The following is a 72,089-nucleotide window of genomic DNA, read 5'->3' as shown; positions in this document are numbered from 1 at the left end:
GGGCCAGACCCATCTCCAGCACACAGCCTGTGGTGGGGTGGGAAATGTCTCTGCAAAGGATGAGGCAGCTGCGAAAGTGCTGTGAGTGTGAGGTGCAGGAGGTGCTGGCAGCTGCCTGGCAGAGCATCCCTGGGCCAGCCGTGCAGGACTGGGTGCTGCTTCACCTCCTCTGTGGCCACTTCCATGGAAAGCAGCTGCCCTGCACAGCTCTTCTCCCAGACTGCCAGAGACAGGGGGGCAAGGGCAGCACAAACACAGCTCTGGGAGTAGGGGCAGCTCAGAGGCAGGGTGGGCAACTGAGGAGAAGACAGCTAATTATTTATACCACACAGAGAAGACTTATGAGGTAGCTGTTGGCATGGAGGCAGAGAGACCAAGATGAGCCAGGCTGTGCAGTTTAAGAGCAGCTCTATAGAACCAGTGGCAGAGAGCAGCGTTTGAGCCACTTGATGCCATGGGGCACTCAGCTCTACCAGCACAACAGAGGTTTGCCTTTCCTTCTGCTGCCCTTGAGAAGCATGTTCCCAACTGCAGCACCGCACCAGCGGAGCAGTGCCTGGCCCCATCGATGCCTGCTGGCTGAGGGAAGCCAGTGTACAAATGTGTCCCTCCAGGCACAGGGCTCAGGGCAGCGATGAAGGGCTAGTAAAGGCAACTCTGGGCTTTACACCTGCTCACGTGTTGCCATGCCAGTGCGTGGCACCTTTGCAACACAGAAGCAAACAGGCCAGAGCAGAGATGAGGCTACACCAGCTGGAGAGACCATTCCCACCCTCGGGGCAAATTCTGAGCAGGTCTTGGCACATAAAGGTTTGCACAGCTTTCGCTGGAGAAGGAGCAGCCTGGGTCTGTCATTGCAGACTGCCCATTCCCCTCTCCTAGGATCACATCTAATGCTGTCGTGCTTGCTTTTATCGCATTTTTATAATCAGTAGCATGAAAAACAACTCATAACACTCTGTTGTTCCTGTATTGTTGTTGAGAAGGGACCAATAGCTATTCCTCCTGCAGAGGAATGTAAGTAATGGGAAAGATAACATAATTTAATCGCTAATGAGTAACACCTATTTTGTCACCACTGGCCGACTTTGAATTCCCAAGGGCAATCAGGAAAGTGGAACTCTGTTGGAATGGCTGCTACAGACTCCCAGATGTTCCATCGAGCAAATGCAAGCGGGGACTGTGTGTCAATCAAGCTCTTTCTTCAGTATCTAAACAAGCACTGGAGACAAGACTCGATTGTGAGAAATCATCCACTTTAACAGAGGGCTAATACCTGAATACTTGATGCTTTTCCTCTTTGGTGCCTGCCTCACCTTCTCCCAAGAACTGAGGGGCTAAAACAAATTAGAACAAATGCAAATTAATGATTTTTAAGTGTGCTTTTCTTATTGGCAATTGAATAAGATCCCAGACTTCTATTTTGATCCCAGACTTTCTAAAGGGACAAGTCCTTCACTGAAGTCAATGAAACTTTGTCATCAATTTCAGCAATGCCTTAATTCCCCCTCTAGAGCTTGACTTTTTATTTTCCTGAATGCCCCGTTCACTTCAGCTGTTCCTTCTAAATTTTTTGAAAGGTTTAATCAGTGCTGTTACCATGGAAAAGGCAGCTGCCCCAGAAGCATGTTGCCTCTGGGGTGGAAGGGGTCTCCACAAGGTTGGGTGGCATTCAGCCAAGGAAAATCAGGTCTTGTCTTTGCTAAACTTCCATCAGCATGTTTCAAAGTCTATATGGGCATGGTATCCAATCACCAGGCCAGGGAGGGGTGGGGAGAGGCCCTGGTATCCTCAAGACCTTTAAATGGAGCTGCTGCTTTTGAGGTCACCATGTTTCTTAAGCCATTTCACCACTGTGTCACTCCCACCAAAGGACCGAGGCCCTCCACGTGCCGCTGGGTAATGCTCAGGCTGAAGGGCAAATGTTAAGGTATCGTGTGCCCTTCCCTCTGGGGCAGCCTGCATGATTAGGAGATCATATTGCCAAGGAGGCCACGTAGTTAATCAGAGGAAAGGGTGTGAATTATGCAGCCTCCTCCACTGTTTGCTTTCCACTGACGTGCATAATGACTGTCAGCAGCAAACCCATCCTCTGCAGACAAGCCTTGCAAGGTGCCAGGGGACCACAGAGGAGGAACATGAGCTATTTCTTGATGCCTCCGTCAGGGATTCATCTCCTGTGTGAGCACCTGAGCTCTGGTGCCTGCCAGGGAGCCCTCAATGCCCCACCACTCCCACGACCCATCTTGAGGGTGCACACAAAAGTACAGGATTTCATTTTGCAAGTGAAACAGATCCCAGAGCTTTGTAATCCTCAAATATGAAAAATCCTAGTACCAGACAGTCCCCATATCCTGAGCTACAAGTTGTAGGAATATGACAGCTTCTGCAGAGTGGACTGTTATTGAACATCTCTGGCTGCACAATAGACTAATTTTACCTCATTCTTGGCTCTTCACTTGCTTAGGTGTCTGTGAACATGAAGGATGTGAACATCCCAAGTAGGTGGTGTGCAAATCTAGGGGCTGGAGATCTGTTTGAAGCTGCTGACAAACTTAAGAGTAAGGTTTCTTGGGAGTAAGGAAGGGGAAGTGTATGAAAATTGAGCTTTCCTCTTCAGAAAGCCATTAAAGGATGGCTTTAATGAACAGCGACGAGGTTCATAAAACCTGAGGATTTTTATAAGCTGGGAGAGGGCAGCAATTAAAAGACCTGACTACAGTTCTGAGCTATTTAGACCACTGGTATTTTAGCAGCTATAGCAACACCATTAAACAGACCAACGGCAGTAAAATGCAGATACAGCTTTCTAGCATCATGTGGTCAACATCAGGGAGATGAAAACAGCTGTATCCTGGTGCCTTCATACACAAGAAAGGGGCGTGACTCAGGAGGTCCCCTAAACCTGTGCTAACCCTGCCAGCTCAAAAGCAAGCCATGCCATTAGTAGTTAGGCACCTGCATAAGAATCATGCTGTGAGAGTTCCTGGCCCTCTGACATACATTTCCCCCCAAACTGGGACTTCTTTGGGTTACTAAAGCATTTTTCTTTTTGGAATGGTAATTTCCCACCCTGAGCCTGCCTCTCTCAGGCTGCAAGTCAGGGAGCCATTGGATTTTACAGCAGCTGTTTAAAGTCAATGTTACAAGTGACCTCAAAGAAAAGGCCACAAGGCACAGAATTAGGAGATCTGTCAAGAATATCACATAAATAAACGGTGCTTTTAAATCCGTCCTTGTTACCAGCACCTTAACTCTTGCCTGCAGCAGAAAGACAGCAATGACAGCGGCAAAGGCAAGCCAGATTTTACCTTAATCAATCCATCAATCATCACATGTGGGAAGCAATGTTAGCAGCTGTGAGAGGAGAAGCACAATCTCATCATCGCCTTAACGTCTGTGAATACTTTCCAGTGATTGCAGAAAAAGGTGTGGTAATGCAAAAAGGCACTCCTGAAGGACATTGGTGCAGGATCACCATTGCAGATCTTTGCCTACCAAGTACCTCTGGGCCAGTTCGGGGCAGGCTGTGACAGCTGAATTAAGAGCAATCCCCAGCTATGCCGGAGTTTCATTTTACAAGGGCAAACCTAACAGATGATGGCTGCTTAAAGATGGAGCAGAGGACATAGCTGTGGCTGCTCATGGACTACTGTATCTTTACAAGGCACTAGCCTCATTAGTGGGGCACACAAACTGGATGGCAGAACAGCTGCCGGCATCGTGGTTCACGAACCTCTCCCGCTAAATGCTGCGTGCAGAACTCACAGATGAGGAAGGGAAAAGAGGGCTTGGAGAAACGCTAAGCATATCCAGAGCTCAGCAAAACTAAATTACTTCTCTCAAATTCAGCTTGATTTAAGGTTTCAACTTCATTTTGAGTGAATGCTTTGAAAAAAATCTTTAAGTGAACACTATGAAAATGAACCATTAAACCCGCTCAGATTCAGTTAAATTAAAACATGAGGAAATCAAAGCCAGCAAAATGTTCTTTGTAACCACACTAGCTTTGCAGATATACATAATCTTTCCTTTTATGCAAGCTTTGCATTGTATTAGGACCCTGCCACTGCCCAGAACGACAATTAAACACTACATTAAGGCTACCTGCATAAGCACTTACCCTTGCTCATTGAGCTTCAGCAGCAAAAGAGCTGGCTGCAGAGTTTCAGCTAACAGGAAAACGACCAAATTGATTTGAATTACCTTTGGGAAAGGAAAATGCATTTTGTTAGTTTGTTCTGTGGCTGAAACGTGCAGAATTAGGGAAAACCTAGGAAGAAAAACACAGACACAAACTCTGCCAAAAAAAAAAATCCAAACAAAACAAAGGTACCAAGCATGGTTACTACACTGCCATATCCAGCCCAGCCAGCAGGGCACTGTGTGACATGGGCACCTGGGCACTGGGACCTCTGTTCTTAAGCCACAACCAAAGCATTTATCATCTCGGACATTCAGCTCAGAGCACCATACCCCCCCAGCCACAGCTCAAGACAGGTCAGCAGAGCTGTTTCTGAGGTTATCATCAGCAGAACTGCAGAGCCCAAGGGGCTTTAGAGACCCTCCCCTTAAGCTTCCTGGAGAAGCCATCACTCAGCCACTTGTCCTTGGCGTTAGCACTGGCGCAACCATGGTGAGGAACCACAGCGCTGGTGACGGCACATCCCTCAAGGGCTCAGGAGCGCCTTCCAGGTCATTTATGACAAAGCCCTTTCCTCTTCCGTGTGAACAGAGGCCTTCAGAGCCAGGGTGGCTCAGGAAGGCTTCTCTGGTCAGACGTAATGAGCATCAGCAGCAGGGAGGCAAGCCCAGAGCCCTCCCGGCTGCCGAGTCACTCCTGCAGGCCTCCCAGATGACTAAGGAGGATGGGGAGGATGGCAGCAAGCTGATTGCCCCACGGCTGCAGTTTCACAATGCCAGACGTCCTTGGCCATGACTTCAAGCTTCTTAAGCCCTCAGGAAAATACAGAGGAACCATTTCCAAATTGTTTGGGCGTGAGTGTAGCAGCTTCCCTGAGGCAGGAGCCGAGTGCTCCTTTGCAGCTGCTGCTCTCCACTCTCTCTGGGTTAATTCTTAAATACAGGAGTGGACCCACAGGTTAGCACAGAAATGATCTCAGTTTCATCCCAGACATAGCCACCCGGTGAGCTGTCATTCTGCCTTTTATGTAAGCTACTGTCTTTTCTCTAACAATAAGGGAAGGAGGGCGGGGTGGGGAATGGGTTACTGTTGATAGTTTCATAATGTTTTATTTCCCTCTCAGCCACCAGATACCCTTCTCTCTTCACACCCGACCACTCAGTGCACCTGCAGAATCATAGCAGGCACTTTGGGCTCTGCAGCTTCATAGGTCTGACTCTACCTCTGCTCAGAAGGAGATGGGCCCACCATCCCTCTCCCTCTCGGCTCTGGAAGGACAGTTGGTTTATTTTAGAGTGCCATCGCGCTCTGGCCCCCAAAGCAGGAGCCTTTTCCCAGGCCGGCTGGGTGCCCTGGTGAGGAATGCTGACAATCTGCTGCCCCGGAGCGGAGCTGTCAGCGTTACTTCCCTACTGCTGAGCCCTCAGTCATCACCTGCACCGAGGGTAAGTATGCAGCCCGCTGCCTTGTGACAAGAGCTGTGACTTTGTTTAGGAGCCAAGCACTAGGAAAGAGTACCAGGGAAATGTGGCTTAGTGGAACAGGAAATATTAACAATCTGTGATAAAAATGAAAAGAGCAGCCAGTACACATCTATAACTCAGCTACAGACACTGCTCTGTGGCTGGCTAAGAGCAGTGACAGCCCCCACAAAAGCTATGAAGAAATAGCTTTTCCACTTCAAGGATGACTTTTAAAATAACAGAGTATTTTTTTCTCACGTTCATCTGTGCACAAGAAAAGCCTCTAAGCAAGGTCATCTGCATATTGCAGTAACTGCTGGCACGGGAAAGGACATGGAGGAGTTTTCAGCTCTACAGACAGTTTAAGGGGTTGTTGCAAAAGCCCACAGGCTCACACAGCTCCACTGTCCTCAGGCAGCAAGGTAGGATAAGCCAGTAGTCTATGAGCTACTACAGTTTTGTGCAATCTTTTTTCTGATAGAAAAACAAATGATTGAGATAAATATTTCTGGCTAAAGAAGATTTCTCTCAAAACTCCCTCTTTCTGAGTGAAACAATCAAGTGATGGTGGAATGGTAGAGAGAAGAAAATTACTCTTTTTTTTCTTTCCCTCCTGTGTTTTAGTTAAGGCAGTTAGCATGCTGGAAAAGCTGCATTAGTGCTGGATTCATATCTATACAGTCCTTTAAAGTTATTATGGGGCTGATAACCTCTCTTTGTCCTTGTAATCCGCAGTAAATAGAGGAACTTAATCGCTCCGGAAACGGGTAACAGCTCACAGATCCCTTTGCTCCTCGATGCTGTTTGCACAGCGCCTAGTGCTGGGAATAACCAGAAGCTGATTTAATAATCTGAAATCACCCAAAGACTCTGCTAAACCCCATGTGAAACTGAAGTCTTTTGTCTTGCTCTTATCTCCATCGGGCAAGTAGCTGCACCATGCTAATTTTTTAAGGCTGGAACTTCTCTGGCAGGGCAGTCACGCCTTTGGGCCTCTGTCCAAGGCCCCGTGGCACCGTGGGGGGCTTGAACACAAGTGCAGCTGAGTCTGAGTGCCCACCAAGCACAGCAAACACAGCCCTGTGCTGCAAGAGGCAGTTTCTCAGGCAAGGACAGGGCCCTGGCCTGTGGCTGGAACGCTGCTCTCCCTCTCCCCAGGCACGACCTTGGGCAGACAGCACAGGCTCTCCGGTCCCGAGTTTCCTCTTCTCTGCCACAGAGATATGATATACAAGTGGGCTGAGAGCCTTGCAGAGAGCTGCTATCGCTGTCACAGGGAGTTATCATCCCCAGGCCTCGGTCAAAAGCACACAGCACCATGAAGGAGAGAGAGCTGTTCCCTCAAAGGACCCCGGCTGTGGCACTCAGGCCTAGAGCAGGTGGGAGTTATCCTGTGAGAGTCACAGGTTCACTGCTGTTCCCACACACCCTACTTTTACCTTTTTAAACAGAAATAGGTGCAAAAGAACCCAAAGGCTGAGCAACAAATGTTAATGAAACAATCTCCTCCTAAACAGTATATGACCCAGTTCTCCTGCAAGTTCTAATCAAAACCATATGTACAGTCATAAATATCAGAGATATTTACAAAACACTGACAAGATCTTGAAAACAAAAGCAGTGATTTCCTCATCTTGCTGGAAGCCTTACAAAACATGGGGTAAATTGTCTCATTTAAAATATTCTGCTGACCACAGAGTGCTGTATGCTTCATCATTAATGGTTAGTCACTCTATAGTCACTCTATACGTATTTATTCCCTTGTTAGTCTACTATGGGCTGCTTAAAAACTATTGCAAGACAAAGAGTATGAAGTAAGTTCAATAAAAATTTTGTTTACATGAAAACCAGTGTTGTCATAACACAATTTTACACGAAAGGTAAATCAAACTTCCACCCAAATAACCATTTCCCTGCACTGGCTGGCATGGCTAAAGACATCTCCCAAATGACTTGCAAGGGCTGTAAAACTGGCCAACTGAAAGTGTCTGTGATGAGTCTACCTACCCTGTGGTACGTGTCTCTGCTTTGCTGTTTATCCAAAAACCTGAGCAAAACAAAACCAAACCTAACCCCAAGCACTTCAGCACAGAAGCTTCACCTCTAGCTTTCCCTACAACTTACCTAACAAAAACCTGTAGGTGCTGCAATCAAACCAGGCTGTCAATGCAGAGCTTCATGTGGGTGTCAGCCAGCAATCCCACCTCCTTTCCCAGCACCTCACGCAGCAGCTGATACCCCTTTTCCTGGAAATTCAGTGTGTAGCATTAAGCCAAGACCCCACAAGTTACTGAGCCCCATCATGAGGCCCCATCAAGCGTCTCCCTAAGTCCTTTAGGTATCAGGACACCTTCAGGGTGTTCGGGTCCCAGCAGGACCAAAGCCACCATTCTTTTGCTCTGCTCATCAGCTCAGAAGGCACAAAGTAACTCTGTGAGTAGTGTGTAACAGCTGCCCAGCGTTTCCATTGTCCTTCCCTCATACAGTAACAATCTCCCAGTGGAAAGAGAAAAAAAACCCATTCTTACAAACACCCATTATACTATTTAGAACTTTATACATTCAAAATAATAATAAACTTGATTGAAGTTGAGCCTTCACAAGTTGATTTAAATTTAAAAGGGAAAAAAACCCCAAAGAGTAGGTGAGGAAAGTCATTTAGGCACTTTTGAAGAAGGACAGAGATGCTTCTGCTTAGAAATGGGCAAAGTAGTAAAGGCTTTGATTTTACTGATTTCGGTTCAAGTACAAAGGAAATTGCTCCATTTCAGCATGCTCTGAGTTCAATGAAATTGCAAGAAACTGTTCTGGTCTAGATTTCATTTCAGAGGGGAAAGAAGACAGTTAGATTGGTCTCCTTTCACATTTTATTTTGCTTGGAAAACACAAGCATTATTCCATCTTCTTATTCCTCTCCCCCTCACTTCATTGGAAAAGATGAAACACCAGAATGTCAGTGTTACTCTGATCATACACCATCACTACTGGCACAGATTATGAGCAAAGGTCTTGCTCCTTGGCTTTCGTTCTTGTGTCTTCTACACAGAAAAAGAAAAGCAGCCACCATTTCTGCAAAAGGTCAAAATCTATCTTAGTCGGAAAAAATTCCTGGTGATTTCACTGGAATTCAGATCAGGCTCAAATTTTCAGCTCTGTACCTCACAGTGATCCCCGAGTTTCACCAGTCTCCCTATCCTACTTTGGATCAGAAAAAAAAAACCCTTTGAGAAAACTCTTTTAAGACAATATTCCCCGACAGGAAATTAAAGGGCCAGTTTCAGGGACTGTTTCATGTGTACCATGAGTAGGCAAGTAGCCTCATTTTACATCCTCTTAGTCAAAATTTAAAGCAGAGAAACACGTTTTCAATGCACTTTTATACAGTTATCAGGATGTCATCATTGATGCAGGAGCAGAAACAATGACAAATCATTAAATTCTTGTTCTGCTGTGCTTATGCCCTTATAGAGACACTTATTTATCACTGTTATTAAAAGATCATAAGGGGTATCTCTAAAAGACGTAAGAAATGACAGGCGCTTGAACAGGCTACGTGAGAGGTCATCTGTTGAAGTCTTCATTTGTGTACTAAATATTACATTCAAATGTCTACATTTTAGATGTTTACTATTGGACTAGATGATCCTTAGAGGTCCCTTCCAACCCCTACAATTCTGTGAAAAGAGTATACTTGTTACCATAGCCTTCTAGTGGAAGAGGTTGCTGCCATCTCTCCAGAGAAGGCAAACAGCACCAGCAAGTCTAGGTCACTGCATATTCTGCCACTAAAGTTTGCACATTTTCAGGAGATGCTTAAAAACGAGAACCTGCTGCAAGACAAAACAGTTCAGGGGAGTTCAAGGCATCCGAGTGGCTGTTCTTGTGTGGAGTCTCCAAAGCAGTAGAAGCCATCATACATTTTTCTTGTCGTACCTCAGTGCCACGAAGCCAGAAGGAAACAGGTCAGAGGATATGCTGAGTGGTGGAAGTGTTCTTTCTAGACTACTTTCAGGTTACTTGAAAATTAAATCACAGTGCTTCAGATACATGAAAAACGAGCAACAAGGAACATTTAATTCTTCAGTTTAGATCCCTAACATTGCACAGAGTGAGGCGTTCACAGCTAAAGACCACGAGCCCACAGATCACGTGCCCATGATCTGCTGTATGTGGACAGTGAAGTCCAACAGAGTGTTACTGAAATTGGTAGGATCTGGTGTGGGTGCTCACACACAGCAAGAAGGAAAACCAAGGACTCTTGTAGTTGTGCTACGTATGAAGACTAACTGGAACGCACCTCAGTGGGTCTTTCCTTCAGAAGGTATCTGCACAGGTTCAAAGTGTTCCTCTCTTAGGCTCTCAGACTGAGCTTAAGACGCTGTAAAAGCTTAGATCAGGCTTTAACCATAACAGATAGCCCACCCACCAAACAACCGTTCCTTGAACATATGGAGAGCTCTTTGAATAGATACCTCTTTATTTGAAATGGAATGCATCTTGAAAAATATGAAAAATAAACCACATCTCTCAGAAATCATTTATGAGTCGTATTTACAAGCAGTTTCTTTTTCTCAACGACACTGATATTTCTGCTCACGAGAGGATAAGCCAGAAAACATCGGGTACATTACTGCAGCTAGAATTCAGGAGCTGGCATTTGCATGTCATGACCCTTAAAGAAGAGATGTCACAGACACGACATCCACTTCCTCTTCCTTTTCCCAATTTCTAAATTTTATTTGGTTACCACAGCTTGAATTTTCTTGCTGAATCTCCAATAACTGAATAACTTTAACAAAATCAAAAAAACCAATCTGGATACCTTTTTCTTTTTAAATTAAGTCAAGTAATTTTCATACCTTTATGAATTGACCATCCACACTTTTGCTACCTATACCAAGCATTTGCCCATGTGTCTTTTACTGGCCTTATTCGTTTATTCTCTAATTAATTTACTTCAGTCGCATGCTGTTGGGTTTTATTTTTTTCTGTAAGGAGAAGGACAATCTCATTTCTCTCTACTTGCAAAACTCCAGTAAGATGGAACATGATCTGCTGGACTTACTTTCATAGCCATTGCTTACAAGGCAGGGACAGACAGTAAAAGAATGAAGTAGCTCCAATGAAGACTATGCAGTAGCAGAGGGGCAAGCCAAAAAAAAGCCAGAACTACCTCATTTATAACATCAAACAATTTCTTGGTCTAAAATTGCTATCAGACAAAATAGAAAAATTAAACCAAACAAAAATCTCAAACAACGGTAGAAATTGGAGCGTGAGAAAGCTGTCAGATTGTCCTCGACGGACAATTTAGCCTTATTTACACTGACATGGCACGAGCCCCACAGTCCATCTGTCCCCAGGGGACCCCAGCCAATTTGTTCCCATTCAGTTTCCAGGAGACAGTCAGGAGGCACAAGGGGGAGGTTTGATCCTTACACATACACCCCACCAACCCAGGCTGCAGGCACAGGAACGCTTACAGCTCAAAGTGGACTTGGTGACATGACCACCTCTCACACTAACGGTTTGGCTGACACCAACATTTTTTAAAAGGTAACAGAGCAGGCGATGACAACTGGCAGAAATTTGTTGGTGAAATACATCAGTCCAAGCAGTTTTGTGAGCATCCTTCAGACCAACTTAAAACATCAGGTGAACGTGGGACATGAACTCGGACCCAGTGAAAAAGAACAGTGAATCCCAAATGAAAGCTGCCTTCTCAAACCACAGTGTCAATTACATCACTAAAACTGTCATCTTTCATTTTCAAAGTATAAATACTTCCAGAAGAGCAGCAAGATTTCAGCTTCAGATTAGATCCATAGACTTCTGTGGCATTTAGCGGTTTGTGTCCACTGAGGACAGCGGTATCTGCCTCTGCTAGAGAAATACGAGTCTCTGATCACATCGCAATTAATTTTCATCAGTTACATTTATCCTTTAGTAGGCTAGAAGGTATTTTAGTAGGTAAGATATCAGTGATACATCCATATATCTGAAAAGGTGGATTAGTTACTTGGCAAACTGTAAGTCTAAACAATGGAGCCAAATTACAGCCCATTTTCTAAGTCTTTCACTAGCTCACTAGAGAACCCCCTTACAGCTCTAACATCCAAGCATTAGCAGAACAGTAATGGCAGATGTAGAGAGACAAGGAAATTAGCTATTATGATTGCCAAGATAGCAAATCTAATCCTAGAAGATGCAAGGCACCTTCTATTTCAATTAGTCTCAAAGCAATGTCTTTGTTAGGACAGCTGTAACCTACCACCCCAAGGTCATCAAACAACCTTGTCCAAGGCCAGATCAGAAAGAAGCGCTCAGGAACAATCACAGAGGACTGGGTTTTAATTCTGCACCATGATGTGTTTTGCATGTCTTGGTATGTGACCCTGACACCTGGGGGCATTGAACAAAAGAGAAGGGCTAAAAGAGATCTCGATTTATTCCTTACAGGACTGAGCTTAAGCTTAAGGCGCAGAGGAAGGGACTGTCCCATGCAGTAGCCAATTCTGAGATCTTCCTTTAAGTGTCAAAAGCCTTTTGCTTTAAACACTTCCAGCAACAGCTTGAACCAAGAATGCGGGGCTTTTACAGCTACGCCTCGGTTACACAAACAGAAAAGTCCTGGATGTAAGGCTTTAAAACATTTTTGTTTACATTCATGCAACTTGTGAAGTGGCCAAAAGCCGTTTTCCTCACCACGTGAGTTAAAATAAACAGCTCCGCGGTGCAAGGACCTCCCTTGAAGCGGGGATAACGGGCCGCACCGCTCTGTCCCGCCCGGAGAGGCCGAGCTGCGGCACGCGGTGGCAACTCACCCCTGTACTAGAGAGCGCGGCCGCCTGCGCCCGCTCCCCGCGACGGCTGCAACCCGCCCTCCCCAGCATCCACAGCCAAACTCCCACTGGCTCTTCAGAGGCAGAGGAAGACACACCAGCTGTGCAATTAGCCCTTTGTTTTCCAACTTCACGGCTTCATTGACATTTTTAGAGGCGAGATCACACGCCTCTCTCCACCTCCGACAGCGCTAAACACCAAAATTCATCTAGCTTATCTCAGCTAGAGAGCAATTTTCAGCTTAAGAAAACTATGACCAAAAGAATCCGTTTGCACACTGAGTAGTACACAGAATGGATTTTAAGCTAGGTAGGGGCTACTTTTAAGGCAAGACATTAAAAAAAACCCACCATGATAGTTCTGCAGAGGCTGGGAGCCCAGATCGCTTCCGAACCCACCGTGCAGAAGCCCTCAACATGGACACTAGGAAGCCTTCAGAAGTGCCTTTCAGCTCGTCCCTGCAGCACGGGAGCAAGCACATCAAACAGGGAACTGGAATCCAGCCGCGATTCCTGGATGGCAAAAGAAGTTGCTGGTTCCCCTCCACTCATATGTTAAACAGATTGGTTTTAATCTCAGGATGACAATCAGCGCCGCTATTTTTGAATAACCAAGAGTGAATCAATTTTATCATCTTCCATCACACATAATATTTTGAAAGAAAATCATTTAAAACCCAGACTATAATTGTTATTCTCGTTAAAGGGTGTAGATTTCGTATGCAGGATGGATTTCAGCTAAATTCCAAACCACACATCACATTTTCCATGTCAGTGTAATACAGCGTATCACAGGTAAAAAGGAAAAACCCCTTTTGTCAAATTGCACACGGCCAAACTACTCAACTTTTAGTTCTTTTAGGGAGTTAACAACATTTATGCTGCGTTTTCCTTCGCTCTTTTTGATATGGCCTACATTCAGAAATGTCTTGCAAATACGCTTAAAAAAACAAACCAAAACAACATAAAACCCAACCCTAATAAATAAAATAAAATACATTAAAATAAGGTTACAGTACATCATGTCTCCTAGAAGTCCCATCACACGAAAGGATCCTTTCCAAGGTTCATAAATAATAGATTTGAAATGCTTCTTGGCACGGAGGGCGGCAAGACAGCAGGAGCAGCAGCAGCTAGCTGGGGTTCGGGTTGTGGAGCCGCTTCTCTCCAGTCTACCTGCATCCCCGGCGGTCACCCAGCTCTCGACCGACCCAAGTCCGTCCGCGACGACCGCGCCGCTCATTCCCGCTTCCCCGAAGCGCTTCGTTCACTCCACCTGCAAGTAAGACAGGAGAGCGAAGGGCAGCGGGAGCCGCGGGAAGGCTGACTGTCCGCGTCGGGAGCCGAGCCGCGGGGACGGCGGCAGGTCCCACGGCGAGTCCCGCCGAGGCCGTACCTGCGTCAGGCGGAGTTGGACGCGGCGCGGAGGCGCGGGCCGTGGGGCTGCGCCAGGTGCTGCTGCTTCTGTCGAGTGGAGCGGACGGCCAGGATGGCCTGGCGGTTCTTGTACTGCACCATCTGCAGCGTGATCGCCGCGTTCCAGCCCTGCTCCTGCGCGCACCGAAAGTCGATCTCCTTCCCCTCGGCCATCACCACCGTGAAGTACACGTACTTGCCCTTCCGCTCCACGCAGTCTACCGTCTTCATGTTGGAGAAGTGAAGCTCCTTGATCTTGGCCGCCGGTTCGGCCGGCGGCGGCGGCTGCTGCTGTTGCGACGGCGGCTGCTGCTGCTGCTTAGGGGGGATGAGAAGCAGCCCCTCCTCGGTGAGGATACAGCGCTTCTTCTTCCAGAGCTGCAGGAGCCCGTCGCTCCTCTTCTCCAGCACGCCCTCCTTCACCGCCTTGCAGCCGCTCTCCAGCATCCTTCTGGCATGGGCCGGCGGGGCCGGGAGCCTCCGTCCGCAGGGGCTGGGGTCGGGAGGCAGCCGGCACCAGCCGATGACTCGGCGCCCGGCGCCGGCTCCGAGGCGGAGGGCTGGGAGCGTCCCGGCCCGCAGGAAGCGGAGCGGCTGCCGCCCGTGCCGCGGCGTGGCGGGCGCGGTGTCGGTGCTGGTGCTGCGGCCGGTGCGTGCGGCTGTGGCGGCCGGCGTTTCCCTCCCCCCGGCTTTTGAAGGCGCCTTCCCCACCCCGCCGTGACACCCGGCGGAAAAGGCGGCTCCTCCCGCCAGCAGCGGGGAAGCCCAGCGCCGCCGCGCCCGCCCTGCCGCGGGGCGCCGAGCGGAGCGGCTACTCCTCTCACACCAACCCGCCCGCCGGGCTGGGGGCTGCGCTCCCCGCCGGCTGCTCAGAGCAGCGCGGCCCGGCCCGACAGCCCCTCGGCTCAGCCGGGGCTGCGCCGCCAGTCCCCCGCCCTCCTCCTAAAGCGCGGGGGCACGGAGAGCCCCGCCAGTGCCGGGGAAGGGGTCCCCTCCGCTTTAACTAGCGGGAGGCGAGGAGCGGGCTCGGAGCCAGCTGCCCCTGCGTGGCGGCGCTCAGCTGCTGCCACAGGGCTGTTCCCGCAGCGTGCGTTTGGAACGCATTTCCGGAGCCTGGCCCGGGAGGGCAACAGCTCAAGAGCCCCTGCCCTCTGCTATTGATTCGAGTCCAATAAAACCCGTGCCAAGTTTCAGCAACACCCTGCTATTTAAATGATCATCGCTCCCTTAAACAAAGGAGACAGCCCGAGACACAAAGCAAGAGCAACAACTTTAGCCCTGAGCATTCACATGGCTCACGGCTGGGCTGGGCTCCTGCTGTAGAGATAAAATTCATCTTCAGTCTCTGCAGCAGTTGGAGTAACATGTGAAGCAGCAAGTCTCCCTCCCACCTCTCCAAAGCACCACTAGAACCTCAGTAGCTGGAAAGTTTAGAGAGGTAGATGAGGAAAAAAGTCCAAAGCCAGCAAAGAGGCAGGACTGCTTTTCCTTGCTCTTGTGCTTTGTTGCCACACATTTGCTTATTGGTTGGGTTGTCCCCCGAGGTTAGCTTTTGAATTCACTTAATTGAGTAGAAAAGTAAAGTGACCTGAGGTCAATATTAAACTATTTATTTTCAAGTCCTTTGATGTATGAGATACAAAGCAAAAACCCATGGAACTGAATGTGCCCGACAACAGCAATGGCAGCCAACTGCTGCAAGTTTCAAACTACATTTGAGAGCAATGTTTTCTAAACACATATATTTAAAAGGGATGTAGAAAAAACGACAGGCTCTCCTCACAGTCATCTTGGCTGTGGTGGTCATGGTGTAGCATAGGGCAGTGAGAGCACAGTAGAAAAAGAATCATGAAGAGCCATTGCTGTAATGGAGCTGATCTCTGGTAACATTTTAAAAAGGATTTCCTCATACAATCTTTTCCTCTGAATGTTCAAAGTCAATTTTGATAAATCATTGAGAGGTAAGCAATTAGGGTAATAACAGCAATTCAAATTTAGCTGTTTTACATTTCCTGAGGCAACTGGAAGACAAATCAGTAACAAAGGCAACTTGCTAGCCAGAAACTGAACAAAGAAAGGAGACTACTATCTTAAACATCCAGTTATCTAAATAGTCCCCTTCCCCTTGGCACATTATACCCTATAAGGCACAGCTCATTCTCACAACACTCATGCCTATTTGAAGAGGCACATGCTAAGCTTCTGAAGACCTGACCAACATTTGGGACCATCTCAATCTGCAGCTCATGCCATTTGAACCCAAATTCCCCAGCCCACGTACTTGTCTTTCCAGCTGCTGATGCACGTGGCACAAGAGGGCTCACAACTCAGCTTGGGCAGTATGAGAGAGGCTCCTGCCTTCTCATGTGTTTTGCATCTACTGCTTCAATCCTGAGTGTCACATGAGCAAACACTCTGAAATTGTCAAACTAAAACAAACTGAATTAAAATGCACTCATCTGTACCAAACAATACAAATCCTGAGTTTACATGAGGTGTAGGATGTTGAAATAAACCCACAGAGGACTCATTTCTAGACATTCACCTGTTGGGTTTGAGTTGCTGGTCAATTGCTCTAACCCAGCAGCTATTGGCTTCTAAGCAAATGCACAAACCAGCAGTATGGAAACTTGCATCAGGCTTGGGACACTCACATGTTATTCTGTAACAAGCATTTAAAGGCCTTTTTTTCACTCAGAACATTGCACTGTAACACCTGAGAACATTAATAACAATCTATATCTGTATATCTCAATGTAAGCTTTTTTGCTTGTTCTCAGCACTAACAGTAATTTATAATTAATCAAAGGAAAAAAAATGAGACTAGCGCAGAAAGCCAAAGATTTTCATCAAATATACAGGAGGGACAAAAACTGACTTCGCCCTTCCATGGCATAAAGGTCTCCAAAGTGGCTATGAGATTATTAACCCAGCTCTAAGCAACAATGGATATACTCTGCTAATGTATAGACTCACAACAACCACCATTCATTCCTGGTGACAGTCACCTAAGCGTGTGATCAGAAGTAAACATGCAAAAACATCCATTTAAACCTGTACTCTGTAAGCCCAACAGACACTGACCAGTAATTTAAAACACACTATGTCAGACCAAACACACCCAGATCAGTCAAAACCTAAGAGAACAGGGCAAGATGAAATACTGACAGCGTCACGGGAAAGAACAATATAATTCCATTTAATTGTGTAGAATTTGGCAGTAAAGGATAAGTTTCAGTTTCCTAGATAGGAGTCAAAACTGAACTTCCAGAAATGTTTAAGTGTTTTGAAAAGCCACATTCACCACAGTTAAGCACATTACACATCCCACTGGGATTTTACTTGATTTTCTTTAAATGTGTATTTAAACGGCAGCAATTAACACGAAGCCTTCCACGTCAGTTATTGAAGTGTCACGAAATACGATGGAGGCTCTGCACCTGTTCCCCCTGAAATATCTGATGTGCAGATGCCTCCTACTGTCAAGCCTGAAGTACTACAACCTGAAAAACTGAATCCCATCCTTGGAAGTCCCTAAACTTAAAACTCCTGATTGATTTTTTTAACGTTCTAAGTCGATACTGATAACAAAAAATATTTGGTTGTTAAAAATGTTAAAAATGTATCATAAGCTCCCCAACTTAGACTTGTGCACTTGAAATTTTGTATGTATAACCTTAATTAAAAGGTTAACAGTTAATATAAGCGTTCTTTTTGAGCCCTGAGGCAAGTTTAACATTGTTTTGGGAAGCCACCGTGTAAGACTGGAAAGCCCAGAACTTTAACTCGTGTTCTCTTGGATAATGAATCTGCAGACAGGAGTCTGACACTACTGGTTTCAAAGGGATGCTAAGCCTGTCCTCAGCCCTTAAATGTCATCATTTCTCCCATTACTCTCATCAGAAGTGTCTAAAACAGAAAAAGGTTTAACAAAGGAAACCTAAAGGAAATAGGAGTTGGTCATTGCTAGAATGAAGGAGAAAAAAAAATAATAGAGAGTTGGGAAATACATGACAAATGTGTTGCAATGGGATTAAAGCAATTACACAGTAAGTGGTTATTTTCTTGGCCTTTCCCATCTCCCAGTAATTTCCCTGGAACTTGCAGCTGTGATCCAAGGGGCAGATTTTTCAATGTATGAACTCCATCTCATAGAAACATGTACAGACCCCACAGTAACTCAGGCATAAAGAGAAGAAAAATCTACTGTAACCATCAGCCACGTTTCCCCGGGCCTCAGTACTCTCTAACTCATGGCAGTACCAAAGCGTTCAGAAACTCCGTGCAACACACAGACTGCCAGTACCGGTGCTGCCCCGGCATGGCTTTGCCAAAGCCCCCCTCACTTCAGAGACAGCTACCTTCCAAAACATTCAAAAGCACTTAATTGCACATTGTAGAGCAAAGTCAGCCTGTAAGAGGATTTAAATGACACGATGTTTCCTAGATTTGATCACCGAGGGTCAAGTAGAACATACTGGGAGTTCAGAACATAGTGGCTGCTTCCTGTCAGCTGCAGGATGACCGTAAGTCCGAGCTGATAGTCACAGCAGTCGAGCCTACAGAAGCACAGCTCCCAACAGCAAGGGTCAGGAGCTGAGCTCCCTCTGCAGCTGCAGAGACAACTCTTGTCAACTTGGCACACTTGAGTTAGATACCTGTGAAAACAAAAGCCCTTCTGCTACGGCCCCATGCTCCTTGTGCACCCTTACCTGGTATACACCAAGCAGACCCCAAAGTGCAAGAGTTCATCTTTTGCTTGGTGCACCGTCTTGTCTGCATAACTTGCTCTGCCCTTCCTACAAAAGCTGAGACACAGTCCACAAGTAAGACTACTAGGTCTGAGCAGGCATCAAACACGCGGATTTAGAGTAACAAGACTTACCTTGTCCAACATGCTACATTGACAACTTCTGTATGCTACCAAGAGCTCCTGGAAGACTGATTATTTCCAACACATAGATTTATGTTCACTTTTGGTAAGCATTAGCAATTGAAAGTCATTACCTCAACACCATCTGGAAAATTTGCAGGAAACCAGAACATTTCGGGTAGACAGAGCAGTTAGTAAGAAATGAAACTGAAGCTGTGGTAGCAGTGACTACTGACCTCTACAAGAAAGTGTGGGATTGGAGGAGGCCACACCTGCACAGAGTGAATCAGCAGAGCTGAGTCTACTCCAGCATCTGTGGGGCTCTAGTCCCAGCCTAGCAGGCCATCAATCAAGGCTGTCGCATACAGAAATGCTGTCACCTTCATATTGAAGAGTTTAGTTTGTTTCCTTAAGCCACTGAGAATGTCATGCCACAATGCCCCTGCCCAGCATGAGGCATCTGAGAAATAAATGCTGCACATACCTTTGGAAGGACATCTCTGGCAGACAAGCTAACCATCATCTGAATCCCAGTTCCCTATTTCTGAATCAGGTTTACATCAACGGTCCTTAAAACAGGGAAAGTTCAAGTACCATCTTGAAGGCAAAGATGAACACCTTCAGTTCATGCAGTATTCTTTATTCTGCTGGTTTGTTGTCCTTTCTTTGTTCAGGTTTTTTAAGTAAAAAACATGTCAAAATGGTAGTATCTGTAGCTTGTGAAACATCAGTTCCAAGAATCCAACTAAGAATCTGAGCTTATGAAACTAGTTAGCTGTAAAGGTAGTGGTAAACTGTGTTGCTATGCCTAGCGTTCCAGTAATCCAAGGTAAAGTTTGGAGTGTACCTGACATCACTCTTCTCCAGAGATTGCTCAGCTTGAATTTGGTCTACTACTTTGTTTGAGAATATTGTTTCCATATTTTTTTTTAACAGTAACAACATTATACCAGGCAGGAAAACTCTTTAGTTGTAATCTAGTATGTTTGCTGGAAGTGTAGAATTACCAAGTATCCCCTCTCTATCAAGCATAAGCTCTGGATGCTCTTCCCTCTCATCCAAACTTCCCTCTCCTCCAAAGCCTCAGTTAATTCTCTTCTTTCCTCCCCAACCCACCCTTTTCCCTCCCAAGATAATTTCCTCTCAATACAGCAACCAAAGCTGGACAGAAGATACGATTTACACAGATCTTAAGTTTTGGTGCAACAACTGACCAGAAAACACTTTCAGTGACACAATTTCCTAGCTTAAACTTATTAACAAGGTAACTTCCTCTCAAGTACTATTAAGTCTCTCTATAGCTGGTACACATCCATGAGAAGAGAAAAGAATGAGTCACAATACTCCAATCAGTGTTGAAAGTTTAATGTTCCTGCTACATACTGCCTTTCAGAATTGCTAAACAGGAGCGCTGTTGATCACAAAAGTATGTTGAACACTAAACCAGTTTTTATTTAACCGATGCTGTAAGAACTGGCACTTCACTTTGTATGATTATACCCTTCCTTTTGCTGCAGTCTGGAGAGCACAAGAACTGCTGATTTAGAACTGGCAAGTCAATCTAGAGAGACTCTTCCCAAAGTCTGTCAACAGAGATGGATTTATGGCTCTGGATCTTGCAGGCTGCAGGTGAGCTTTAACATCTACCAACTCCCCTTTTCAAATATTGTCTCTCATTGTGTGATATCAAGATATTAAATGAGAAAGCAACCAAAACACAAGCCAAATTTCTTAAGAACAGTAACTTCTGAAATGTCAACCGGGACAACTTTTAACAGTGCTTTCTCTTCTTGCTAGACATCTTAGTTACTAGCTACAATTGCTAGATGCTGTTAGCAAAAGTGGGCTAGATCTAAGTAAGGACTTCAGAGTCTTCTCATGTCCAAAAGTATGAATCCCAATGCCCTGCATTAATGACTGCTCAAGTTTGTAATATTACCATTGGTTTGGTCTCCACATGCCCTGAAGTTTAAAGCTAAACAACCCTGGAAGACTATGCAAACACCTGACAGGGACAGTGCCTCAAAGGATAAGCATATTCTGTCAGGATTTGTATCACAAGGATATAGTCAAATCTACTGTAACACAAAGCTATCAGAGAGCATGACATTAATCTTCTAGTACTGTAGTTTTCTATGCATTACCTAAAATGCACACCTAAGAGCACAGCTTCAACAGGACCACTTTATGTACAGCTATAGATGACAAGGGCTCCTCCTCACAAATCCATGGAAAGTAGAAAAATGAAGCCTGACAGGGATTCTGAAACAAAGCAGTGTGGAATTTAAGCCTTCAAGGAATTAATAAAACATAATAAAAATCAGTTTAGTCAGAGCACCCTAGACCTGCCTCCTCTCAGGGGAGCTCAGCATTCAGAAGGACACTTGGAATAAGCCTCATTCTGTGTTACTTACCCTGCAAGCAAGAGACAGACTAGAGAAACTCTTCCACCAGCCCCATCCTCCTGTGGCTGTCACCTCCTGCTTGTCCTGCTCTTTTCAAACCTCTAACTCATGATGGTTAAGTCTGTACAATGGTGGCAAGAAAAGAAAAGGAGTAGCTACTCCAGAAATAATTCCATAGCTAGGTTGGACTTTTCCTTCCAACCCTACAAGGACCTTCCCATCACTCAAAAAGCTATCTGGGGTACTTGCTTAGAAGATCAGGACTTCTATGGCTACATGAAGGACAAAACTGCACACAGTACAGTAGCATCTGGGAAAACTCATCAGTTTATAGTCGCTTCAAGCTGAGTGCATTCAAACCCACATCTCAAGAGCACCTCCACTGCTAGGCTAGTATGAGAAAGATCATCCAGTCCATATGTTTCAACTGACAATGAACATCTAATACAAAGCAGTCACCAAAACATGCAAAAGTAAGGGCAGTGAATGGAGAGAGAGAGAACTCCTCAGAGTTTGTTTCCTCCCCTGTAGATTACTTGGTCCAGTGAGTACAAAACTACAATACAGCTAAGGGTGCTAGTGTTCCCTTAGGCTGCAGGGCAGATTTTGTTCGGGACAATCTAGCTCTGTTGACACAGACTAGAAGTCCAAGGCACCTTTCTTGGCTACAGATGTCACACCAATAAGCAATGCCCAAGAGTCAGGCATAGCAATACCGAAGTCCTTTATCAGATCTAGCCCCACTTCAAAAAGCTCGTCTTCTCCAAAATGGCAGTGTTGATCAATCACTGAAACACCTCAAACAGATTCACAAGTATCAAGTGGAAAGTACAGATGAAGCTTTCCAAACTATTGGGTCTGTTTTTCAAATGCTGTGTGATTTACTTTTCAGTAACTCTCAACTTTTGTTTCTAGTAAGAAGTGAACTGCAGCATGAAAGATATGCCTTACCAGTTTACACATGCAGGTACACACATCATAATAAAACAAGACTAGCTTCTGAAAATACTAGGTTTTATTCACACCCCAGTGGTAAACAATAACCTTAATATGATGTCTAGGTTTCTTTTGTAGATCACTATGTCACATAAAATACAAAACCCATAGCATAAACAAGCTGACAGTTATGGATGTTTAATGTGGTCTCGTTGGAAGTTAAACAAGTTATACTATTCTTCTCAAGTAGTCAAATTCAAAATGCATCACCATCTCCTAGTTAGTACAAGTCACTGCCATTCCTATAACAAAGTAATGAAGGCACAGCTAGTGCAAGCAGACTTTAACCCGTTCAGACTACTGGGCTGAAAAATACTTTGGTTGGTTCTTCAGGAGAGAGTTTTCCCTAAACAAATATTGGTCTCAGTTTAACAGTTCTGATAATCTTCACAGCTGCAGTCTAATAGCTACATGACAAAGACGTCACAAGAACCAAACTATGTAGCAATGAATTAACATTCATGCTTCAGGGGATTTACTGCATTCTACATATTGGCAGAAAATTATACTGTTAAAATGCTAGGCAGATTGAACCTACATTTTAAACTGGTTCTTATGTGTTTGATTTCTTTTTTTTTTTTAACAAATTGGTTACTTAATTCTACCAAGATACAAAACATAAGGCTGTAAGTAACTAATAGTTGTGTTTAGGCTATTACAGTGCAGGTAATCCTCAAGGCCACATACACACTGCTTCACTGCTGCTTGCATTCTGCTGGGTTTTGATCCTTCTGTTGAGAAAAAAAGAGGAAATAACAGTTCACAGATATCCATGTTTTAAAGGAGCTACTAATACTGCTAAACATACTTTCTCATGTTCCAGTATTCCAGTTCTTCTTTCACCTTTTCCCTTGCACTAACTGCCTAGTATTAGCAATACCACTGACTTCGGATGAAGCAACATCCACAGTTTATTTTAGTTTAGTTAGTGCACAGACACATGATCCAGAACAAAAATGCAACAGTATGGTAAGTGTGGCAGGATACTCCGAAAGACTAAAACTGGAAAAAGGAGGAAGACAGTTACACATAGTAACAAACAACTCGGCTCAGAAGCAGCATTCAGGCCTCCTACACAGTCTGAGGCAAAAGAAACTTCCTGTGGCCAGTAACAAGGGCACAGCCTTATTCCAGAAGCCACTCTAGAGCAATGCAATGAAACACCAAATCATGGTATGTTCTTAACACTCTGAAAACATCTTTTGTAATAAATTCCATGTTAGAAAATTCTAAGATGAAACATTTCTTCTGTTGCATTGAAAGAGATGACCAGCACTATCTCATAATAATATGGGAATTTAAAGTAAAGGCTTTTGGGGAACAGAGTTTAATTGCAAGTTTTACACCACCTTGGTCTGGATAGCTATTTTAAGACCACAGTGCTTTAATAATTCGCTGCTTTTCAGTCTGCGATCAGCTTACAACTATTTATTCTTATATCAACACACTGTAGTAACAACTACTGTCTCCAGTCCTTTGGCAGTTCCCTCTGAAAAAGAGCATACAGTCTTGCCTTTTCTCAGTTCTGTTTAGCCTACAAAGGCTATCTGAAATGGTGGAAATAAGCAGCTCATCTTGCAGCTGTTTGGAGTGGAAAGGAAGTTGAATACTATAGCAGATGTAACATCACCAACAGGTGGTATATTTTGATTAATAGTTCTATACAATGTTAATATTGTTTAATTCTTACAATAGTACTTTGACTGTAACTCAAACCATTCCTACTGAAAAATATACTCCCTCCTCATTTGAAATCACTGACACACTTTGCAATAAAAGTTTTTTTAGTTCATGCAGACTTTTCAAGACTGCAACTTTCATCTACCATCATCAGATGCTTCCAGGTGGCCAAACGTGCCTTTGCCCCTGCTAGGAAAAGCTAAGAATGGAGTGACTCAATCCCTTTTCCAGCAAACTGAGCTTGACTAGTGATTTGCCCTTCTTGTGGAATAAGGAAGCTGTCAGTTGCTCTTGGCTGTTTGCATATAAGTACTTGGTTCTAGATGCATTCCTGAACCTTGCTTTCTCTACCTCAAGCAGTAAAGACACTTGCTGCTTTCTACCCTGAAAAAGCCTGTTTTGTACTCCACTGGGAAAATCTGTGCCAGAATCAGCTTGTGACAAGTTCACAAAAACTGAAGCTGGATTATGCACTCCTCTGCATGCCCTTATAACCATTATGGAATATTTTCATCATTAGCAGACACCTGCTGCAAGACAACTTTATAGCACAGAGGCAAATTCCAGTGCTCAAAGCCACAAGTTACCTTTTGCAAAATGATCCCTGAAGAAAGAACTTTTCAAAAGTTGCTCAGTATTAGTCTGTCAGAACAGTGACTGAAATAGTCTCAGCCGAAATATATTCACCATAGGAACTACTGATTTAATATTTTATTTAAACAAACAAGACAATCTACATAAAATTTTGAGTGTGTGTATGCATACACAAACTTCCAGCATTCTTTTTAATTCCTTACTTTTGGGTCATAATCAGGATCATTTTCTTCATCTGCTTCTTCTTCTCCCTCCTGAAAGAAAATATTTGTTTATGTTTTTCTAGCTTATCCACATTCAGCTTCCCAAGCCATTTCCAAAAAAATTAAGACTAAACTATACTCTTTAAATATGTTAATTACCACTAGGTTATGCATACTGTATTACTTTGCCCTCCACAAAACCCATTACTTTTTTATATCAGTTGCAATTTAATTTGTAAGATACCTTTAGGGCTGTCTTCCCTTTGGTTTAGGAAGTTTTGTTGCAATTCAGGGTTTGTTTTTTTAATATTCACTCTAGACCACAAAACGTGTTGGATCTTACATTTGTAATACAAACTGAGTGTCCAGACCACTCAAAAACTAAAAGGAACACTTATTCCAGATAAAGTACAAACAGAAAACTACTTAGATCAAGGCCGTCTGTCAACTTACCTCATCATCTGCCTCTTCACCTTCTTCATCATACTAAGAGAGAAAATAAATGGTTTCAATAGTGTCATAAACACAGCCATTCATGGCTCAAGTTCAGACCAAAAAGTCAAGTATATGCCAGAGACCACAATGTATTGTGCTCTAAGAACTTCCTACACCTCACAGATTTCAAAATGCTTCAATGCATTAATATAAGGAACATTCAATGTTTTAAACTACACTCCAAGAGAAAAACCATCTGCCTTAAGTTTCTTTTGTGCAACACTGCACGAGCTTACCGGCCTGTGATGATGCTTCTGGCCAGCAGGGTGTCCCAAAGCCCAAGGCAATCCATAGTCCCTAGCTTCCTTCTTCCCTCCCAGCCAAGGCTTTGGACCATATGCTATATACCATTTCACATTCTAAAATTCATTTTAAGGCAGGACTTACCTGACCTGTCTTAGCTGTCAAACTGTCCTTGTTTGTGTGGAGGTAAGGGAAAGAATATTTATTTGGGTAAAAGTCCTGTGGTTTGTTTTTCAACCTTAGCTCACTAAAGGCACCCAATTCAAGCTTTTGCAGAGGATGCTTTGAATGTGCTAATCTATAATTTTCTAAGAGTGTCCTCCTGAAAGCATCAGGCCTGAATCTCAAGGAACCTACCAGCCCAGTATCACTGTAACCACAAAGAAGAGGCTGAGTAGCTAGCTAAATAGACTAATTTGTACCCTAACAGCTCATTATAGTTCTACCCAAGTATTGGGTATGCCATCCTAGGAATGCCTTAATACAGAAAAATTCCACTTAGATATGCTCTAAATGTTAGCTTCTACCACTACTTTTGCCACAAAACTGAGTCCCTACAAAGAGAAATCTCTTTTGTGCTGCTTTTTACTGAACACTCTAGGAAGCTCAGCTGAAACTAACATTGATGCATACCATTCTAAGGTTACCAATATTGCAAAGTCTGAAATTGCCCAAAAGTATTTAAACACCATTACTTCGAAGTTTTTAGGATTTTGAAACAACATAATACTTACATCATCATCATCATCTTCAATAGCTTCTCCTGTGAAGTACAATACTGATCGGGGGACTATGCGTTCACGTAAGAAATGACCTATTTCGAAGTCTGCTGCAAGGATTGCCTCGGCATCATCATCCTGCAGAAAGAAACATCATTTCCTCAACTATAAGCTGATAACTACTTTTGATACAAAATCACAAGTTGCACAGACTTTGACATGGCCAGATTTATACAAATCCCGTGTGCTGACTTTGTTGCTTCAAGACTTGCTTTACAGAATCAAAGTTGTGAAGCCAAGTGTAAAACTTTAAATGGCCTGCCTGCATTATATGCAGTGGTAGGGGTTGCTTCTTCAGTAAGCTTAATTCTGCAATTTAATATATAATTATATATCTACATATATTTAAATATATGTGGTGTGTATATATTTTTTTATATATATATATATAAATTCTGGAGTTCACATTTTATTCTCCTCCATTGTGGTTTAAACCCAAATAATTACACCCCTCCAGCCTTCTTCCTGGTAGGGCATGAGAAGCAAAAAAACTCTTGACTTAATAGAAACACTACTTTGTAACAATTAAAACCACCAGTGTCTTATAAAACATCAGCGTGTTAACATAATCCTCACACTAAATCCAAAATACAACACTATACCAGCTTCTAGGAAGAAAATTAGCTTTGTCCCAGGTGACACCAGGACATTCTCCCAGGCCCAACTTTTGTTCTAAGTAGAAAAGTTGTTTAACACCTCCCATAGACTTTCAGTTCATATGCACAATACCTTTAAGAACTAACACTAGCCAGGTGAGTCTAATTAAGGATTTTACAAGCTACTTCTGATTCCTACAGCACATCTACTCCACAATTCCCATTAGGCAAGTCATTGTAAAGCACCTGAATGCCTAAAAACCCTCTCCAATCCAATCCCAGGTTTCCACTCCTGTTTACACACCAAGTGTTCTGCTGTCTCCCATTTGAGAAGTTATCTTTAATTCAAAAGTCTCCTTTTTTAGATTATGAACATACAGCTTTTGGTGTCCATGCCAACTGGAGTTCTAACAGCATGCTTCTGGAGACTTTAATCAGATTTCTCACTCAAGCTGCATAATGTATTCAGTACTGCTAATTGGCTTTCACAGTTTTCCCCCTTACAAAAACACCATGGTTTATTGCAAGTTTTCTAGAGAAAGCTAGAAAGCTGTTCAATTTTACTGAACAACTCAGTAAAAACTCCATCAAATACAGAAAACTCAAATACATACTATTCACTGCAACCATTCTCAGTTAAATACAGTTACAGCTAAAGTTATTTAACAAATTCCTGAGCAATTTCAATGCACACTTTGTATAAATGCATGAATTCTTATTCTTCTACTGGTGTTGCTCCCCTCCACCTCTGTATTTTGAATAAATCAACTTACCAGGTCTCCACTTTCAGGAACTGTAAAAAAAAGAGAAGCACGTGAGTGAATGATATACATGAAACATTTACAATTAATGCAGATAAACTAATGTGCATTTTACCTTCAGGAGGACTAAAGAAGTTGAAGAAAGAATCATTGGAAACAGTTTTTGTCACCGTTCTAACTGTTCCACGACCCTTATGTTTCTGCTTCTTCTTAATGGTTTTCAAAGTAACATTCTTTCCTTTTTTCCAGTCTATTTGGCAACTGAAAAGAAAAAAAAAAAGGAACTCAGCAGCAGCTTAATACCATTCCATTTCTTACAGGTTATCTTCTGAGACTATCACAACTGCAAGGGACATGGAAGGTAGTATTCACTCAGTGCTATAATTTCATTAGTTTATACGCTGCAAACAACAGTAACAGGTTTATTTTATGACTGAAGTGTTTTCATGGAAAAGTTTTTCCTTCTGCACTCGATGTCAGAAACATTAATTTTCATTAGCTACCAAGTTCTACCTAGTTTCCCATCAAATGACATCATCATACCATTTTTACAGCTACCCATCCATTATAAAGTAATGTCATGTTTGGTCATGTCAGTAATATGCCAAAGTTTGTAATCACTAAATCCTTAAAATAATGCATCAAGGTGTGTAGGTTTGGGTTGGTTCTAAGTTGCTTGCCAGGCTTTTGCCTTCTTGTTTAGTTGGGGTTTTTCTGTCTGCTTGTTGTTGACTGCAGGAGTTTTTTTTAACTCTTTCCTCCTTACAGAGCAGTGATGCCCACAGGTCTGTCTCACACTCACAAAGAATTCTAGGGACATGTAAATGAAGCCACAGCAATAAGACCATCCACATTTGCAGAAGCTCCTGATTAGAATCCTTTAAAAACTCAAAGAAAAGGGTGAGATGCTTTGGGATAAGAACAGACTGTCTCAGTGAAAAGATAAAAAACAAGACTGGGAAAGAAAAAGGAAAAAAAATAAAATCATTTTCCCAGAAGCAGAGCTTCATTTTACAGCCATGTTTGCCAGGATTTATGCTTTATCAAAACATTCCTAACTTGAGGAAGACCAAACAGTTTGGTCAAAGCTACTCAAGCACTTAGGACAATCTTGAGAGGACATTTGCAAAAGTATGTTACGCATTAGGTTACTGGGAAATAAAGGGGTTAAAGTTAGTAACTGCAGATCAACATACAAGTAAAACCAACTCTGACTATGCAGCGATAGGCTCAAGTAGTTTTCAGTCAGAAGAGCGGTCAGAACATGAAAGAGACATTAACACAAAAGCAACTGAACAGGCCATGATGCAGAGAGCATTGATGTACCCATGACACTAAATGTAACTCAAGTTTCTATTCTTATGCTCACAAAGATATACAGATTGAACAGAATCATCAGTGAGGAATAACAGATCATTTAGAACAAAAGACATCACTGAGAAAGGAGTGTGACAGCTCTTTGAAAATCACAAAGAACCTGGAGTTAATAGGAGATGATTGTTCTCCATTTCTCAAACAAATCAACTGAAAGTCAGAGGCAAACACAACATCTACAAAACAAACTGGACAACTACAAGATACAAAGTAAAACTGAAACAGCCTTCCCAAAATGCTGCATGTCAGAAATACAAAGGGATTAAAAGAAGCAATCAAAGAAACTTTCAAAAAACCTAACAAGGCATGCAAAACATTAACAATGTTCACCTTCCAATTCAGCTTTAGTGACTGCAGATCAGTATTGCTAAATGAACATTCATTAGATTGTTTTATTTGTATAGACAATACATATTGTATACACTCTGCTCCAGTTTCAGTTGGGTCAGATTTAGTTTTCCTCCTCATAGCTGGTACAGGTCTGTGTTTGGCATGAGAACAATGCTGATACACACTGACGTTCTGGTTCCTGCTAATTACCACTTATCTTGAGTTATGGACTTTTCAGTTTTCCCTGCTCTGCAAGCAAGAATGTGCGCAAGAAGTTGAGAGGGAGCAAGGCCAGGACAGCCAGCCCACACTACCCAAAGGGCTGTTCCATACCACAGAGTACCATACCCACTACATGAACTGTGGGGAGCCGAGACGGAGGGGGCAATGGCTGCTCAGGCATTGGTACCTGCAGGTAGGGAGCAACTACATTAGACTGCACTTGGGTTTTTTGGTTTCTTTTTCCCCTTGGGTTTTATTTCTTTATTTTTGTTCTATTTATTTCCATTACTATTATTATATATTTATTATTATATTTTATCTAATTTTAGCTATTAAACTGTTCTTAACTCACAAGTTCTACTTTTTTTTTTTTTTATTCTCCTCCCCATCCCACTGGAGTGGGGGGCAAGTAAGCAAGTTGCTGGCTGAAGTCAAACCATGAGGACTTTTAAATTAAATAATATAAAATATAGACTTTTATATACTGTGTTGAAGTTAAAGAAAAACACCAAACATCTCAAGTCAAACCCAGCTGTATACAAGTTATTAGGTAGCAATATCTTTTCCAGCAACTTCCCAAAATGTTGTAAATCTACATCTGGATAACACTAAGGAAGAAACTGTTACATAGCCTTACAAGTTATTTATTACTTACCCTGTGCAACCCATGATTTCTGGTCCATCAAAGGAGAACGGGTCAGAATCATCTGGCTCTGATCTCATTCTATAAGTCTTTGTCAATACTTCATTTGTGAAGTAGTCATTTGGTTCAAAATGAAATTCTAATGTGAAACTCTTAAAAAGAATTGCAGAGCAACAGCTTTAGCAACACATACTTTGAACATCCAAATAGCTAAAATCCAAAACCAATACACATGCAATGGAATATATCCATCTCCTCCAATACTGAAATGGTACATGTATCTAACTTATTCTAGATTTTGCTTCCCAAGTTGTACAATAAATCAAGTGACTTTATTTACAGTGCCTATTAGTTAACATACTGCTTGCAGGAATGATAGGACATCCCAGTGTACAGCTTTCCTGATGCTAATGTATGGAGAGAACTTCTAAAGTTGAAATATTAAAAACTCAGCAAGCTATCCATTCCTGACAACAAAATTATATCCAATTGTAATTTTGATACAAAAAGTGCTTGAAGGTATCAAAATTTAAAGGTGAAACTTAGTGATGTGATCCTAAGGCCAAGTTACTAACTTCTCAGAATTTGAAGGTTAAGTCTAAAATCATTCATATGGTACTGCAAGACTAGTACTAGTCCTTGTACTATTTATTAGAAGACAAGCAGCTGCATATTCCTGATGACTGCCATAAGATAACTGACTATTACAGACCCTGCTACTGATATATAAACAAGAGTTAGCAAAAAAAGTAATCTTGTTTAAACAAGTTAAACTAACCATAGGCTGTCCAACTTCTGAAAACTTCACTTTTATATCTTTTAAGTGTTTCAGGATAGGTTCATCATGTTCCTGTAAAGAAAACAGTTTATTGAATTTTTGTAACATGAAATTGTACAGATTTAAGACTCTGCAGAGATAAAAAGCTGTCCTATGTAAAACTCACTTTAAATACAAGAACCTTGTTACAGCACTGAAATATTTTCAGGAATGTGACCAGCAGATGGCAACAACAGCTGTACAGAATTTACACTGCAGTACTTGACCTGAATCTGTGCAAAAACCAAATACATTTTTTAGATATATCATATACATCTCATACATGCTCCTATAAGCACAGAAGGTGTATTAATAAGATAAAATAAGTTCAACAAGTAGCAGTAAGAATGTATTTCAGCGTATTCTGTGCTCTCAGTTGAATAAAGTACCAGGGATGATATCCAAGTACTTCTTCCATTTCTGCTCTCCAGCAAATACATGACATACTGTTTTCTACTCTTTTTCTTAAAGGCCCTTGGATTAGGTGCTAATGCAACTTTAAAAAAGCCTGGACCACCACCTACCTGAACCATATCACTGAGCAAGTCCACATTCTTGAACACTGTCAGCCAAAACTCAGGAATTCCTTTAGGGTCTTCTTTTTCTTCATCTTTTTTTTCCTCTTCAAGCTTGGCTTTCTCTTTCATTTCCTCCTTGATAGAATAAAAATGTTAGTTTCTCTTCATTTTAAAAGAGTGACCACAGGTTCGTGAACAGTTTTACGTCGATACCAGTACAGGTGAAGTTTATGTGCATGCTTATTATAAGCAAGTAATCATTATGCACGTACTTCTTTTAAAACTTTACCAACTATTGAATCTTGTTTCATGCTACAGCTTGAGATACTGATGAAAACCAATTAGGGTACTCACTGAAATTTCTTCTTCAGCATCAGTTTTCCATTCACATTCTTCTTCTGTAGGTTCATAAATTGCATTGATGATTTCACTTCGCTAGAAGATTAAACCAAGAATATTTTCACATTTCCTAGTCATTGTAACTAGCAATGCCCTAGTCAATAAATTCCTAATCCAAAATTACACAATTAGTAACACATTAACTATTTATCAAAACTTTTTCTTCTGTCCCTAGAAGACAACTCAGCAGTTATAAGCTTTTCAACACATTAAAACAAGCACCACCAAAGTTCGAGAAAGGTTACCATAACATCTGATATCTGCTCAATTAACAAGGTGAAGCCTGGTATATTGAAGTGATTTTGGTAACCATGGAACAGACTGAACTTTTCTCCCCCTTAATCTTAGTTGATATTCACATCAACATTACAAATTACATCAATGAAATGAAAAAGGCATATAAGAGACCAAAGTAAGTTAGAATATACATAAACTTTCAGTTTACATTCCATTGTGTTTTAGCTAAAGCTTTTAAGTACAAATCAGATTAGCATTAAAATACCTTGTCAAATAAGGGCTGATAGAGGGCAGCATACTTTCTTTCCAGCTCATGAACTTCCTCATAGAACTTTGCTTCAATTTGTGCACACTGAACTTGAAGGTTCTTGAGAGCATTCACTCGTCTTTTAACAACTTTAGGCAAGCTGAAAAATTCAGTGACAGAACTGTTACTAACGCTGCATTCTAAGCAACGTATTGACCCCTTCTTAACCAGTCCCTTTTCAAGTTAAACAACTTGCATCAAAACAGATTTTATGCTCTATTTTAAGCTTTAGAAAGCTGTACAAATCAAAACTATGACCCACTGCACCATGCACATCGAAACTGTTAGCACAGGCTCTAAAACTGAAGCTTAACCACAGTTAGAACCAGAGTACTCCAAACACCTGGGTCAATCATGAGACAGACTTGTGCAGTAAAACTTCATTCTAAAAACAAGTTTTACATTATTAACAAGTAGCATAGTAAATTCATATGATTGAGCATAAGTAAGAAAGCTCTTGTCACTAATTGGTTTGATTTTACAAAAGGAAGTTCAAGACAATTGAGTTAGCCTTGACTACAGAAGTTCATCTTCAAAGGCCATTTTTGTTTCACTACAGAAAGCAGCTGGTACCACTGTCTAATGTAGTAATCATCACACCCAAAATGAGACAACTGTTTTGCTAAATAAGCCACTGTATTAAACATGCAGAAAAGGAAAGCAATTAATGCCATCCTCACTACAAATACTTATTAGCTACAACTCTTAACATCAGTTTCACTTTAGTAAACTATGTTATATCATAGACTTACTGTCAGGACAGAAAGTTACCCATATCAAAGTTACTGGTGACATTTATTCATTACTGACAGCCTCCACTGCCTGTGAGGTAGGCCAAACCCCAGCATATCGTTACAGAAAATTACCGTGTTAATGTCACATATTTGTTTTATTAAGCAGTTGTGACATGGTATTTAGAACACGGTAGTAAACAACTGCTTTTACTCATTACCAGCTTCAGGTTAGAGGAGGTTATCAAGAATGTATTAGCTTAGTTAAACACTGAAGGTTCATATTAATTACTAAAGCTATCTTACCTCTAATTAGGTAGGTCAAACATGTTCTAACATACTTGTTCACTTTAAAACACAGAACCCTTCTCCCTGACACTTTTATGCTCAACATGAATGTACTATTTCTGGCTACTAAGATAATATGCATATCACCATTAAATCAAGATTTCCCTTTCCATTTGGGCAAAAGTACATCTGCTATATAAACTAACAAAACCAGTTAAAATTTAGTCACATATGCTCATAAAGGGTTGATAGCATCCTTGTTACTCTGACATTTTTCCAGAAGTTAGTCAAGTTAATAGCTTGCTGTAATTTCATCAGTACATTATTAGAACTAACAGCAACTGAAGTAGCAAGTTCAGTTAGTTCAAGAAAAAAAAAGTGTTAAAAGACGAAAAGTAGTATGACCTCACAGGTAAGTCATACAACAATTGCCCATTTAATGCCACATGCATATATCTAGACTAAGAGTACTGGTGCTAGCAAATAAAGCACTATGAAATTTCTAAGATGTAGTGCCATACATGCAGCAGGTCCAACTCTGGTATGTCAGAGTAAATATTTTAATCCTTTTATTAGATAATCTAGAATCTCTTGCATGTGTCAGTTATATTTCATTACAGTCCATACCAACGTGATCTTCCAGTTTCACAATTTGTACATCTGCTACCTCTATAAACTCTGTACTTTTAGAAAAAGATAATTTCATGAAAGTGACAACTCTTACGAAGTAAAACTAAACTGGAGAAGTGGACCAAGAAATTGGAACTGGACTGCACAAGTACAACAATGGCAGGTAAAACCTGTTGCTCTTCATGCAGTCAAGCAACAAATGTTGAGATCACACAAGAATACAACGTCCTGGGAGCAGTTGAGGGAAAACCTATTCTATGAAAATTTTATTAAAACTATTGTGGCCAGGAACAGTCGAAGAGGTAAGTTATTGGATAGCTGACAAGCAATTAGCAGGTACTAAGGCAGAGTAGACAGATGTTTTCCTGGAACCTGTTTAGTTTCCTACCAACTTGTGCATTTATATCCTAACAGTCCACATAACAGGATTTTAGCATCCCAGATTCCTGCTGACTTCTGTTCCATTCCAGGGTCTATACTCTGAAGATAAATAAGCTCAACATAATGTTCAGGAAGACATGGAAGAGGCACCTGTAAAGCATGGTTAAGTCAGCATGCATATGTTGAGGAAGTGCAGACTCACATTACACACATTTTTCAGTTATTTTCATATTGCAAGTTAAGTAAGCATTTGGTACAATGGCAAAGTTGCAATGCTTTTGTGACAAAGAATGCACTACTGTACTTGAAATTGAAGAAGAAATGGTACAGTATCTTAGAGAGCAGCTGACTAGAAGAATGCCATGTAAATCAGTGTTACCACTTTTGTTCACTTCTTAGATCAAGGACCTGAAAGATTAGTAGAGGTTAATTAACATCTGCTGAAAAACAGAGGAAAAATACTGGGTATAGAGAGCCTGTAGTGTACAGTATCTAGCAGAGAAAACAGCTGGGTAATATTTGACTCCATGCTCTTTCTTGGGACAGCATTTATTGGGGAAGGCTGTTAGTTAAACAAGCTTTTCTTCCATATTAACACCTATAACAGGGAAGTGGTATGAGTAAGAGTAGCAACAGCAACAATGCCCATTACTCAGTAGCTGCCCCAGATCAAGTCAATAGCAATGCAGGACCCTGTCACAGCAAGGCAGTTACATGCTTCAAAATTGTGTATGAACATGAGCGCCAGAAAATTCTATTAATGCAGATCAAATAAAGAAAATTTTAGCAAGAGATTGTTGCAAGTTTTAATACATAAGGAAACTACATGAAATACTGATGCAACATGTGTAATTTTATTAGGTACTCATTACAATCTAACCAAAAAATTGCATTAGAGACACTAGGTGTCCAAGTATTTACTCATCCTTACGATAATTCAAGATTAAGGCAAAGCTACAAAAGACATTCCAAATATCAGGAAAGAATCTTTTAGAAGTGTGCCATACCCGAACTGCAAGAACAGGGTCAGCCACTATAAATATTTTAGCATTCTTTTCTTCATAAAAGCCCAAATAAAAACTCAAATTCTGAGATGCACTACAGACAGACTATATTAGTTTTCCTGATAAGCAGCACAGCAGTTCAAGAGTATTAATGCTACAGACAATACTGTTCAGAAAGCAAACTACCGCTTTGCTTATATTGGACAAATACTGTACCTTTCTATATATCCTGTAGATGTTCCTACCAGACCGTCAAGTCTTTCCTGAAGGGCTGCAAGAATCTGAGGATTTTGCATCATCTGCACAGTCAACTGCCGAGCTAAATTTGAAAAGAAAATTATGTAAGTGCAAAGAGAATATTCTGGACTAATGGTGAAAGAAGAGTAGTACATTTACTACATATAAACTTGTAAAGAGAAACATATTAAAAGTACCTCAACAATTTATATGTATGGATCAAAACCACCCTATTCTTAACATAGAATCAGTACTTGGATTAAAACATTGCCACTCTTTAGCAAGCTGAGCTGTTTTGTTAAAAAGGTTTTATATGAATGCACCCCAAAACATTAGTTTTGCCTTGACTGCTTTCATTTTGAATTCATTAAGGAAAGGCAAGGTAGAAGAATTTGTGCTTTTACTTCAGAAGGGAAAAAACAACTGGAATTAGTATTTTCATTTCATTTTAGGTAAACTGACAGTTTCAGACTAGTATTTAAAGTTGCTTTACAAATCTATGTTTGTATTTTTTCCTGCAAAATAACAAATTATTCATTAGACTAGTCGAACACTTTGACTACAGAATATCAGAATGGGAAGTCCATTTCAAATTACAAAGCAGAAATACATTTTAAAAGTATGAATTCCTAGCCTAAGTGTTCCATCCAGTCTTTTAGTTATGTTCAAAATCTGTGTCTCAACCTACAGAAATTAATTTCACAACTTTGCACATTTTAGTAAGAGTTTATTAACAGTTTTTATCATGTCTTTTTGCAGTCTTCCTCCAATGTCTAACATCTACAGACAGGAACGCAAAGCACTTGTTTGCCTTATAAAATAACTAGGTTATATAACCTTCTGATATCTTCAACTAAGAGGGAAGCTTTTGAATTCCTCCTGATACACCAAGTCTGCTTTTGGAAATAGTATACCATTTTCAAGTTTTATGTTCTGGCACTGACATTTTAGCATAAAATGTTATGTTTGAAGTAACATCGAAAAAAGCAGTCTTGTTTCTCCATGATGATTGCAATCAATTTCTATTTTAGCAGTTAAAGTTGTACTTACTTCTTAAAAGTACTGCCTCACTACATAGCAAACACTACTCCCCTTGACAAGCTATCTAGTTTTCTCTGGTCTCCCTATTCCTTAGTGTTTCCTTCACACTTGAAAACCTACAAAATTATGCCATTTGAGTATGTTGCCACTTAGTTTGAGGTGCTGTGGCTGTTGGTATTGGCATACCATGAGTATGATGTCTGTTCTGCTTTGGTATTAAAAACTGATCTCCAACCACATACACTGTTTGTCAAGTTTTGGGATCCATGAACACTATTTCTCCAAAGAGCTTTTTTTTTTCCTAAAAGCAAGAGTGCTCTACTTAAGTGACAACAGAAGGACCTTTGACATAAAGACAGAATTATCTAGATCTTGAAAGTAAATCTGTTAACCCTAATGAAAACTCCGCATGAAAAAAACACTAGAAAACTAGACAAGCAAGAATTACAAATGTTTAACGTTGTGTCAAGTTTCCCTACTACTGAAACATGTTTCTGATTTCTAAAATCCAATTTTCCTCCAAGATTCTTGTAGTATAATTTCCCCTCTGATCCTCATCTACAATAGCTGGGATTAATCACTAAAAATACACATTCATCTCTAGATTCCTTTGGGACATCTGAATACTTGCAATTTAATTATTGTAAATTGTTCTTCAGTTAACCAGTCACCTCCCCAGAATTCTGCAATCCAGTTTTCAAAACACTTTTTTCAATAGATATAGCAATGCTTCTGACATTATCTTGAGAAAAATTATTCTACTTTATTTAGGGTTATTATTCTGTTCAAACAATCACTTAATGAGGCAGTTAGCAGCAGTCCAAATCACTTTATTGCACAGATCGTTAGTTATTTCTCTTTTGCCTATTTGCTCTTCAGATTATATCTGTGCTCCCAATCTTTAGCTACAAAGCACATGTAAGACTGTTCATCACAAGTATTCTGATACATGTTCAGAGGAGAAAAAAGGAGGACTTGTTGGTTACAAAAGAGTGGTAACACTAAGCATGATTTCTGTTCCATTCACAATCAAACTCAGCAGCAAATTACTAAGCAACTGACCAAAAAAAGAGATCCACAAATATATGCATCTAATTTTCTTCTACTCAAAGCTTCACATTTTAAAAGCTTTTAACTGTTCATAGTTTTGAAAGAATCTAGTGCCATATCCACAATAATCCTTTCTTTTATAACTATACATCCTTACAAATGGCCAGTATTATCTGAACTGGTACTAACCATAACTAAAACGAGTGACTGCAGATAAAAAAACAAAACAAAACAAAATCACACCCTTGTTTTCAACATTACCTTTGCTATTGGCATCTTCACCAGTTTCTTCTTCTTCTACTTCTTCAACATCTTCCATATCTTGTTGATCAAGCTCAGATTGTTCTTTGCTATGAGGAATATTCAATAAAAGAATCAAGAAGCTAATTTTATAAAATACTATAATGAGCTTAAATAGCTCAAACTAGAGATCATGTGGGTAGAAGCAAACTGTTGCATCAGTTGCATCCAACAAACTATGTCTTAACAGCCAAAGCAAGCCAAATTTGCCTTAATAGGTTCCAGTTTCACATTTGACAAGCTAAGAACAGTTTAAAGAACGAGCAGCTTTCCAGAATTTCAAAGATTTCTTTTCACAAAATAATTCCTTCAGCTCCACATTCACATCAAGAAGTCAAAGCCTTATTTCTGCTCTACATATCCTCTTTGAGATGTGCAGGCCTTAAGAACTGAGGGTAGGTTCACATCAACTATACTTCAAGTCCCACAACTTACAAGAATTCAAAGTATGGAAAAAACCTACGTGCAGTGTAACAGTAGTAATGGGTAGTACTATTGGTTTTTCTCCCCTTCAGAATTCCAACTAACATGGAAATTCATTGGTGTCTTGTCCCAGCTTTATATTTACTTAAGGTCCCAAACCCATTTGGCATGAGCAACTCAAGTTTTTTTCCCACATGGTCCAAACCTTACCTCTTGTTACAGTGCCAAGATCACTACCTAGACCCTGTCTATATCAAGTGCCTGGAGAACATAGCCAGCTGAAGTATAGCATAGGACACAGTGAGAGGCTCAGTAACCTACAGATTTTACTTACTTGTCTATGTCTGCCATTCTCCTAGATTTCAAACCCTAGAGGAAAAGCAAAAATGTAAGAACAGCAGCATTAGACTTCACTTACAAGGTCTACAGACAAGCACCATAATACCAAAAAGGAAAGAAACATAAACCATGTCAGCTTTATAATATATATTTATTTTATTTCTTAGTCTGAAGAGTGGTATTATCTTCCAAGCACTCTAAAGCAGAGAGAAATACTGAAAAACTTTATTCTGGTTTACAGCCTTGTGTTTTGTATCACAGCACTGTACTGCTATCACAGATTGAAACTGGTCCTGTCCAAGCATAAAATCAAAATATAACTTGTGGAAAAAAGTGAAGCAAAGTAGGTGCTAAAACCCTTTTGGTAACAGTTACTTTTTTCCAGTATATAATTGCAGACAAAGGATACTTAAAGCTAAATTAGCTTCTTTTCATACTAAATCTATATTTTTCCAGGTTTATTTTTAATCTCATCTATACAAAACCAAATCAGATAGTTCCTCACAACACCCAGAGAACTACAACATTTAAAAAAAATTATTCCAGGTGCCAAGTTCTTTAAAATGACTAATTTCCTTGTTCTGAATGATCAGAATTTTCTTAAGTATCTCATATTATCATAAACACATTCCAGACAAGTAACTAGCAATGACATCTACTGATACCACCACAAACCTTGCATACCATGAAGCACCTGTGATCTCAAATGCACTACCAAGTGATTAACATATTACACCAGCAAAACAGTACCAAGGAGTCTAGTCTGCAAAAAAGATGTTTCATGTAGCTTGAAGTCAGAGGTAACACTACATACAAGAAAACACTGTCCCATTATTGCCATCTCAGGTTCAATGGTTCTGAAGACATCAAGTACAAAAAAGAATCCCCTGGCCCAGAAATCACTGCTTTATAGATCCCATTTTAACTGCTGTCCAGTAAGTTAAATAAATACAAGTTTCCTTCAGGGAGCTTAACTATTTAAAATGCATTCCAATGGGAATTTTAGTCACAGTGTGTGAGCAATGTGTTCTAGAAAAAGATAAAAATTCTATTTGATTCGTCCAAACTGTGTGACACATCAGCACAATCCCTGTCTTGAGATTTCAGGTTTACACATGGTTGTAAACTGCCTTATGTAACAATTCCGAAGAGCCTGCTTTGGATACCATTCTCAAAACAGAGTGCAGACCTATAGAAACTGAAAACATACTACGATTACAACTCACATTTAAGTGCCTCTCTGTTGAGCAACAGCATTGTTTCTGATTTGTGAAAGAGGTAATCCATGCAAAATAGCTCTTTCCTTACACATTTCTCCTTGACTTGTTCTTCATGCAGTACCTTTTCAAGGAAACTGGTAGTATCACCATGTAAAACAACACAAGATACACAGTTCACCTGCCTTTCTCGCATTTTTATACAAATCTGACAGTGATCACATTCATAAGACTCTTATTGCTCCTTGAAGAGATCAACATTTTCTCCTTGATTCTCCCAATCGAATACAGCTTTACTTTCCATAAAACTAGAGACAGTTCTTTCAAAGGCATGACCAGACACAACACTATCTCACCAAAACAGTGGGATAGATGAAACGGCATCTGTAACAGCTTAGATACAGCTTTGCTGAAAGAGATCACTTCTATAGCTAATTCAAATATTTTTTTTTCTGAATGGAGAAAAAAGATTGGCTATGACCAAGTCATTCCTAAAAACTTTAAGTACTCATCCCATCTCCAACATTGCCCATTATCAGTTGCCTAGAAAAAAAAAAAAACATAGCAAGAATTCCCCTAGAAACTCTTCTAGCTTTTTATCACATTCAGAAAAAAAAAAACCACAATGGCTCAGGAAGTGCTGGTATTTGACAATGTCATAATCAACTTTTATTTAATAAACTAGTCCTCATCTTTCCTGAAACCATGTAGGTATACTGATGTTACCACTCAAGTACAGAAGTGCTAAAACTCTCTTTGAGTTGTAACATTCAGCTCTGAGATTATAACCAAGTCAGATTTTTTTCTAGAGTGGACAACAGCATGGCAGAGGACATTTCCCCAGTAGTTTCTGTATTCTTTAATTTCTTGGTGGGCTCTTGTTCTTGCCATACTGAACAACTACCTGTCATCAGCAAATCTTCACCCTTTCACTGCTCAATTCTCTTTCCAAGACCATTTGTGAACATCATTTCATTACAACATCCTCTGGAGGTCTAGCACCTTAATCCCTCCTCACTGCAAGCAGCACTTTCCCTCTGCTTCCTGGCTGTGTTGGGTTTGTGTAGAGCCATTTTTTGCTTGGTAACAGGGGAGGGGGCTGTTGTGTTGCCCCCGTAAGCAGTTCTCGAAACTTCCTTCAGCTCCAAGTCAGACTCACCTCCAGCCCAGCCAGGCACCTCTGTGGTCACTATTTCAGAAAGGGAGATCTGCAGCATCAGGAGGAGGTGGAAGGAGTGGGTCAAGATGGAGACAACCACATAGACCCTGCAGTCAGTGACGGAAGGGAGAGGTGTGCCAGAAAAGAGACTCCCCCCTGCAGCCCATGGCAAGAGAGCAGCTGTCACCCAGCAACCCATGGAGGGCAATGGTAGGACTGAAATTCAACAGCAAGTCTGGGAGGACCCCGCAGCAGATGGGGTGACCAGATCTGGAGGGCCCAGAGACTGTGTGGGCAGGCAGCCACAGAGCATGCTGAGCTTAGCCCAAGGCCAGTCACAGAGGAGACTCACAAGGGAGGCAGTGAGGACTTGCAGCCCTCAGGACAAGCACAGGTCAGAGCGGCCCATGCAGGCCATGTGTTGTTTTATGCTTAATTTTGGTTGGTGGTAGAATAAATTTTGGTTTTTTCTCCAAGTCAAGTAGTCCTGTCTGTTTGCCTGGGACCATAAGTGGCAAGTGAGCCCTCCCTGTCCTTAGGGAGTTCCTAGCAGGACAGGGAGAGCTTTTGGAAGAGGAAGAGTGAGCCAGCAGCTTCTTCGTTCTTTGTTCCCAGCTGGGCCTAAACCACAACACTGGTTTTTGCACAACCCACGCAAGCACTGTATGTTTTCCAACTATGGCCCAGTTTACTCAAACACTTTGAATAACTTTCTTCAAAGATTTTTGAAACCGAAATAGCTGTATCAAGCAGCTGTCAACTTCAGAGCCTCCCTCCAGTGTGTTCCTATCTGCCTTATCCCATTTTTCCTATTTGCCTTGCATCAGTCTTTTTCATGTCTCATCCTTTAATCTTCCCTCCATTTTTTACCAAACTCAGTATCAGAACATTTGCAGTTGGAAGAGCTCTTCTGCAAACTGAGGAGATACTACTGTTTGTCATGATACTGTCATCTGCCAGCTCTAGACAACAGTTCCTGCATGAGGAGCCTACAAGGCACTATGCCACAGAACTACATTGGCAGACATTTAGATTACCCTGTGCAAACGACTAGCATGGATATACAGTTGCATCACATTTAGTTTATTCTCATTTACTTAAATAACTATAAGCTTCTCTGCAGACACAGATCTACTGATAAAAAAAAAAGGGGCTAGAAAGCATTGAGAAAATGCATTCCTTACAAGCAGTCCCCACTGTTTCTGCAAAGTGTCTAAAACAAGGCCCCACTCAGCCTAGTAGCCAGAGCTTCAGACATAACATAATCAGTAGTATCAAAATACATCACTGTAGTATTTATTTTGCAGTATCCCTCCAAAACTAAATCTTTCAATACAGCACTCACATTTCAGCTTTCCACAAGAAAGCCACAGTCAATGTTTCTGGTTTGTTTCAAAGGTGCATTAAGGGCTGCAAACAGTTGCTGCACCTTGGCAGAATGCAGCATTCACTGTTATCACACCTTGATGTAGTCCCTGAGAGATGCCAGTGCAGGATTATACTTCAGGCCTCAGTGTCTAGGCTTCCTGACTGCAAGAAAAGGCTTATGAGTACCAATAAAGGGTAGTCTCCTCACCTTTTCTAAAGTCAGCAGGCAAATAACAGCCTCATTTGTAAAATACATTACTTCTCTGTTACTTAGTCATTATGGTGATATACAGAGGTGCCTGGAGGCTTTACTTAAAATGTTTTGCTGCTTACTGTAAAAATACACAGAGAAAAAGAAAGTTATATCTGCAGAGCTCTAAAGAGAACATATAGGAAGTTCATGCTACAAAAAGGAACCAAAATCACAGAAAAGCAAGCTACCTTCCAAGTATTCTAGAGGCTGAAGTTTAAAACCCCTTTCATATGGGTAGCTTAAGCTTGACCACAAGCCTGCCATCACAAGAAACATATCTTTTCAGAACAATAAGGTTAAGAGACAGTTGACTCAACACAAGCCCAGCAAGAGTTTTGAGTGTATCCTGGAGAATTACTAAAAAAAATAGTAAAACTCCCTTAAAATCTTACCAAAACATTAGGAAAATTTCCATTTTTCATTGTGTTTAAATGACATTTCACCTCTTTAATCTGTCATGTCATTTTAAGAAATGTAGTTTGATAGATGCAGAAAGTAGTCATGATAGTGCCATGCGTTCATCCTCAGGTTACCGCTTAGTAAGCTTTTGGTTTTTGTAGGTTATTGTTTCTTCACTAAGTAATTTTGCTTAAGTAAAGACAGGAATACAAATTGTAAATATTCAGCCCTTCCCAGTCTTCCATTTTTCCTATCTGCCTTTATCCACACAGAAACCAGTCGGAGCTTGCACATCAACACCAGCCATGTTACCGCAAGGACATAAACACTCTGGCAAGAAGCTTTTCATTTCTGAAGGTCAGCTTGCTGCTTCCCAAGTAAGCATGCCAGTATTAGATTACCCTGACATCCGCTCGGCCTTAGGAAGACAGGTCACAGTGAGGTGAATTAGGAGTCAGTTGAGGAGGCAGCAACGCATTCCCAAGACACAGTTCCTCTAGCAAAACAACAGCTTTTTTTTTTTTTTTTGCACAAGTCCCAAGGCTGACATTGCAGGCCTCCAACAGATCTCAGCAGCTCAGCATCTCTGTGGATACCATACTCATTCCCTCCCTTTCAGAAAACACCATTTCCCCTTCTCTAGAAGAACAGCTCACACAATTAGCTTGCAACAGCAAGTCAAAGACACTTATGAAGTAGTTCAAGGGACACAAGTGAGTTTTTTTAGGATTTTGGACACAATCTATAGTCAAGGCTCATTTACTCACAAATTTAAAAGAAATCTACTCTTTCGCCCAAACTAATTTCCCCAGTAGTCAATAATTCAGAGTATTGCAGACAAGTCAGCCTGTCCATAGAACACCATATCAGCCTCTCTTCAGTCTCTGTCAAGCCTTGGGCATCTGAAAGCAATACATTAACAGAGGATGCCTACAACAAATAAGTCCTACATGAGATTAAGAAGCTATAACATAAGATAATAAACTAAGTGGACTAAGTCAGATGTCAGTGAGGTAAAAACAAGCCCAGCTAGAGGACTGCTAGTTCTATAAAAAAAAAAAAAAAATCAGGATTAATCCTCTAAGGTATTTGCAATGCATGCAGAAACCAAAGGTGCCAGACAAATGACATCACACCAGCCAAGTTCAACTCTCACTACAGACCAGGAAAATCAAGAGCAATACATTCACTGAAAGTTACTTCAAACTTATGTTCTTGCTTAGTATTCCAGGAGGGCAACTTGTAACATTTCCCTTTACATAACTGGCATAAAAAAAAAAAAAAAAAAAATCACAAATCTTAAAATAGTAGTGCAGAGTTGAGTTCCATCAAAAGACACTCTTTGACTGTAGATGTTCAAAAATAATTGTTTGCATCATTTGCTCAAAACCACTAAGAGAGGTTTGTAATGGAAGAGCTTAGATGTTCTGCATGGTACAGTTTCATTCACATCAACATCAGAACTGGGTGAACTCTTTAAGAAGTGCACAGTATGTGACAGTTAAACACAAGTTTTTGGTATTACAACCTAGAAAACCGTATCAATCATTTCACAACTGTTAGTAGAAGCTATGCTATCAATCATCAGGTGGATCACAGTTCAGTGGTAACTAGCAGCTCAGAGCATTTCGCTCCTCTTCAATTGCTTCTTTTTTAAGAATATATCAGAAAATGACATTTCGAAAGGTAATCAAGCAGAAGACTAAATGTTTTATTTTTACTTGTAGGATTGAACTCATGAAATCTCTATTACTACTTGCATGGAAATTAGTCATGAAACAAGAAGACATCGTGCCTATCATTAACATGGTAGATAAGCATCACATCACAAAAGGTTATATCATTCCTACTATGGAAAAGTATGCTTTCTTAGGAAAGCTGAAGGTCAAAAAAGAGAAAAAAAATCAATCTCTATTAAGAAAGCAGGGTAGTCCTCTGCCAGCACATCAAGATAACACATCTGTTTGATGAAAGACATTATCAGCCACTGAACAGTCCAGAGACAATTTCCTCTTCTTAATGCCTCAAGGTTTTCTGTTAACAAAAAGATTTCTGACTGTTTATGCAGGAGATCAAAAATTGATGAAATTATCTACTGTAGATTTGAAAATTTAAATTAATCAAGCTTGTCTGCTCAAATACCAGCACAGAAAACAAAAGAATGCTATAATAAAGAAGACAGTATTAATATAAAGACTATCAAGGTCTGATAAAGAGACTAGGGAGCTAATCATCAATGGAAGCAAGGATCCAGGTTCAATCCTAACAAGGTGTTACTAGATCCTTGTAGTAACTCAGATCCCCCTGATTCATTGTGTAAGCACCAACTCATCCACTAAAGTCCAAAAAGACATGCACAGTCAACAGCAGACATGTTGACTGGCACAGCGATACACAGGAATCTTTAGCAGAACCTAGAGTAAGGTCTTCTGGACCAAACAGAGGAGGATAAGAAATTCAGATGAGTAATGGTATTTCACAAAACATACTCAGAACTTTTAGCTATGTTCAAGCACTCAACTGACCACTCACATCACTGCAAGGGAGATACATGCCCTTCATAAACACCAAGTTTCTCTGCTGCATGATCTCCCAGACAGCCAATTTAACTGGCAAATGCTACTGCAAAAACTTATGATTCTTCCTTAGCTATACATACCCCATTTATTTCATCAGCAATGCCTGTAAAGTTAAAAAAAAAAAAAAGCCAGTATTTCTTAGTACAGGGCTACACCTGCAGTTGCATGAGTAGTGGCAAGGTCAAGAGAGACAGAGGCCATGACAGAGGCCATCACAGGCAAGTACCTTTTCTAACAACAAAGTTACTGTGGAACTGTATGCTATAACTGCTAGTGATATCATGGAAAATTCTGAATCTAGTTGTAGAGAATAAAAAACTAAATCATGATGATGCTAAACCAAGTACCACAACACAATTGATTGAAACTGTCTGTTCTCTCTTCCCTTAAATGCTGGGTTTTTTTCTTTTCCTATTAACTCCTGAGGTAAAAGCATCAACTTCAGCTATTTGTTGACGCAACTACTTCACTACTGCTTGCAGGCCTCTGAACAATACACATTATGGCACCATGTCATAGTTTTGCCATCTTTACAGCCCCTTCCCCATTACCAGAAACAGCCCCACATGAAGCCATGACACACGAAAACATCTATTTTCAACATTTCAACTTCCAAGTGTGCTAAAACTTGCGTGAGAACACCAGTGACATGATGGGAAAAACTCAAAATTCCTCAAAACAAATCAGAGTAATCATACATATATAACTAACTCAGTTACTAGCAACTGCAGGGCTTGCTTTACTTTTGTAGCATTTTTATTGAATTTTAGGTCATACCTGTTTACTCTTGAAGAAAATCAAGTCTCCAAAAGGAGAAGGAAATGGACTACAGAATTACAATTTAAAATCAGAACTGAGTTATATCTGCATGTTTGTCTCTGCTACTCATCTGAGATCCCAGATCATGTTCTAAAAATAGAGCAATTAACACACAATATGGCTTTTGTTTTGGATGCCAAGATTCTGTAGCAGAAAACCTAACAATTTCTATTTAGAACAATCATTAGAAAATACAGAACTTTAAATTCAAATCTGAAAAACCTAAGCAAAGATTTGGTTTTTTTAAAGTAATCAGTATAAGCTCATTGCTGTTTCTCCTTTCTGTCACTGATAATGGGAAAACACCAACCATTCTGAAAGGCTGAAATCAAAATCTTCATATATAAAAATATACTTGAAACTTCCTAAGAAAGTATTTCTCCGGCATAGTTCACATTGGTGCAAGTATTCAGTTTGTTAAAAAGTCCCTAAACAAAAAAAATGTGGTTTAACAAAATACTGCAGGTAGCAGGGTGCATTTTAACATTTTAAAAGATCAACTTGTGCATGCCACAACATCACATGAAAAAATGAAGTGTCAGTTGACTGAGATTGCCACATAATCAAACATATTGGAAGTTACACAGCTACCTGCAAGACTCACTCACTGCAGCATTAAAGTTTTTATCCAGTTTCACTTAAAAATATCTAAATATTCTTATCTGAAAGAAAGTTAAAAACACCAGAAAATGTGTATGAATTGCAAAAGTGTGATTCTTGCCAGAACACAGCAGTAGCAGAGCGATATTGTAAATTCATTCACTCCCCAAGAAGCCACTGAAATTGCCAAAATACATTTAGCACCTTTTTTGTTAGCTTCAGTTCAATTATTTTTTCCATGGAAACAAAAGCAATACTAAAGTTCAAATCTTAAAAACATCTGGTTTTTAACTAACAAGATAGCATTCACAAAAAAAAAAAAAAAGAACACAACAACAATCTAACTTGGACACAATTTGGAGCTGTTAAGGCTAAGATACTACAACTGGCAGCAAGACCTAACAGAAGCACACACATGGGTATGGTTTCAGTAAGTCAGATGAATACAGAGTTTAAAAAGACGCTGTAAACATATACTACATCTATAGAGAAGAACCTCAGCCTTACTTAAAAAGTGACCTTCCTAAGTACTTCCTTGTGAATTTTAAGTACCTGATACCTTATAGTGAAGAAGGTGATATAGTAATCAAGAGGCCATGTCACAAAGATCTCACCATCTTAAAAACAGCAAGCATGTTTCTGATGATGCCACACCTCACACACACAAGGAACAGAACAAAGCACCCGATTTCAATGACAACACCAGCTCATACTTAACAATCCAAAGTCTAGATGAGCAATTTCCAAAATTGGAGTATGACAGAATTAAGAACTGTTTAAAAGTGATTCAAGTAAGATAAAATCAATAACACTAAAATCTGAAGTAACAAATATTAAAAAGAAGCAATTCAAATTAATTTAAATTCAAAAGGTCAAAAAAATGCTGTGCAGAGGCACAGATATAACTGCATGCAGTGCACTGGAGAGCTCTACTTAACATGCAGAAGTAGTCAAAGTCTGAAACAACAATAAAAATACACAATGCAAAATATCATCATTATACACTTCAGTAACGTATCCTTAATAAAAATACTGTATTCACTGCTGAACAATGGGGAAAAGAAAAGATATCAGTTTAGGGCCTAGTAACATGAATGAGGAACAGAATCAGTTTAGATCTGATATTAAGAATATTTGAGAGGTGAACAATGAGAAGGGACACTAAAATATACAAATTAAAAGGATGCTCAAACAGAACATTAAAAAATGGTTTGTATGTAAACATTTCTTATTTCATGTCCCCTCCTGCACACCCGTAACTTAAAAAACGAGCTTAAGCATTGAAAGGTTAACTAGAGCCAGAACTAAAAGGAAACTTACCCTCAGAGACAAGTCATCTCACACAAAATCTGAAAGAACTGACCCTCCTTCCTTTGAAATATCATCTATTAAACAATATGCAGAGAAAACAGTGGAATAAACTAACCATATTGCACACTGCCAGAAAAGATAAGCATTTATGACTCTATCCTGGGTCAGAGAAATCTGGAGGTTTGTTTCATTTCAGATTTCAGGCACCTGTTTAGTCAAATCTCTTAACCAGAATTTCCAACACTTGAAAGCAAGAATAATTCTAGTATTCCTCAGGTTTTGTTGCAGTGGGGTTTTTTTGTTCTTTGGTTTTATTCTGTGATTTAGGGGGTGGTGGTGTTACTTTTTTAAAGAATAAATATCAAATCAGCAACCAAACACTTCAGAGCTACCGGTACATCCAGAAACTCAAATTTTCATATCTAAAAAGTTGGTTTCACTTTTTGAGGCATAAAAAGCTACTAAGGATAAACTAGTACTATTTTGTTCTAAAGCCTACACAGACCAGGTGAAACAGCTGATGTGCAACTGCCTACTCATTCTTACAATTTAAGCTTTAAACTGAGACATCACCATTGTAAATTATGCCTGTGTGGATACACATTTAGGCACACAATCAGCCCCCAAATACATTTTTATTTTCCAATGCTAAAATGTAAATAGCTTCCCATCTAGGAAAGATCTCCAGCCTAACCTGTGATGACAGCTGAAATGCAGATTACGTTTTGGTAATAAGTAAATTCATTTAAATGAATAATCTTTAGAAAGAACATAAATTACTTCAAATCTTAAATAAATTCTATTTTTAAATTAAAGTACCAAAAGAAAATTAGTTGAATTGCCTTTTCTTTTTTTTGAACGTAAATGAAGTTTTAGCCTGCAGTTTATGCAGTCTTCCTGAAAAATTAAGGTCAAAGTTATCACTAAATACATGAGGCCATATTTGTAATTAAGATTCTTCCTTTTGCATTAACTTTGTTGAGTGTAGGAAGCTGTCAAAAACCTCATGCATTGTTTCCAAATAACTTTTTCAGAAATTCATCAAATGAATCCCCAAGCAACTTTGTGATGCCTTCCAGGTATGTCTGGTTTGCTAGACAAATACATTATGGCACCAGACCTACACTCCAGATTAACGTTAGGTGAGAAGGAACTGCACTAACCTCTAAGCTGAGTGAGGAACAACTAGATTGAATTAGCTTTAATTACAACCACTTTGGAACTCAATGGAATTTACAAATTAAAACGGACCTATACGCATTAAACCTATAATCACAACCATTCCTTGGATTAAAGACCGATTGTACAATGCAGTTCCACTCTATTATTTACTAGCTGCTTTCCTAAAAAGAAGTTAAGGTGGAATGCAGTCACCTAGACCAGAAGACTCCTCAGCTCTAATAAAACACAACCAATCATTAAAGTCTTGAGCTTTGTCTACAAAGTACTGTCTTCTGTACAAAAGCTGACCAGCACACCACAAAGCACTACCAGTTCATGGAAAAATCAAGAGCTGAGGTTCTACCAAATGCACAGGCAAATAGAGAAAGATGAACAGGTGTTTAAGGAACACTTGCATCCCCACTTCCTACAATCTGCCAAATTCCTCAAGTTACCCAAAGAAATAAGAATCAGACCTCTAGTTTGAGATACAGCATGTTTACAGCTGTGTCACATGAACCTGAACTGGGTTATAAACAAATCAACGAATATTGGAGAAATACGGAGATACTATACATACATTCATTGCACTCACTGGTCTACTGGAACAAAATGGCTTTCACCAAAGGATTCAATCGAAGATGTTTGTCTTATTCTAATACAAATCCTCAAGCTGTTTTATTCCCCGAAGGAGTACAATCTCTGTCACAATGACCGAAGTTCTTTGTGTTAAAATTACTTCAGCTTTTAGGAGCTAAGTGAATAAACATATTTATACCAATGTGACTAACATCACAGTAAGTCATGAAGATCTAGGGATCTGTATTAAAGAACACAATCTCCGTCTGTAAGACTCAGGTCTCACTCAGGGCTGTGAAAGCTCTGTTAACAAAGCTTCATAACATACATACCCACGATGCCTTGCTTTCAGTTTCACTTGTACACACATGTTGTCAGTTATGCAATAAGCTCTGAAAAAACCCTGCAACTCATTTCCAGGGTGCTTAGTAAGCAGATCACCATAACAAGTTCCTTGCCTGCTCCCAGGAACAGTTTTTGCATAAGGTATGGGCTAGATGAAGCACAAGGATGGCAAGAGCCTTAATATGCTGTACAGACACAGCACCACAGCACATTCAGTGCTTTGGGCACTTCCTGTAATGTTAGGCTGGATGCAGAGATGCAGCACGCTACTTCTGCATACTTTCAGCAATCTCAACGCTCACCTCCTAGTCCTGTGAATACCAGAGAAGTGTAAGCGGCCCCAAGAAAACTCAAATCTCCCACGTGTACACAAGGCTCTTGGCCTATCCTCAGAAACCAGAGCACATGGTATATAAGACCTGTCACATAATACAGAAAAAGTGTGGGGGGCGGAAATTGCTGATATTTATCCCACTCATAGGAGTAAGTGGGCCACACAAACAGAAATTCACACCTATTCTAAGCACTTACATCAATGTTTCAGATATCTGAAGCCAATGCAACCTTAAGGCAACCAAATCACTCAAATTTCAGTCTATGTAGATCTCAAATTTTGTTTTTCCCCTGGGAATTGAGATAATTTCTGTATTTACAAGAAAGATTTGCAGCTTGCTTCAATCCAAGTGCAGTGTTTTTATCATTCTTTAAAGAGTGTTGAAAAAAAGGCACAGCAGGAACACTACTAACCAGCTGGTTAGCTGTAGGTAGCTTCTGACAACAATGTCAACTCAAAGGTGTCAGAACATAAAATGTGTGTGTCCATAGAGCATCAAATGCAAATGGACACGCACAAAACTGCAACGTCCTTGGAGATAAACTCTGGAAGATGACAATGTCTCATTATTATGTCAATCACTTGAAAAAAAAGGTTTGTATTCTCTGCTGCAAGCAAAATGGGGAAGGTTTTGTTTTAAATACGGAAAGCCTCACAAGTACTTGCAGTATAACTACACATCCAACATGGAGTAAACAGAGTAAGTTTTATATTTAGATAGACCTATATGAATGCAAAACACAAGCCACTAGTTCCAGTTGTAGTTACTGGATGCTTCAGGTAGTTTTGTAGTCTTCCTTGATGACAGACTTCATGCACCCCTCGTACTTACTACTATGGACAATGAACACATCCAGAGCCAGATGGAAAGCCAATGCCTCATTCCAGGTGATACCAGTTAGGAGGCACCCAGAGAACAGACATGTCGAACTCCATAAAACCGACAAATACTCTTTTCTGAGGCAGGAAGCACGAGTTGCCCGTCCCCTGGCCGAGTCTCTGGGTCCCCCTGCCAGCAGTGAGCAGCACAGCACGCCCTGGCCGCTGCTCCCCACACCACAGCAAGAACAAGGCGCGGGAGCCAGCACAAGGCCACAGTGCGCTGCCATACACCGCCCACCCTCCGCCATGTGCGCATCCACCGCCCTCCCCGCCCCAGCCCGCCCGGCGGCTGCGCCTGCCTAGCACTCACCTCCCTTTCCCCAGCCTTCGCGTCCCTTACCACGGTCGGACACGCACACACACCCGCTCCCCCCGGTCCAGCTTTCCGGCCTTGCCACCCTCCCCGGTCGCGCCCCACGGCGGCGCCTCCGGCCCCGCTCCGTCCCCACGTGTTGCCGGGCTGACCCGCCTCCCCTCAGCGCCGAACCGCGCCGCGCCGCTCGGCCCGGCCTAGCCCCTCCGCGGGACGCGGCGGAGGGACGAGCGGATGGCGAGAGGGGACGGAGGGCAGCGCTCACCGAACGCGGAGACGGACGAGCAGCGGCGCAGCAGGCGCCGCCACTCCGCGCGCTGCGAGGAAGAGCCTGAGGGCGGCGCGGGTACCGCCAGCTCTCCGCGCCCCAGCAGCCGAGGGGCCCCGCTAGGCCGGGCGGGAGTTCGCGGCCTCCCGGCGCGGCAGCGGGGACCCGGCGCCCCCCGCTTGCTCCCTTCCCTCTCCTCTCCCCCCCCACACCCCAGCCCCGGGGCGGCGGCGGCGGAGGCCCGCGGCGCCCCGCCCGGTACCTGCGCGGGCCGGGGCTGGCGGTGACTCAGGAACGAGGAGGAGGCGCCGCGCGGCTGGCGGTAAAAAGACCCGAGCTCCCGCCGCTCGCGCTCATATAGAATTAACGTCACCACGTAACCCCCCCTCCTCCCTCCCCCGCGCGCCCCGGGTCTCTTGGCAACGCGCGCGCGCGTCCTCGCGCCGGCCGACTGCCCGCCGCGGGCGCGCGCCTGCCGCGGCCGTTGGGGCCTTACCCGGCGGGCGCCTGGACGCTGCTGCCGCCGCCGCCGGGCGCGAAAGCGGGCGGGGAAGCGCAGGGGAAGGCCCGGGCGTGTCGTCCTCCGGGACGTGTATCCTCTCACGTACCGCGGCCTGATTCCTCTGGTCAAAGCGTGCTGGGGCTCCGCGCTTCAGTGGCACCGTGCCGGCAGACCCCGCGGGCTGGTGCCGGCCGGCCTGGGCTGACCCACGCGGGCAGGGCAGTGTCCCCGCGGGGTGGGATGGCGCGGAACGCACGTCTGGGGCGGCGGGAGGGCGGCGAGGATGGACCTGACGGGCAGGCGGGGTGTAAAGCTACCCCCGACCACTTAAGTGCTGCTGTAAACGTGAACTAGGAGCGCTCATGGAGGCAAAAATAGAAGTTACTCGAAGAGGTGAAGTCTGTCCGCACAGGGTACAGGTACCTTAAAACCACCTAGCTCACCTGAAAAGACCAGGCTGAAACCCATGGTGATTCCAGCACTTTTTCACCAGAGTTTTGATCATTCATGCCCTGGCCAGGATGGACAGCCAGAGGCAGCAACGGCTCCAACCTGCCCCTTTTAACTTGCAACGCATGCGTGCCAAAGATCGAAGCAGCCTAGTTCTTTACAAACATCACTCATGTCTGACTACAAGCTCCTTACCTAAAACATAGTCCTTTCTAGGGTTTCTTTCCCAGGCACATGGTGTTGAGGAATACCCCGGAGCACGCTCGGAGAAGACACCTGCGACTTACGCTATACTTAAGAGAAACAAATGTCTGAGACTTTTATCTCCTCGTCTGGAATGAGCTCATGATTTCAAACACAATTAGATGCAGATGGGATGGAGAGACGCACGATGTGATGGCATAAGAACTGTTTGCTGAGGATATGTCACCAGATATTTAATGAGTATTCTTTATATTTTACAAAATTCTTGCATCTACTTGTCTAAAGCAATCTGCTGTCTAAATGTAGCTATTTAAGTAATGGAAATGACAACAGAAAGCAAAAGAACACGAGAAAGTGCACTGTCTGCCTAGTATCTGCAATGCGATCTATGTTAAGAATAAACAAAATATAAAGGTTCCTATATTCACTGTCAGGTGCCACACCATTTTTGTTCCAGTGTTTGGCAGAAAAATACCAACCCCCAAAAGGATCTCTTTGTGATAAATATTGCCTGCAACACTGAAGTTTATGGACAGAATTTAAGTGGGATGCCCTTACTCCCCAGCTCACTGAATTTTGGAATGTGAGCTTTTCTGTAACATGCAACTTAAGTTAGCTAGAAAACACAAAAGTGTAAGGAAGCAAAAGAAAGATTCAGGCAAAAGATTGCACAGCATTAGTCCAAGTGCTAAGAACTGAGGAGAAACAGGGATGAAGACGTTATGTGATTTTAAAGTGATACCTGTAGCCCCCTTGCAACCCTCAAAAAAATGTACTAGATGCTAATTTTTTATTTATCCAAGGTGACTGGTGTTTGAGAGTATGAAGAGAGATGTACAGAAGGTGTTTGATCAAAATGAGGAATGGATTGGCATTTATTGCAACACCAATTTTATGGCATTGCAGATGTTCCCTTTATCCAATCAGCTCAAGTGGCAATCATTGTAAACAAGTGACTCACAAGGTGGTGGCTGGCCTTACTTATCTCTTGGCGCCCTGCCACATCCTGACATGCAGAAATCTGAGGTGAGCCCCAGTGACCCCTCTAGAGGACTGAGGTACAGAAGAAATGAAATGTGCAGAAGCCAGCAATGTGGAGTACAGAGTAAGCCAGCCAGCAGTAGGGGCCAAGGAGTGAGGACGGGTCTGAGCTGGAAACTTATCTCTAGACTGGAGGAAAATGCCTTTTCCTCTTGTTGTGGTTCCAGCCTAGTTGGCAACAAAGCCCCACACAGCCACTCACTCACTCCCCTTCCCCGTGCCTCTGGTAGGATGGAGAGATGAATTGGGAAAGAAAATCAAAACTTGTGGGTTAAGATAAGAACAAGTATAGTAACTGAACTAAAATATAACAGTCAGAAGAATAAAGTATAATAATAGTAATTAAGGGAAACAAAACCAAATAAAGCAACAAGTGCTGCCCAATGCAATTGCTCACCATCCGCTGACCGATGCCTGAGCCGTGATCCACCCCTCCTGGCCAACCCTCCCCAGTTTATATACCGGGTATGACATCTTATGGTACAGAATAGCTCTTTGGCTAGTTCGGGTCAATTGTCCTGGCCATGCTCCTTCCCAGATTCTTGTGCACACACTGGCCTCCCCCCAACCCCAACCCACTTGCTGGCAGGGTAGGGTGAGAAGCAGAATGCTTGTAAGCACTGTTGAGCACTAATCAAAACATCCCTCTATCATCAACATTCTCTTCAGTGTAAACCCAAAATATAGCCCTGTAAGGGAGAAAATTAACTCTATGCCAGCCAACTACGGGACACTTCCAAAATTCATAGGTATCTTTCAGGGGTTTTGCATTAGTCAAGTAAGTCACAGAATTATAGAATCACAGAATCTCAAGGGTTGGAAGGGACATCAGGGGATCATCTAGTCCAACCTTCTGCCACAGCAGGGCCAACTAGAGTAGGTCACACAGGAACTCATCCAAGTGGGTTTTGAATGTCTCCAGAGGAGACTCCATAACCCATCTGGGCAGCATGTTCCAGTGCTCCATCACCCTCACAGTGAAGAAATTCTTTTTTTGTATGTCTTTGTAACCTCTTATGTTCCAGCTTGTATACCCGTTGCCCCTTGTCCTGTCATTGGACATCACAGAGAAGAGCCTAGCGCTATCCTCCTGACACTCGCCCTTTATGTATTTGTAAACATTAGTAAGATCACCCCTCAGTCTCCGAGTCAATCCCTTCTCATGATGCAAAATAAAAGCCAAGTCCTTATACTAGAGGTCTTTATCAGTTTTTGAAGAATAACAATTATGGAAACCTTTTTCCTTAAGAAGCAGTATCTGTGAAAGACTAAGCCAGAAGGGACAAGAAAGAAGACATATGGATGCCATTTCTGCTCCCACATGGCACCTACCATTACACATTTATGGTAAGAGGAGAAGACCTAGTTCTTACAATACCTGAAATGTACACACATGCAGGCTTTCTAGTTTGAGTTGTTTTGCTGTCACGGTGGTTCAACTTATCCTGACATTTGCGCAGTTGTGACAATTAGACTAAAGAAACTTTAAATTAGGCCTGAGTTTAAATTTAATATGTACTTGAGTTTTAATGGCCTGAATACTTTTCCTTGCTTGGAATTTTCCTCTCCCTGTGTTTCCCATGTTTTAGAGCATTCTCTGCCACTTTAATCCGTCTGAATAGTTGGAGTATTGCCTTGGTATTGCACAGAAACCAACTCCATTTTTTTAAATAATGGGAATAAAATCCCAGAATCACAGAATGGCATCGGTTGGAAGGAACCTTTAGAGGTCATCTAGTCCAAACCTCCTGCTAAAGTGAGTTCACCTAGATCAGGTCACACAAGAACATATCCAGGCAGCTCTTGACAACCACACTCTCCCTGGGCAGCCTGTGCCAGGGGTCCCTAACCCTCACAGTGAAATAGTTTTTCCTCATGTTTAAATGGAACCTTTTGTGTTCCAGGTTTTTTCCATTACCTCTTGTTCTGTTAATAGAGACAACAGAAAAAGGTGATGCCCCAACCTCCAGACATCACCTGAGAACACATTAGATACTGGCACAGGTATATCTTCCTCATAAACACATGTTATTTTTCAAAATGCTACATCTTGAAGCTTTTTTAAAACCCTCAAGATGTGTGTGTAAGAAATGTGCAGGTGTGGTCACCGAATGCACAGAGATAGCTGGAAGAGCTTTGGTAAGAGACACTGGGAGGACTGCCCCATGGCATAGAAGCTGAGACAAGTCTCCTGGGGACAGTGACTTGAGGTCAAATTGTTATATCAAGTCAGAGGAAGATGAGTTTCAACTGGGTCCCTTGCTTGCTAGTTGAGTGTCTTACTCATGGAGCTATTAATATCAGGGAATCTGTCCTCTCCCTTGAGGGCATAGGCCTTATCAGGTCTATGCTCTGTTCTTCATCCTTCCCCCCACAATTTGCATCACTGACTTGCAGATTGGCTATAGTGGGAGGCTCAGGCAGGGGCTACTCCCAGGCAGAAGCCCTGAGGACACTCAGGGACAGAGCAGAGGCCTAGATTTGTACATGGAGGGGCCTGAAGGTCTAGAGCTGAAGCTGCCACAGAAGGCTAAGCCAGTATTCCTGTAACAGCCTATTGCAACAAATGAGTTTGGCAGTCAGATCCAGGCTCAATCTGTCTAAGCACAGCTTGCATCCTGTGTGCCTGAGCTGCATTCAGGCCACAGTTAAGCTAAAGCAACAGTGCTTTAGCTTAGGAAAGTGTGTTGGTCATGGAGCTTGGTGTGCATACTTTGGATCAAGAGCTCTTCTGTGGCAGGCAATTCATTGAACATTTAAGCTGCTTTCAGTCCCTTTTGTACTAACAGAAAAATGTGAAAGGTCCTTAGTATGGACCTGGATCTGATTACACGAACCCCTAGACACCCCTTCAGAGTACTAGTCATGCTTGGCACTTACAAAAGGCTCACTTTTACAGGACTTGCTTAGCACTGCAGACCTGCAATGAATGAAAACCCACGACTACGCATTCTTTCCTGATCCTAGCTGATTTCAGATCAGCTCACTCCTGACTGTTTTCCCAAGTACCCGATCGCCCAAGGTTACCCTCTCCTGAAATCTGTTGGCAGTGCTCCTCATGTGAGCACTGATTTACAACGAGGAATGATATGAGTGCTCCTTGTTTGCTTCTGTCTGTGGTAGCTGGCTGAATTACAATCACCATGGAAGTTATCATCAGTCACAGAAAATGAGAACACCCTCACTAAACTATTTAGAGAGTAAAAAGCCCAAGGTTCCTCAAGTGCCACAAAGAGATGCCTTTTCCTCGGTACAGTTTCAAGCCGTGATGAAATCCTGTGCGGAAGTACTAGTTTTGCCAGTACACAATGAAAACAGTGAATTCAGAGTATTCCTTTTGAAAGAATGAATTGCTTTCTTGTGGGGAAAAAAAAAAAGCAATTCTTTCAGCTCTTACTGAATGATTATTCCAAATTACATGGCTAGCCAATGAATGATACAGCACAGAGCTGTTGTTAGTTCTTCCACGTATTGTTTACTTTTTGAGGAACTACTTGTTTTCTAAAGGAAAACACATCACCCCAGAAAACAAGTCATAGTTTGTAAACAGTGCCACAGACAGAATAGAAAGTTCTGCTGAACTATCACATGGCAAATCATGCAAATCCCCGTTTAGAGCTGAATGAACCTCTCACAGGTTTCTCTTTTGCACTTACTTCTGCTCTTGTGAAATGGGAGCAAATTTTCCCTCAAGGAACACATTTGCAGACAGGGGTAGCAGCAAATTGAAGAAATAAGAGTGTGTGTAACCTTCAAGATACTGTAATAAATGACAAAGAAAAATTACGTGGTTGCAAAAAGTGAAATGCTGAAATGTTCTTATATACTTTTTCATATAATAAACCTTCAACATCTTTAATTTCTCAATATTTTTAACTTTCCAGGGACTAAAACATGAATCTTGTTGTACATAGTGAGCATTGCTCATAAATACAGAAAGTATAAACCAAGAATAGCAGCAAAAAAAAAAAAACAACCCAAACTCCAGGGGAGAGATGAAGAAAATAGGGATAGAGTTTGAGGTGGTAAAGTGGGGAAAAAAGTAAATGATACAGGTGTATCGAAGTCAATGAGGAAATGGATGTAAAAATCTCAAGTATGGTGCACTTGGTGTTTCTCAGGGTCATTGCTGAGGGCTAGAACTCACTGCAGTTTTCCTTTTTAAATATTGCACTTAGTGTAAAATAATTCGGGGGGAAAATAAACTGTGCTTAACTGAAATATCACTGTAAAAAAGACTTTTTAAAGAAACTGTATGTGGAAACTGATAAATGATTAAATTATTACATTAGAACAATTTGTAACACATATAAATTAGTTAAGTCATAAGGAAAAAAAAAGACATTAAATAGAAGAAGCTGTATCTCTTGTAGTGCCTGCAGTTGGTCTGAATGTTTCTAACACAAGAGTAAAACTATATAGAGAAGGGTCCTTGTTTCTAGTATTATTGGTCATTTTGCATGATAAAGTGTTGTGAAATTTGATATAGTCAGGGGTTTTGCTGTGATCTGATGAGAATATAGGCAATATATTGCTTAAAGGCTGCCCAGCTCTCTCATAGTTACCTTACATGTGAAAGGAAGAAGCTCACTCCCTTAAACTACTCTGGTTCTTTGACCTTCACAAGTTTAATGGTTTGGAGTTTGTTTTGATTTAGTGGGTTTTTTCACTGTAAGAGGCTGTACTAGCCACTACCAGCACTCTCTGTTAATGCAAGGCACAGACAGCCCAGGAGGTTTCTGGAGGCCATTGATGTTACTTTCTGGCACAGATAAGCCAAGGAGCTGATGCTGGGAACACTCTGATGGACCTCAGACTTATACACAAGGAAGAACCAGTCAAGGGCGTGAAGTAACCTTTGAGAGCAACCTTGGCTGAAGTGATGATAATGGTGGAGCTCAGGATACTGAGGTGACAGAGCAAGGCAAAATCAGATACATGACCCTGAACTGCAGGACAGCAGACATTGGCCTGCTCAGGGACCTACTTAGAGGAATCATGTAGGTGATGGACCTGCAGAGAGAGAAGTCTAGGCCAGTCTGCTAATTTTTCAAGGACCACCTCCTCCAAGCTCAAACGCAGTCCATCCTGATTTGCAGTGAGCCAAGCTGAGATGGCAGGAGGTCTAGATGGCTGGAAAAGGAACACCTGAAAAAAACTCTGACATGAAAAGGAAGCATAACAAGGGGTGGGAGTAGGGGCAGGTGACCTGTGAGGAATATAGACACATGTTTCTGAGCATACAGAAATATCATCAAAAAAGCCAGAGCCTGCCAGGATTTGAATCTGTTAAGAGACATGAAGGGCCACTAGAACAGCTTTACAAGTATCTCAGCAGGAAGGGCCCATTGCTGAATAGGACCAAGAAACTGTAACAAGTGACACAGAAATGGTCAAGATACAAAATGTCTTCTTTGCCTCAATTTTCACAGGTAAGATCTGCCATCAGGAATTCCAGATCTCTAAAAACTGGGGGGAAAGTATAAATCAAGCAAGAATTATTCTTGGTGGAGGAGGATCAAGTTAAGGAACGTTTCTGGCACAGAGAAGTTCACGGGACCTGACAGAATGCAGATATGAGTACTGAGGGAGCAGCTAATGTCATTGTGAGGCCACTCTCAATCGTCTTTGAAGGGTCTTGGCAATCAGGGAAGGCTACTGAGGACTGGAAGGAAGAAAATGTCACACATCTTCAGGAAGGGCAAGAAGGAAGATGCAGGGAAATATAGGCTAGTCAGCCTCACCTTGATCTCCAGCAACATGATGGAGCAAATCCTCCTGGGAACTATTTCCAAACACATGCAAGACAAGAAGGTGGTTGAAAGTAGTCTGCGTGGATTTACAAAGGGGAGATTATGCCTCACCCTCCCAGTAGCTTTCTATGATGAAATGACTGGCTTGGAGGATGAAGGGACAGCAGAGGGTGTTTATTTTTACTTAAGTTGAAAGCATGCTTCCAACACTGTCTCCCATAACATCCTCATAGACAAACTAATGACTAAATAAATAGGCAGTGAGATGGACTGAAAACTGTCTGTATGGCTGGGCTCAGAGGGTTGTGATTGGCAGCACAAAGTCCAGCTAGAGGCCAGTGCCTGGTGATGCACCCCAGAGGTAAACACTGCAGCCAATATCATTTAAATCTTCATTAATGACTTGGATGGTAGGACAGCATGTACCTTCACCCAAGTTTGCAAAACTCAATACAAAACTCTGGGAACTGGCTGATATACCAGATGGTTGTACTGCCTTATGCACTGCTGCATAAATCAGCTGACAGGAACCTCATGAAATTCAACAAAGGTATGTTTAAGGTCCTGCCTCTGAGGAGAAGCAACTCTAGATACCAGGACAAGCTGGGCAACAATAGGCTGGAAAGCAGTTTTGCGGAAAAGGACTTGAGGATCCTGGTGAACACGAAATGGAGCGTGAGCCAGCAAAGAGCTCTTGGTGTAAGGAAGACCAACATCCTCCTGGGTTGTATCAGGTGGAAAGAGATGATCCTTCCCTCTGCTCTGCCCTGATGGGACATGACTGGAGTGCTAGGTTCAGTCCTGGGCTTCCCCAAAAGAGATATGGACATACGTATCAGGTCTGGAAAAGAGCCATTAAGCTAATTAAGAGACTGGGGCATCTCTCATATGAAGAGAGACTGAAAGTCAGGACCCTTGTTTAGTCTCAAGAGGAAAAGGTTCAGGGCAATTTTGATAATGTTTACAAACACCTGTTTGGGGGTAGTAAAGAAGACAGAGCAAGATTCTCCTCAGTGGTGCCCAATGAAAAGACAGGGGGCAATGAGCCTGAATTGAAATATGGGAACTTTCATTTAAACGTACGAAAAAACGTCTTCACTCAGAGAGTGATCAAACAGTGGCATGGGTTGCCAGTTTGAATCCTTGGAGATATTCAAAGCCCAGTTGGAAATGGCTCCCAGCAACCTGCTCTAAGCAGGGGTTTAGGTGATCACTAGAGGTGCCTTCCAGTCTCAACTGTTCTGTGATTCTGACATTCAAGGATATGAGATTGAAAAAAATTCATAATGAAAAATACAATGTCAATGCTATTAATTTAAAACTACAGTAACAGTGGCACAGCATGTGTAACATTCATAGTGCTCATGTGTCTGCCTGAATAATTCCAAAATATTCATGCAGAAGGCAAATGAAAATTGTTCTCCATGACTCACATGACAGATTTGTACGGGGAAAGAAAGCCTTCATACTTGCAGAATTGGAAGTTGGCTATATACTCTGCTATTTATTAGGTCTCTTTCTATAAAGTCATGCTGGGTCCCAGTTATAAATATAGCATTTTTGTGTTTTGAAGAAGAGCAGATTTCTTCTGCATCATTTAGTCTTACAATCTCTATGCATGTGCATTTCAAATCATATCTATAGCCTAATTTAGACAGTTTTCTGATGAAATATAATGGTATTTAAAAGCTGAAGGTACCGATAAAACTGCTTTGGAGGTTTTGTTTGTCATTTTGTTTTGTTGCTTTATTTTGATGCTTTTACTTTTCACCTTTCTTTGTGTCCCACTGCAGTAATCAGACCTACCATTCTTAAGATCCCCTTGGTATTGCTACATTAGCTGAAAAGGGAAGAAGGGCAGAAATTAGGCAGAAAAATAAAGGGAAGTTGCAAAGGATGGGATAAAGAGCAAAGGAGAAGAAGTTTGGTGAGAGCAGTGGCATTTGCTACATGAAGTAACCAAAGTCTTTAAAAAGTTGGCATTAATTCCACCTAACTTCAGATATTCTCAGCTTCAGTATCTCAGCTTTTAGTGGAGCAATATAAACTCTTGTATAGTGTAATTCACCGTAACTGTTTTCATTGTCTGCTTGAAGGTGGGCAGACTTGTGCCCTAGACATGCTTCTTTCTGTCTACTGATAATACAAGGCCTACAAGACGAGCTCAAATGTGTCTGCATTTACTGAATCATAGCATTATTTTGAACACCTAAAATGAATAAAAGGAAACCAAACAGCAGAAGTAGTCTATGTAGCTCATACCTGTCAAAGATGCTGGTGTCCCAGAGCACCTGGAACACAAAGTGCCCAGTATATTTATTTTGCATGTTTAGTGTCTCTTTTTTCCTTTTTGTTTTTCCACAATGGTATCCGGGTCTGAAATAAAGAGAGTGCACCTAGGGTCTAGTTGTTCAGCTTGGTTTTGGGGCTGTAAGGGTGACATCTCTTACCAAGGTTGTCTGGCTGCCCTCAGTGGCTGCCTGGATCCCTTCTTCCTCAGGCACTCTGCAGTTATTTACTAGAACTTGATGGTGTGTGGCTGCAAAATTCCAGGCATGGGCAGATGTGCAAATCTTATCAGATGTGTTGCTCCTTTCATAGAAACAGCTTTACTGTTTTGGGGAAGATGTGGCCATTGTCCCCAGGATTCCTTTTCTCATGAATCTGCTGTGCTGGGAAGCCAGAATTCTCAGTATTATTGCAAATGCTGAAAGGACAAGAAAGATGGTCAAGATTCCTTTAAGGCCGAGATGATAGTCTAGAGCTGATATAGTATGTGTCCCTTGGGTAAGCAAATTGGCAGTAAGCTAAAAGTGCCTGGTTATAAAGCAACATTTAATGATGGAGGATTCATCCAAACAAGACACCCTACAGGTGAAGAGGTAATCTGATCCAACAGTGGAATGACACGAGAGAGAAAAGACAGAAAGCAGGCTCGTTAGTCCAAACGTCCATGTGTTACATAAACAACTTATTGAAAAAAACCCCATCGCTTTGGAATAGGTTTTTTTCATCTCGAGGGGAATAACTAGTAGTGGACAAAACAACCAGGAATTCAGAAGTGGTGAAAAGTGTCTTTCTGCAAAACCCCTGATGAGGGGTTTCTGAAAGAAACTTTCCTCTTGTGTCAAAGCACCAGTTCTCTGATTTTTTCTTAATAGCTGATCAGCCAGTCATGAATTCACTGCTGATGCACAATGAAAATAATACAATTTAAACATCAATAACTTATAAGCACCAGCCGTCACTAGCGACATAGACGTAGTTAAAAAGGAACCCTACCTTCAATTTAGGAAAGGACAGGCATAATGAAGTTGGTTCTGTAAAAGTGAGATGTCTTATGTAAATTCAGGGCTATACAAATAAAGTTGATGACAAGTCTTCAATAAATTATAGAACTCATAAAGTTCTAGAGAAGTGTTGTCTGTTTATAAAGTAGATTGTACCTTGGAGCTCTTGTGATTTCTCTACCTAACTGGTGTTGCAATTTAGCTAACATATTCTTTTTCAATTAACTGTAGCTATCCAAGTAGTGGCATTTCATATTTCAATATATGAAGGGCTATAAAATACTAATATAAACATTTACTACTACAAATTACTACATTTTATCATCCAGTGTAACAGTAAAGCTCTTTTTTTTTTTTTTACATTGTCCCTATTAGATATTGAGACATGAATATCTCCATTAGAATATCATGGTATTTAGACCACCTTACATATTACAGAACAATTTATGACACTAAAGTGGAATTAATTGTATTAGAGGGACAGTGATACAATAATGAAATCATTTTTAAATGAGATATAAATTCATAGGTGAGCACTGTTCCAAATATCCATGAATGTCTAGCATGCTCAAAGGCCTGGGGTTTTTTAAATGATTAAATGTGAGTTGATGAAATACTGCTTTGCAAATATATGCTCTTGACATTCAATGAACTGAAGGAATCCTGCTTCATCAATTTGAATCTGATATTGCTTACTCCAAAAATATCTAAATCAACAACGATTCCTCCCAAGTCCCACAAGGCAGACAGCAGTAGCCAGCCACCTGGATGCTTTTCAGTCTCATAGGATCTCATTAGATGCTGAGTATACCAGCCACACTTCTGTTCCTTCTGTCCACGTTCCTGTTCCTTACTAACCAGTCTGACCTCAGCCCTTCTGGCTCCTTGTCCAGGGCCAAAACAAGCAATACTGACATGTTGCCCCTTTGAACTCATTCTCTGACTGTGATCTTGCCTTGCCCTTCAGTCTGGGGTGTCAGTAGCCATGTGGCATTTGTGGCCTGAAGTCTCCAGTCTTGCTGCAGTGTAGTTTTGCTTGGTGCTGTACTGCAGCTCAGTGCAGTCTCCATACCTGGCTCCAAACACAGTTTTATTCCTCAGTTCCTGTAATCAATAACTATGATTGATTATTGTTAAGGTCAGACTATCTCACTACCCTTACTCATATACTCATATCTACCTACCAATGAACAGAAAACATCTGCTATGTGGTGGCTGGGCAGGCAGGTACAACAAAGTGCATCTGCAGGGACCTGAGGGTTCTGTAAGGAAAGATGGAAACTATTTTTGTTTGAACTTTGCTACCTTAACAAATGGCATCTTAGACGTAGCTAAGATGTGATAATAACAGATTCTCAGGAACCAAAAATATGTGTGGCCTTCTGAATTTTCATTCACTGGCTGCAGCTAATTAACTTCTCACATTGTCTTTATGTATAATTATGTCATTTACTCTCAGTAGCTTATTTACCACTGTGTATTTTTACCCTTTTTTTAATCTTACAGAGTGTTCTGGAAAATGTTTTGAAGCAGAGGCAGTGATAGGTGATTAAAGATCTAATCTTTGTGCATTACTTGGCAAGAAGAATAATGAAGATGGCTCATAGACTGTGAAATGTTGTTCATTCATTGCTTTGGACTTTGAGGGACACGGTCCAGACTGGCTGAAGTGTTGTGATAGGTGTCTGTACATTCCAGAGAATCTGTGGGAAAATGCAGGTATTAAAAGTCCCACATAGCTATTGGAAAAGGATTAAAAATCCTCCAAGACTAGGGCTTCTCCACAGGTTTGGGAGCTCAGGATTGTGCTCTCCCTCTTAAGCAATATGCTCCCACTGACACGGACACGTACATGTGGCACAGGTGTAAGTAACACAGAGTTACCCATCTTTGCTCTGGTCCTTAGAAGTACTCCTGCACAAATCTTGAACTGAACAGCTCGCTCTCTTTCACTGATACTCTGCTTTCATTTTTCATCCTGTTAGTGTGCAGCCTCTCTGTCAGTGGCACAACAGTATGCAGCCTTTGTTTAATGGGATTATTGCCCTGGAACAGTATAATTGAAGTTCTTTTCTTCTTTACCATAAGCATGTGATTTTTCACTGCCTCGTCTGCATTAGTCATGTTTGCTGAGAGCATAGGACCATTAAGTGGGTCACTTGGAGCAGGAATGCACTGCACCTCACCAAGTGATGGCATGCCATCAACCACACACTTACAGTCCTTCCCAGTTCTCTCCCACATGGGCTGTTTTGACGCATTTGCCTTCATGTGTAGGAGACAGCACTTACTACATACTCTGCTCCTATGACATTATGTATTATTCTGTACTATTTCTTGTCTTGACAAGTTGGTTTCTCCCTGTTGGAAACAGAAATTTCTGCTTGCAGCCCTGCAAACTGCATCTTGAGACTGCTTCCTTTTCTGTTCCTTCCTCCTTTCCATGGGACTCTGGTGTGCTTCAGAAGTTCCTAAGGTTGACAGGTGACTAATGGGCACTGTGTAATTTTAGGGGAAAAATTTAGATTTCCATGCTGTGTATCCCATTCTTAACTTCATGATTATGGCATTCTTAGGGCTCTAGACCTTCAATTTAATCTGTGTTCAGAATAACAACAGACTGCTCTCTGTGCTGTTTTCTTCTGTTCCCTGCACAGTCAATAGGAAAGATATGAACTCCCCTATGCAGCACAGTCATTTCATTAAGAGAGCATCTAGCCCAGAGTCCTCAGCAGAGGAAGACCATAAAGAGTATTGGCCTGAGCATCTAGCAAGGATTTCCTGGATTACAGTTCAAGCTGAATTTACGCCAAAGGCAATGGTGGCAGATGAACCTAGACAGTAAGATTTTAACCTGTTGGATCTTACTTAGGCCATACAAGCATTGTAAAGGGCCTAACCAGGTGGGATTGCTCAACCTGAAGGAAGAAGAAAGCCATATACAGGGAATGTATAGTCATCCCTCTTTGACGACCGGCACATTTCACAGATAAAATGATGTACAGAATAAAGATGCCTCAGATCCCTGAGGTCATGAACTTCATGGACCTTCAAAGAAGAAGCATGGGTTGCAGGAAAACTCGGGAAACTGACTCATGATTTTAGTGACCAGGCACCTACCTGCAGTTAGTATCATCAAGTCAGAATTCCATTTATTAAAGCAGGGTCAAGCCTTACAAGCAGAAAACCTCATTTTTTTGCACAGCACATGGTGTAAAAAGGAACAAAAAGAGGCAAAAATATTATGGGTAAGAAATATCTGACTCTGATGACTTCATCAATGCACTCATTATCACCTTTTCAATTATTAATTGCTCTGGCTGCTGCAGTTATTACTGATCCATATTAATCCTCCAAGGAACACGAGATGACACTACCAAGTCGTGATGACCTTGTCTTTCCATATGCTACAGCTGGTCAGGAATTTTCCAATTAAACAGCTGTTCACTGGAAAGTGTGAATTCACAAAATCTTTGCTTTTGTTGGAAATGCACGTATTTCATTGATTTCTGTTGGGAAAGTCTCTTTGGATCTGACATGGCCTTTCTCATGAGGAGGGTTTTCTCTGAGGATATTAGATAAACAGGTCCTCTTTCTTCTATACTTTGTATGGCAATTCAATCAAAGTGAAAGCAAAGAGACTGAGGAAAACCTAAGCACAGGCTGCACTCTAGGCTGACCCAGTTTCAAGATCAATTTTGCCTACACTGGCCTCACAATGAGGCCTCCTATTTTGAAAGATCCCATCTTCATGAGAATTTAAAAATTCGTGGGATAAGAAAGACATCATTGTTTTTCTGTGAAGGGAGCTAAAAAGGAGTAGCAGATAAAGAAAATAACCCCAAACCCTAACGAAAAAATAGTGAAGTGGTATCAGCTTTTGTCATATTTTTCTGGTGAGTGTTTCAGACACTTTGTAAGAGTCACAGCTGGATGAGAAGGAAACTGCAGAGATTATCCTTCAGACACTATCACTTCAACCAAATCTTGAATAAACTCTATTGTATTCTGAAAGCAACAGATTCTTCTTTTCAAGTTACTTTCAAATATATCTTTGCCATCTGATTCATCATTTTCTTCCCAAAGTCCCACCAAGCTCTAATAAACCCACGAACAATATATAGTTCTCCTGTGTGCATTGAAATGCTTATAGAATTTTAGTATAGTTAAAAGAATTTTTGCCTTTTTCCATGCTCCTGCATAAGTCAGTGCTCTTTCTGTGTATTCAACAGGGTGATGGTTCTATGCAACAAAGAATTATAAGTATGTAATTAATGGTTATGCTGAAATGTACACATTTTTCCAGCTGGGAGTCTGATAGAAGGTAATGTACAAGCTAAGTCAATAGATCCAAGTTATTAAATCAGGCTTTACTATTATCACAGTTTTACTGATCTTTGCATGTGAAAAGAGCAGTAGTCTTTGATATGTTCCAAAGGAACCAAAGAGTTGTCCTTTCTGGTGTTAGAGGCAAAGATCAGGAACAGCAACTAAATGGCCAGTTTGTGAGTTACAAGGCCAAAGTGGAATGAGGCAAGAAAGTGCTAGGAACGGAAGGTCAATGGGATAGCAGATTCATGAAAGACGGGAAAAAAAGGTAGAAGAAAACTCTGAATAGATAATGAGTGAAAATAAAAAAAGGAACCTGAAATCTAGTTTTCTAGACTGAAAGATTCAGATATAATAATACTTTTATTAATTATTATCACTATTATGAGGAACATTACTATTTCTATTCTCACTATTGTTTCTTTATCCTTAGCAATAATAGTACTAACAAAAATGTGAGAACCTAGGACAAAAATACCATAAAAACTTTTAAAAGGCTCTAAAGAAGATGCAAAAGACTGTTTAACAGTTATCCATTCCAGCTGTTAGGTAAGATGTCTCCCATTTTCTGTTCAAAGATTAAGGGGAAATGGATATTTGCACAGTGACTTGAAGGCAGGTGTTATCTGAATGAAGTAGAACTAGAGTTGATCAAATAAATGTGAGACTTTTTAGAATGAGAATTACCTCCTTTTTCTATCTCCATGAAAATTAATAGTTTCCACAGATTTCCATAAAGAGGAAGAAGGGGACAATCCCTTTCCTCTTGCTAACTACACCTCTCCATGCAATCATAACCCCTCTAAAAGAGCCTTGTGGATTATAGTTTTGGTAGGCCAGTCAGATTGAATTACAACTAGTCAAACCATTCTCATAAGCTAAAGTACATATCCTGTCTCTAGTAGCTTAAAATCAGGTTGCTTAGAGATTACAAGTGGCTACTGATCAGGGGCCTTAAAAAACCCATCAGTAATCTGATGATGAGTAAAGGTAAACTAAGTCTAATGTTGTTAGAATCACATTGTATATGAAGTTCCTTAAGCCAGTAGGCCTTGCTGCAGCAGGTACTCTGAGAGAGTGAAGCCACTTTATTTTTCCTGATGCTGGAAGGATCCTCAAAGTGGAGATCTTTTATCTGCATTCCCAACTCAGCAACAGAGATGCTCAGTGAGGGTTGCTCACATGCCAAAACTCTCCTTTTGCTCCCTGGAGTAATATGGCTCTTTGGGAAAGGTTGTTCATGGCCTGAAAAAGTCTCTCAATCCAAAGGCACAGAGATGTTTGAGGGCTGGTTTGGAGTGGTTCCCCTCCCAGGCACATCAGGGAGACAATGAAAGGATTGAGCTTAAGGCAAAAACCTAACTTGCTTTCTTTTTTCTTTTTTGAAGCAAAAGAACACAAGTTGCCCTCATTTTGAATTTAGATCTTATTCAGAATGTGGTTTTAATTTAGTTTGATTTAAGCAGAGTTTAGAAAGCCAAGCTCCTAAATCCTTCAAATAACTCATATTTGAATTAAATAGATGATGACAGAAACAGAGTGGTGGGAGGGAAATGTGGTACCTACTTCTGCTCACAGGAACATCTTTTCATGAGAGGGATAAGGGAGTCTGAACCCCTCTAAGAGCATTGTTGAACTCGTGGCAGCTCAGGAGAGATAAAAAGAAAAATAACAATAGGGATTTGCAGTGAACTGTATAAGTAAAAAATCTGGAGCAGCTGAAATAAAATGGATGCTTAGTCCTTAAAGTCTGAATACTGTCACACTGAGAAGGCCCTTCCTTTTAACTCTCACAGGACACTGCTTTTGCTAGTCATCCACGTTTCTCTAATTCTCTTTTTATTCCCAGACAAAGGCATTGAATAAAGATCCGTGGTATGATTAGCCACAAGTATATTTTCTGAACTTTAAGTATAGGGAAATTTTCTAAACTTCTGGGTTTTATTTGTGTTCCTTTTTCTACAGCTGCCTGTCCACGTGGGAAAGCACTTCCAGTGCTGAGACCCACATTGCAAATGGCCTGTACAAGTGATCCTTCCTTATAAAAGAAAACTTTAGCAAGGTGAGTTGGCTTAGTAATTCTCTGGAGAAGCAACAAATAACCCTAAGCAATAAATATTTTTGCCCTTAATTTCTTTCACTCTCATGTCTACTAATGAGAAGGAAAGAAAAAAGGAAAAAAGGAAGGAAGGAAGGAAGGAAGGAAGGAAGGAAGGAAGGAAGGAAGGAAGGAAGGAAGGAAGGAAGGAAGGAAGGAAGAAAGAAAGGAAGGAAGGAAGGAAGGAAGAAGGAAAGAAAGAAAGAAAGAAAGAAAGAAAGAAAGAAAGAAAGAAAGAAAGAAAGAAAGAAAGAAAGAAAAGAAAGAAAGAAAGGAAGGAAGGAAGGAAGGAAGGAAGGAAGGAAGGAAGGAAGGAAGGAAGGAAGGAAGGAAGGAAGGAAGGAAGGAAGGAAGGAAGGAAGGAAGGAAGGAAGGAAGGAAGAAAAAAGAAAGAAAGAAAGAAAGAAAAGAGAAGAAGGAAGCAAGCAAAGAAGAGAGGAAAAGTACACTTTTTCTCTGATTCAACATGAGTTTAAGATCACACTGAAATTGTCACAGAGATGATACGTGGGTAGAATGGATTTTTATCAGTCAAGCAACTTGTCTGGGTAAGGTTTTGCCTTCTTAGTGCCATTTAGCACTATTTCCAGGTGAGATATTCTGAGGAAAGAAAAAATGGGCTATGTGAAAATATCTGTGCTGTTCCTTATATGCAATATTCATGTGAATTATTTTAAATCTTTATTTGCAGGATTTCAAACGTCAGGGAAAAAATCCAGACAGCCATAGCTTCTGCTCTGAAGGAAATTGTAATCACAAGCTCCTGCTTTTTGCCTGCCCAACTACCAAACTGTCTGTTGCCTGTGCCATTCCTCCCACTCTACATCGTAAGTTGATGGTGGATTTTAGCTAAGTTGAGGGAGAAGTGGAGAACAGAGAAGTAATACAGGTCCTGCCAGCTCTGTAAACCAAAAACACATGGGCACATAAGTAAGACCACAGAAAGAACTACATCTTTCTTATCAGGTAACAAAACACCCCAGGTAGAGAAAGAGCTTTATCAATGGCCCAGTTTTAAGATGGCTTTCAGTGACCACTTGCAGTTAAAATGAGTCTACAAAAGAACAAGGTCCTTGAGCTCAGTGCTCACCTATTTATATATGCTCCTTCAATTGCCTTATCACAAGAAAAAAGGTAATGCACAGTACTAATACTGCAACTGTATTATTGATGACAGTGACAGCTATCAGTGGTTTATTCTGAATTCCTACTCTGTCTCATGCTCTTTTCTTTTTCTTTCTTCCTCTTGTCTCTGCTCATTGGCAGAAGTGTTCACACTCCCCAAAGGTTTGGCAAAATTTACTTGTGGGGTCTTGAGAGTAACTGAGAGAGAATTTGCAGAGGCGAAGACTGGGCAGATATTTCAGCAATGGGCTGGAACTCAACAGGTTGAGATTTAATTCTGCGTGGTCTACATCTTTTGGGGTTCTGTTCCTTCCTTCTATAATGGGAATAATTATATTTCCTTTCTTTCACCTTTTCTGCATGCAGACTGCAATGGCTGAGGTTTCTTAGTAGGCCTAGAAAAGGTCTGGTCCTGTGTGAACATTGAGAACAACCCTCTCTGGCAGAGAGAAGTGTGAAGGTGAATATCTTCATCTCAGCTAAGAAATTTAAAGTAGATGCAAGCCTGGCTCTGCAGCCCTTATCCAGACAAGGCTCAGACTCAATGGGAGTACCAGCAGAATGAGGGCAACCAGGTAAGGGCCCGTCTCCTTTCGCCATGTGCAGTCATCATATGCCTCTCCTTGTGCTAGAATGCTATCACACACTGCATGCTGATACTATAAATTATTAATTATTTTAAGCGAGAAAATTGTATCTTGTCTTTTTGCTTCATTTCATTCATTCAATGACTGAGGTCAGATGATGCATAAAAATACCATAATTCCAAATTTCAGCAGGCAGTCCTTGCAGCAACTGTAGAGATCATTCTGTTCCTGTTCCTTTTTAGATTGTTGTTTCTACTCTTTGAGAGAAGAAAAAATGTTTGCAATACCTTAATCTGTTTATTTATAACTTGCCAGACCTTTGGCTGGAAGCATCCCAAGCACAAGGAAAAAGAAAAAGGAAA

At 41.4% G+C, this 72,089-nt stretch overlaps 2 protein-coding genes across 6 annotated transcripts; both read right to left on the bottom strand.

Annotated features, from left to right (window-relative positions):
- Nucleotides 1-10,066: 10,066 nt before the first annotated feature.
- Nucleotides 10,067-14,543, bottom strand: PHLDA1 (pleckstrin homology like domain family A member 1). 2 transcript variants are annotated; one of them, XM_062016195.1, is made up of 2 exons: nt 13,846-14,392; nt 10,067-13,725 (listed from the first exon to the last, which is right to left on the bottom strand). In XM_062016195.1, the coding sequence occupies exon 1, from the start codon at nt 14,310-14,312 to the stop codon at nt 13,851-13,853; it is 462 nt and encodes a 153-aa protein (XP_061872179.1). In that variant the 5' UTR covers nt 14,313-14,392; the 3' UTR covers nt 10,067-13,725; nt 13,846-13,850. The 2 variants fall into 2 exon arrangements, with proteins under 2 accessions (XP_061872179.1, XP_061872188.1); XM_062016204.1 differs by having other exon boundaries at nt 10,067-14,543.
- A 7,597-nt stretch (nt 14,544-22,140) lies between these two features.
- NAP1L1 (nucleosome assembly protein 1 like 1) lies at nt 22,141-52,898 on the bottom strand. Of its 4 annotated transcripts, none has more exons than XM_062016169.1 (15): nt 52,845-52,898; nt 38,757-38,791; nt 37,961-38,049; nt 35,588-35,690; nt 32,296-32,437; nt 31,749-31,829; nt 31,401-31,529; nt 30,838-30,909; nt 30,072-30,211; nt 27,606-27,751; nt 27,503-27,522; nt 26,089-26,211; nt 25,070-25,102; nt 24,617-24,667; nt 22,141-22,870 (listed from the first exon to the last, which is right to left on the bottom strand). In XM_062016169.1, exons 2-15 carry the CDS (start codon nt 38,771-38,773, stop codon nt 22,835-22,837), a joined length of 1,182 nt encoding a protein of 393 aa, XP_061872153.1. In that variant the 5' UTR covers nt 38,774-38,791; nt 52,845-52,898; the 3' UTR covers nt 22,141-22,834. The 4 variants fall into 4 exon arrangements, with proteins under 4 accessions (XP_061872153.1, XP_061872166.1, XP_061872143.1 ...); XM_062016182.1 differs by lacking the exon at nt 52,845-52,898 and adding an exon at nt 52,611-52,711 and having other exon boundaries at nt 31,401-31,526; XM_062016159.1 differs by lacking the exon at nt 52,845-52,898 and adding an exon at nt 52,611-52,710.
- Between the last annotated feature and the right edge of the window lie 19,191 nt (nt 52,899-72,089).

Source organism: Colius striatus, chromosome 1, assembly GCF_028858725.1.
Source record: "Colius striatus isolate bColStr4 chromosome 1, bColStr4.1.hap1, whole genome shotgun sequence".
NCBI classification, from domain to species: Eukaryota; Metazoa; Chordata; class Aves; order Coliiformes; family Coliidae; genus Colius; species Colius striatus.
The sequence above is the reverse complement of the archived record's forward strand: the minus strand, read 5'-3'. Positions and strand labels throughout refer to the sequence as shown.

Coding starts and splice junctions, on each gene's coding strand:
- PHLDA1 (XM_062016204.1), bottom strand. CDS start 14,312: ATGCTGGAGAGCGGCTGCAAGGCGGTGAAGGAGGGCGTGCTGGAGAAG.
- NAP1L1 (XM_062016169.1), bottom strand. Junction 31,830..32,295: donor ATCAGCCCTTATTTGACAAG/GTATTTTAATGC, acceptor TTAATCTTCTAG/CGAAGTGAAATCATCAATGC. Junction 30,910..31,400: donor TGCTCAGTGATATGGTTCAG/GTAGGTGGTGGT, acceptor TTTTCTTTACAG/GAACATGATGAACCTATCCT.